At 51.2% G+C, this 70,893-nt stretch overlaps 1 protein-coding gene across 1 annotated transcript; it reads right to left on the bottom strand.

Moving 5' to 3' along the window:
- Positions 1–35,591: 35,591 nt before the first annotated feature.
- Positions 35,592–62,456, bottom strand: SDC1 (syndecan 1). The gene is made up of 5 exons (XM_076332719.1): positions 62,126–62,456; positions 40,970–41,051; positions 38,815–39,305; positions 38,465–38,594; positions 35,592–37,898 (listed from the first exon to the last, which is right to left on the bottom strand). Exons 1-5 carry the CDS (start codon positions 62,180–62,182, stop codon positions 37,732–37,734), a joined length of 927 nt encoding a protein of 308 aa, XP_076188834.1. The 5' UTR covers positions 62,183–62,456; the 3' UTR covers positions 35,592–37,731.
- Between the last annotated feature and the right edge of the window lie 8,437 nt (positions 62,457–70,893).

Below are 70,893 nucleotides of genomic sequence, written 5' to 3'. Positions count from 1 at the left end.
AACAGATGCATGTGGCTGTGCTGGGCAGGGAGGCTCTGCTGTCATTATGCTCTGCTGGACACTGGTTAATAAATATACTTTTGGATTCAGTAGTAACCACCAGTTCCTTGAGTGGCCAGGGGCTTAAAGTCTGACTCTTAGAAAAAGACACTCTGTTGAGTTACTGTATATTGTCCCTTAGCTAGTGATGTTTATGCACATCTCTAGACTTTAGGGTGTCAGACATGACTAGTTTCATTTGACCGGGTTCCATAAATAAACTACCTGCTCTACTGAAACCTATTTCAGCTTGAATTTGTTGTATTGCATATTTACAGACCTGTTAAGGAACAGAATACTCCAGTGTGACCATTTAAACTTTTACAAGGGAAGAGACAGGACTGTAAACAATCTTTGTTTTGTGAATTCCCCCTTCTAAGCCTGAAAACCAATTTATAACATGACTAAAGTTCCTCCGAGACAGAATTGGGCTTTTAGCCATTTAAAGCACAGTATCCAGTGTACAAAGGGTAATCTCACTACTTTATGATACTTCTCACAGAGTCATACAGCTCTTCTGCTTCCTTTTTTTATTTGGGAACTTGCCAGAGGCACTGATAAGGAATGCATCTTTGACAGCACTGTGGTGATTGAACATCAAGGATCAAAGTCTCATGGTCCTCACTAGAGCATGGCCAGGCTCCACCCTGAGATTTTTAAGACCAAAGCTTCAAATATCAGTGGGGTAGGGTGAACGGTTAATCACCGATCCAACTATCCTTTATGAATAAAGAGGCAGAGTAGTTGGTTAATATTACATCATCTTTTGGACTTACTGTTCAAAACAGCTGCTAGGAACAAAATGTAAAAGCAGCCTTGTTTTAGGAGAGTAAATGGCTCCAGGCAAAAGGACAGGGTGGAGATCTTCCTCCAAACTCAATTACTTTGTGCAGTAAGTTAAGAAGAGGATGATACATGTAAAGGGTGTCCTTGAGGTGTTAATATCATTTATGCAAGTTGTGGTGGCTTGTCTGTGGGCACAGTGCAAGCTCTCCAAGTTACAGAGAGGTCATTTACCTGGCTGTTCAAACAGGAGAGCTTTTGTGCGACAGCTGTCATTACGTCAGGCTGAGTTTGCAGATCTTCTCTTGTTTACAATAAAGTAGGAGCTAGGAGTCCCTTCTATACCACCTGGTATATCCTGCAAGATAATGGAGAATTGTTAAATATCTTTGGTCGTATTGCTTTGCCTAATTGAAGTCACTCTGGTGACAAGATGTCTAATTGTTTCCTATAGGAACCAGGTCATACTTATTATCTAACTCTTGCTATTGACTAGCATTTCTAACCAACACTACAGGATTATTTTGCTTAGCCAAATTCTGTGTATTGAATTAAACCCTTTCAACCAGTGAAGTCAGAAAGACTGAAATTAGCTCATTTGGTTCTTTTAATCTGGTCAGTTTATCAAGCCATTATTGTTAGAGTTATAAAAGGAGTTTTCTATTGTGAATGAGGAAAGCATTTAGATACATCTTAACTGCAAGGAACGTCATAGTCAGTCTGTATTTACTAATGAAATACAACTCTGGTGCTCTGTCACTGAACCTAGAAAGGAGCTAAAACAGTTGTCAGGCTTGCCCGAGCTAAAAGGAAAGATCTTTCAAAATTCAGCGAACAGATACCACTCAACTTCCTCTGAATCTCAATTTCTTTCCACAAATCTTCAAGGACATGTCCTCCAAACAATCCACTGTCAAGGACTTGACCAACTAGTTGGCTATTCAAAACAATACCTTGTTGCCAAGATTCCCAGATGTTTGCACAACATGCTCGATCTTTTAACAGTTCAAGTGTTTTCTGCTAAGGGCTGAATATTCATCCTCAAATAAAATGTAGTAAGAATTATCTGTGAAGAATAGGACAAGAGATGGAAGTACTAAGAGGACACTAGAAACAAAGGGATGTGCAAAATGAGAATAGTAGATTTGAGAACAGAAAACGGCATTTTTACATAACTTAAGTAGCTTTTAACCTATATTTTTATACGTGTATTATCTCTCTCACTATCAGATGAAGACTTACAAGTTTCTTCACAGAATTGTATCAAATATGGTACAACTCTGAAGAATGATTATACAAAAATGGCACTCTCTTGCTTAAGAGACATATGTCCACCGCATATACAGAGCTGGGGACATTTATTTTGGTTATTTAAAACCATTAAGTCTTATTGAACCAAAACAGCAAATGAAGAATACAGCCAATTCTGTTCCTTTTTTTGTATACTGTCAGGCCCATTTGGAGCCCATGCAAAACCTGAGTACAGCTGCACAAATGTATCAATAAGGGATCTATGGGTTCCTCAATAATTGCACTTCCTCTGAGCATCCAGCTAACCAAAGAGCCTGCACAGCTGGGGAAGACAGGCAATGCCAGAGCAGAATTCAGATCAGGTGACTGTGGGATCAATCCCTCATTCAGGGAGTCCAAGACCCTAAATTAGTGAGTAGCTTGGTGAGATTAAAAATAAGGAGAGTATTGGAAGAGGCAACTAACAAAGCAGTCAGTATTGAGGTGCCAGTAAAAGTCTTATAAATGATTCTAAACTCTATCTGGATGTTGTATCACAGAACCACAGAATGGTTGAGGTTGGTAGGGACCTTGGAGGTCACCTGGTCCAAGGCCCCTGCTCAACCAGGGCCACCTCGAGCCAGTTGTCCAGGACTCTGTCCAGACCGCTTTTGAGTATCTCCAAGGATGGAGACTCCACAACCTCCCTGGGCAAACTTTTCCGGCGCACAGTCACCCTCACAGTGAAAAAGTGTTTCCTGATGTTCAGACGGAACCTCCTGTGTTTCAGTGTGTGCCCATTGCCTTTGGTCCTGCCACTGGGCACCACTGAAAAGAGCCTGGCTCCGTCCTCTTTGCATCCTCCCTTCAGGTATTTATATACTTGTCCTGGTTTCGGCAGGGATAGAGTTAATTACCTTTCTAGTAGCTGAATACTTTGATAGCATCACCCCCTGAGCCGTCTCTTCTCCAGGCTCAACAGTCCCAGCTCTCTCAGCCTTTCCTCACATGTGAGATGCTCCAGTCCCTTCATCATCTTCGTGGCCCTTTGTTAGGCTCTCTCCAGTATGCCCACGTCTCTCCTGTACTGGGGAGCCCAGAACTGCACACAGCACTCCAGGTGAGGCCTCACCAGTGCTGAATAAAGGCGAAGGATCACCTCCCTCAACCTGCTGGCAATACTTTGTCTAATGCAGCCCAGGATACCATTAGCCGCCCTTGTTGCAAGGGCACGTTGCTGGCTCATGTTCAACTTGGTGTCCACCAGGACCCCCAGGTCCTTTTCTGCCAAGCTGCTTTCCGGTGGGGTGCCCCCCAGCACATACTGGTGCATGGGGCGATTCCTCCCCAGGTACAGGACTTTGCACTTCTCCTTACTGAACTTCATGAGGTTCCCGTCAGCCCAGATGTCTATCATCTTCGCTTCCCAATACCCATACCAGGAATTCTGTGTTTAAAATTAAGTTAAATTCCCCAAGCTGAGTGTCCTTTGCTCATGAGAGTAGTCGGAGAGCGATTGTTCTGCCTTTATTTCAACACATGCGAGTTTTCTCGCTGCTGTTCTTCCCATCCTCTCCCCTGTCCCCACAGGTGCACCTCATTTCTGTGTGCATGGGGTTTTCCTTGACAATGTTTTGTGGCGGGGACGCTGCAGGGATGTCCTGTGTGGGAGGGGGTGAGGGGCTGCCCTGTGCCGGTGAAAATGCAGCCTTTTCCATTACTGGCTTTGAATTAACACCTTTGAATTAACACCTCCCAGTTCTCTTGAAAATGGCTTTGCTCCTGTGCTGTGAGCCACGGAGCAGCTCCCAGAACACCCTTCTCTGCCTGCCATGCAAGGTGGAGCAGAGCCTCTCGGGACTGCCCCAGGGAGATGCCCTCGCAGCCGGGGTGCAGCCGATGGCTGGAGAGAGCCTTGCTGTGGGAACCTGGGGGCTTCTGCCACATCTCAATGCTGGCCCGTGGGAGGGAGCGAGGCTTTGGCATCGGCTGATAGAGGGGTGTGCGGAGCCGCGCACCGATCCTGCCGTTTCTGCCAAGAAGCTGCCCCTGGGAGGGACGCAGCGTGAAACCTGTGATATTGGACCACTCAAACGGCTGGAGGTGTTCTTGGACGTGTGTTTCGTAGCGAGAAGAGGTGGAGTTTGTAATGAACAGATGCTCCAGCTGCTGCAACCCTCTGCCTTTTGGTGCCTTGCAGGGGCAGGGGGTAAGGTTTGCTGGGAGCAGGGAGGCCTTGTCTCTGCGGCCACCCCTGTTCCCCACAAGAGACGGGTCGCGCTTACAGCGCGAGTCTGTGGAGGTGGTGATGGCGCTGAGGGCAGAGTCCGCCACGAACGACCGCTCCAGCGGCAGGTCTTCGACCTCTGTTCTGCAGGGGCGAGGGGGGCCTGTGCTGGGCATTAGCAACAAGGTGTTGGCGGGGGGGGCCTGCAGGGGAGGCCTCTGTGAGGGGAGGCCGGGGCTGCCCTGTGCCGGTCACAGCCGCTTCCAGCCGTTTCCAGAAGGCTCCGCAACGGACGCAAGGCCTGTCGGAGCTCAGGCAATCAGGGGAGTTCATGGCGGCTCTGAGCCAACGAGAGGGGTCCATGTCACCCTGAGAGAACAGGCCTGAGCACACCGAAAGGCTGAGGAGGCGAGGAAGAGGTGAGCAGGGTCCCCAGGCAGGCAGAAGACAGCAGTGAGGGGTGGCGGAGCCAGGGGGGACAGAAGGGCAGGGCTTGGCACCCAGGGCCTGTCCCACCACCCCAGCCAGGGAGCAGGGCAGGCGGGGGGCTGGCAGGAGCAGCCCCAGTCACAGACATTGGACACCACGCTGGGGATGGGGACAGGCTGAGGCCGGGTGGGACTCGAGAGGGCCAGCAGGCAGTTCAAGGGGTCTCGGAGGGGCAGCGCAGGCCAGGACCTGGGATTTGGTCCTTCCTAGGGAGAGGCCAGAGGCTTTGTATGGCCCTGCCCAGGGCCAGGTCTCGGGACGGGGTGGGCTGGCCATGGTCCAGCTGTGCTGAGCTTGGTCCAGCTGTGGTGGCCATGGTCCGGCGCTCGGGTGACTGTCGCCTCCCTCAGTGCAGCTCAGCTCAGGGAGGGTCTTTTCCCCCCATTGTCCCTGCATCACAAACGTTGCTGAGTGCTGGTGACACCACAGCTGGTGAAAGGGTGACAGCCCCATGTCATGCCTGCATCACAAAAACGGGCGGAATATAAGTGGGGCTGAGCGAGGCCAGGCAGCACTTTGCCTGCAACCTGACAGGCAAAGACAGAGGCTCTTGAGCTGGGAAGGAAGAGCAAGTGGACTGCAAGCTGGGTCCCGCTGCTCCTCCTCAAGCTCTCCTTGGCTCTCTGTGGCACGTTACAGGCATGGCTGTCATGCCCTGGGAAATGAGCTGGTTCCCCAGCCTAGTGGCCTTCATCCCCTTCTCTGCTTTCCTGGGGTTGCTGCTGGTGGTGTTTGTCCACTGCCTCGTGGTGACCGTGGTCAAGCCGCAGGTAGGAGTCAGTGGTGGTGCTGAGCCGAGCCCTGGCCGGCAGGGTGGGGGGTCAGCAGGGGCCCGGGAGCAGCCCCAGCGATGGGCTGGAAGGGCCCTGCCTGGCAGGGGAGGCCGTTTCCCAGCCGGGCCCTGGCCAGCCTGGGCCAGGAGGCTCGGGGCAGGCACAGGTCAGGCCCTGGAGGGCTTGCGTTTTTTGCTGGTGTCTTTGAGCGTGCTGGGGACGTTCCCTCTCACCCGCTGCTTTCCTTGGCTGTGTAGGAAGGGAGGCCGAAGAAGTGCCGGTGCAGGGCCCACAAGGGGAATGCCAGAGGTGAGCAGCCCCTGGGCAAGGGCAGGTGCCCTGCAAAGCCACCCCCTGGCCCCACGTGCCCACCGCCCCATCAGGGGATGCCCCAGCCGCTCACTCTGTCTCCTCTGCCTGCAGCCTTTCTCCCCCTGGAGTCTTCACAGTCCTCCAGGACACAGTAAGTGGATCCGTCCCCCCTGGAGCGCGACAGCCCCCTCCAGTATCCCCTCGCCAAGGCAGGTCCCACTAACGCTGCCCTCTGCCCCTCTGCAGCTGCCCCCTACACCGGGAGATGGATGCCATGTACGAAATAGCCCATCAGTTCAACATGATCGTCGAGAACCTAAACAGATACGCGGACATGTGAGGCCACTGAGGAGGGAATGGGGAGAGGGACGAAGGGTGTGGCTGGGGGCAACTGCTTGGGGAGGGCATGGGGAAATCCATGGGCGTAAAATGTGAGGGGCGATGCCCTTCTGGAGCCAATCACCTCCGTGGCGCAGAGCTGACAGTGTCCCCCCTTTTTCCTGGGGCAGAGGGAGATGCTGCACCCAACAGGCAGGGAGGGGGCCTCGGGCACACACTGGGTGGGACCCCACAGCAATAACGCAGCCTGCTGCCTCCTTCAGAGCAGGAGGGAGAGCTCCAGGGCGCTCGGGAGTGCTGGGCTCAGGATTTCCTTCCTCCTCCTCCTCCACCTCCTCCTCCTCCTCCTCACACAGGCTCAACTGGGAGACGCCTGAGGGCAGCGACAACTCCTGCACTTCCGTCACGGCCAGTGATGTCGGATCCTCTTCGAGTGTCTCTCTGTCTCCTTCAAGAGAAGACCCCCACTCTTCAATGATGGCAAGCAAAGCCAGCTCCTCTACAGAGGTGTCTCTGACCCCTTTGAGTGACGACTCCTGGACTACCATCACAACAAGCCACGTTGGCTCCTCTTCACAGGCGTCTCTCTCCACTCTTGTGGATGGAGCAGACGTAGCTCATGCCTCCAGCGTCCAGCCTGGCCTGGGGCATGCCAGGATGGACCTGGAGGAGCAGCCTGGCCCGGCAACTTGCCCGCCCTGCAGGGAGGAAGTGGCCAGCTGCCTCGAGGCCGGCAGCGTGCAGCAGCACCAGCAAGACCTTGAGATGCAGCTGCGTGCTCCCACTCCACCTCCAGAGGTGCCTGACGTCCACTCCAGGGAAACGGAGACACCTCTCCACCACAACAAAGGCCAGGACACCTTGGAGGGCCTCATCCCAGCAACGACACTGGAGCGGGAACTTGGCCTGCCAGCCGATGTGGATGAGACTCCGCAGGATGTCCCAGCCTCAGCTCCTCCGTCACCTCAGCGACCAGAAAAGCGTGACGTGATGGTGGTTCCCATGGTGCAGGACCTGCCCTTCCTGGATGAGGCTGTGAAAAGGCAGCTGGAGCGTCACATTGTAAAAATGAAGATACAGAGGCGCTATGGGCTGCCAACCAAGGTCCTGGAATACGAGAAGGACTTTGAAGACATCGCCCGGGGGCAAAAAGCCGCTCAGCCTCCCCCTCCGCAGAGGCACCCTGGGCTGCCCTACCGCTCCCCCTTCGAGCACTGGGACAGGCGCGCTTGGACCAGGAAGTCGGCAGGACAGCGCCCTGGCCCGCAGGAAGAGTCCGCAGACCCTGTGGACACATGCCCACGAGGGATGCAGGCTGCAGTCCGCTCTGGGCCAGCAGCGTTCCTGGGGACGGCACAAGAGATGCCTCGGGAGGATGGGGAGACACCCCCATGCAAAAGGGGAACAGCCGGCGGCAGCAGCACGGCCAGCAAGGAGACCCTGCCGGGCCCCCGTGGGAAGGAGAAGGGCCCTGGCACACAAGGGGATGTGCACAGGCCTTCCCCTTCTGAGCAGGCAGAGCGGGCACCGCCACAGAGCAAGGGAGCTCCCTGGGAGCAATCAGGCCAGGTGTCTGAGAGCCCCAGCACCTCCTGTGGGGACATGGGGCCACCAGAGCTGCTACTGGAGAAGAGCGTCCCCGTGGGAGAAGCAGACCACTCCCTGGAAGGCCAGAGCTGCTCCAGTGAGGACCTGGGGACACCTGAGCTGCCATCAGACATGGCAGCTCCTCCAAGCACAAGTTCCCCACAGACACAACACCCCTCCCGTGAGGAGACACCCTCAGCTCTGCCACCGCCTCCAGCCTCTGCGGGGACCAGCCTTCAGATCCCCCACCTGGAAGAGCTCCTCACAGCCCTCACGGATTACTACAGGGCCAGCCAAGCCACTGAAGACCTGCAGAACCAGCTGCTGGCTTTATGGCTGGAGCAGCCCCCAGACAATGCGGGGCGCCCAAAGACAGAGCTGGCACCGGAGCTCCCCGGTGCCTTGCACATCCGTGGCCATAGAGGAGCAGAGAAGGGCGAGGGAAGTGCCCAGGACAGAGCTGGCTCCAGCAGACTCGGCCCCAAGTGCAGCAAAGCCCCACGCCACAGCCTGCCTGGCAGTGAAGGCTCCCAGACTTGGGCTCCGTCTGATGCTGCAGCCCCACGCGCAGAAAGGGAAGGGGCAGTGGGAGAAAGGTGTCCACCCGAGGACAGGGCCAAGAGGCAGCAGGGCCAGCAGAGGGCTGCTGCCGGCCAGCAATCACAGCGGGTCCATGTGCATACGTCCACCATACGGATCCCTCTGTTTCGGCACGGGTAGCTTCTGCCACAGTGTGCTCCCGCCAGGCTCGTGCCCCCATGAGAGCAGCCAGACACAGGAGTCCTGGGCCAGAGACACCACCTCTGCCAGGCAGCAGCTGCTGTGTGCTCGCCTTCATCCTTGTTTGCTGTTGGAGTGCCAGCACCAAGCTCCTAGGCACAGGCAAGGCCCAATTTGGCAGCAGCAGAAAGGACAGGAGAAGAGAGGAGAGGTGAGGAGAGGAGCCCCAAGGGAAGAGGACAAAGAGGGTGGGAAGCAGAGCCTCCGTGCCCGCCAGGCGCCAGGCTGAGGGCACCATGCTCTTTGGGTGGGTGGGTCTGGTCGCAGGTTACGGTGGGGCTGGGGGATGGCCTGGGCTCCTGGGGGAAAGAGAAAGCCTGTGACCAGCTTGGGAGGTGATGGGGAAGCACTCGGTGGGCTCTCAGGGTGAGACTTGCTCAGTGGGAGAGACAGGTGCCAACAGGACGTGGTGCCAGTGAGGCCAGGGGACAGCAAGGGGTGGAGCCAGGGTGGGAGCAGACCAGGGGACAACGGTGCCTCTTGCCTGTGGGGAGCCTGTCCACATGCTGCTAGTTGGGAGTGCAAAGAGCAGCCCGACCCTTGCAACGTGACCGTGCTCTTCCCCTTGCAGGTGTCCAGGGGTAGCAGGGCCCCGCGGGATGTGGACCCAGTGAGCAGCAGATCCCCTCCAGGCCCTACCAGGGGCAGGAGCTCTCCCAATAAACGTGTCTCTTGAATTGAGCTCACGGGAGTCTCTTCTTTCCTGGGGAGGAGCAGCAGCTCCATCCCCTGCTCACTTCTCGCCCCTCGTTGCACAGCCAAGGCGGGCAGCAGCTCTGTTGGTAGCTTCTGCGGAGAGAACCACGATGGCCCTCAACCAGGTCCCGGAGGATGGGGACCTGGGGCTTGCCTTATGCCTCAGGCTTCCAGAGGCTTTATGGGCTGCCTGGCTTCCTGGAGGTCCCCTGCACACCACAGCTGCTTCAGTGCACTTCAGTGCTGGGAGCAGAGCAGGTCCTTCGAGGCAGCAAGTCGCAGAGAGCAATGACGTTTGGTGTCCACCATGGGACAGAGAAGATGGAGGCCCCAGCACCTGTTCTGGCTGCGCTACGACAGGCGGTGACCCTGGGAATAGCAGATAAATGCCTCTGTGGGCACCACTCTCCTCCTTGCTGTGGTACGGGGTGGGTTCATCCCCTCCAAAATCCCCGCCTCTCCCTTTCAAGGGAGATCAAGGCTGTGGCATGGAGGTGACCTGAAAGCCCTGGGAGAGTGGCAGGATCACAACCCTGAGCTCGGGGGGCTCACTAGGAGCTCTACAGGCCCAAGCACATACTGAAGCGAGAAAAAGCTTTGTTGAGGAGGAGGAGGACGTGAGCAGGATCCCCTAGCAGGCAGAAAAGAGCAGTGAGGGTTGGCAGAGGGGAGTGTGATGGAAGAGCTCTTGCAGGTTCCCCTGCATTTCCTTCAGTGTTTAAATCACAGAATGGTTGAGGTTGGTAGGGACCTTGGAGGTCACCTGGTCCAAGGCCCCTGCTCAACCAGGGCCACCTCGAGCCAGTTGTCCAGGACTCTGTCCAGACCGCTTTTGAGTATCTCCAAGGATGGAGACTCCACAACCTCCCTGGGCAAACTTTTCCAGTGCACAGTCACCCTCACAGTGAAAAAGTGTTTCCTGATGTTCAGACGGAACCTCCTGTGTTTCAGTGTGTGCCCATTGCCTTTGGTCCTGCCACTGGGCACCACTGAAAAGAGCCTGGCTCCGTCCTCTTTGCATCCTCCCTTCAGGTATTTATATACTTGTCCTGGTTTCGGCAGGGATAGAGTTAATTACCTTTCTAGTAGCTGAATACTTTGATAGCATCACCCCCTGAGCCGTCTCTTCTCCAGGCTGAACAGTCCCAGCTCTCTCAGCCTTTCCTCACATGTGAGATGCTCCAGTCCCTTCATCATCTTCGTGGCCCTTTGTTAGGCTCTCTCCAGTATGCCCACGTCTCTCCTGTACTGGGGAGCCCAGAACTGCACACAGCACTCCAGGTGTGGCCTCACCAGTGCTGAATAAAGGCGAAGGATCACCTCCCTCAACCTGCTGGCAATACTTTGTCTAATGCAGCCCAGGATACCATTAGCCGCCCTTGTTGCAAGGGCACGTTGCTGGCTCATGTTCAACTTGGTGTCCACCAGGACCCCCAGGTCCTTTTCTGCCAAGCTGCTTTCCGGTGGGGTGCCCCCCAGCACATACTGGTGCATGGGGCGATTCCTCCCCAGGTACAGGACTTTGCACTTCTCCTTACTGAACTTCATGAGGTTCCCGTCAGCCCAGATGTCTATCATCTTCGCTTCCCAATACCCATACCAGGAATTCTGTGTTTAAAATTAAGTTAAATTCCCCAAGCTGAGTGTCCTTTGCTCATGAGAGTAGTCGGAGAGCGATTGTTCTGCCTTTATTTCAACACATGCGAGTTTTCTCGCTGCTGTTCTTCCCATCCTCTCCCCTGTCCCCACAGGTGCACCTCATTTCTGTGTGCATGGGGTTTTCCTTGACAATGTTTTGTGGCGGGGACGCTGCAGGGATGTCCTGTGTGGGAGGGGGTGAGGGGCTGCCCTGTGCCGGTGAAAATGCAGCCTTTTCCATTACTGGCTTTGAATTAACACCTTTGAATTAACACCTCCCAGTTCTCTTGAAAATGGCTTTGCTCCTGTGCTGTGAGCCACGGAGCAGCTCCCAGAACACCCTTCTCTGCCTGCCATGCAAGGTGGAGCAGAGCCTCTCGGGACTGCCCCAGGGAGATGCCCTCGCAGCCGGGGTGCAGCCGATGGCTGGAGAGAGCCTTGCTGTGGGAACCTGGGGGCTTCTGCCACATCTCAATGCTGGCCCGTGGGAGGGAGCGAGGCTTTGGCATCGGCTGATAGAGGGGTGTGCGGAGCCGCGCACCGATCCTGCCGTTTCTGCCAAGAAGCTGCCCCTGGGAGGGACGCAGCGTGAAACCTGTGATATTGGACCACTCAAACGGCTGGAGGTGTTCTTGGACGTGTGTTTCGTAGCGAGAAGAGGTGGAGTTTGTAATGAACAGATGCTCCAGCTGCTGCAACCCTCTGCCTTTTGGTGCCTTGCAGGGGCAGGGGGTAAGGTTTGCTGGGAGCAGGGAGGCCTTGTCTCTGCGGCCACCCCTGTTCCCCACAAGAGACGGGTCGCGCTTACAGCGCGAGTCTGTGGAGGTGGTGATGGCGCTGAGGGCAGAGTCCGCCACGAACGACCGCTCCAGCGGCAGGTCTTCGACCTCTGTTCTGCAGGGGCGAGGGGGGCCTGTGCTGGGCATTAGCAACAAGGTGTTGGCGGGGGGGGCCTGCAGGGGAGGCCTCTGTGAGGGGAGGCCGGGGCTGCCCTGTGCCGGTCACAGCCGCTTCCAGCCGTTTCCAGAAGGCTCCGCAACGGACGCAAGGCCTGTCGGAGCTCAGGCAATCAGGGGAGTTCATGGCGGCTCTGAGCCAACGAGAGGGGTCCATGTCACCCTGAGAGAACAGGCCTGAGCACACCGAAAGGCTGAGGAGGCGAGGAAGAGGTGAGCAGGGTCCCCAGGCAGGCAGAAGACAGCAGTGAGGGGTGGCGGAGCCAGGGGGGACAGAAGGGCAGGGCTTGGCACCCAGGGCCTGTCCCACCACCCCAGCCAGGGAGCAGGGCAGGCGGGGGGCTGGCAGGAGCAGCCCCAGTCACAGACATTGGACACCACGCTGGGGATGGGGACAGGCTGAGGCCGGGTGGGACTCGAGAGGGCCAGCAGGCAGTTCAAGGGGTCTCAGAGGGGCAGCGCAGGCCAGGACCTGGGATTTGGTCCTTCCTAGGGAGAGGCCAGAGGCTTTGTATGGCCCTGCCCAGGGCCAGGTCTCGGGACGGGGTGGGCTGGCCATGGTCCAGCTGTGCTGAGCTTGGTCCAGCTGTGGTGGCCATGGTCCGGCGCTCGGGTGACTGTCGCCTCCCTCAGTGCAGCTCAGCTCAGGGAGGGTCTTTTCCCCCCATTGTCCCTGCATCACAAACGTTGCTGAGTGCTGGTGACACCACAGCTGGTGAAAGGGTGACAGCCCCATGTCATGCCTGCATCACAAAAACGGGCGGAATATAAGTGGGGCTGAGCGAGGCCAGGCAGCACTTTGCCTGCAACCTGACAGGCAAAGACAGAGGCTCTTGAGCTGGGAAGGAAGAGCAAGTGGACTGCAAGCTGGGTCCCGCTGCTCCTCCTCAAGCTCTCCTTGGCTCTCTGTGGCACGTTACAGGCATGGCTGTCATGCCCTGGGAAATGAGCTGGTTCCCCAGCCTAGTGGCCTTCATCCCCTTCTCTGCTTTCCTGGGGTTGCTGCTGGTGGTGTTTGTCCACTGCCTCGTGGTGACCGTGGTCAAGCCGCAGGTAGGAGTCAGTGGTGGTGCTGAGCCGAGCCCTGGCCGGCAGGGTGGGGGGTCAGCAGGGGCCCGGGAGCAGCCCCAGCGATGGGCTGGAAGGGCCCTGCCTGGCAGGGGAGGCCGTTTCCCAGCCGGGCCCTGGCCAGCCTGGGCCAGGAGGCTCGGGGCAGGCACAGGTCAGGCCCTGGAGGGCTTGCGTTTTTTGCTGGTGTCTTTGAGCGTGCTGGGGACGTTCCCTCTCACCCGCTGCTTTCCTTGGCTGTGTAGGAAGGGAGGCCGAAGAAGTGCCGGTGCAGGGCCCACAAGGGGAATGCCAGAGGTGAGCAGCCCCTGGGCAAGGGCAGGTGCCCTGCAAAGCCACCCCCTGGCCCCACGTGCCCACCGCCCCATCAGGGGATGCCCCAGCCGCTCACTCTGTCTCCTCTGCCTGCAGCCTTTCTCCCCCTGGAGTCTTCACAGTCCTCCAGGACACAGTAAGTGGATCCGTCCCCCCTGGAGCGCGACAGCCCCCTCCAGTATCCCCTCGCCAAGGCAGGTCCCACTAACGCTGCCCTCTGCCCCTCTGCAGCTGCCCCCTACACCGGGAGATGGATGCCATGTACGAAATAGCCCATCAGTTCAACATGATCGTCGAGAACCTAAACAGATACGCGGACATGTGAGGCCACTGAGGAGGGAATGGGGAGAGGGACGAAGGGTGTGGCTGGGGGCAACTGCTTGGGGAGGGCATGGGGAAATCCATGGGCGTAAAATGTGAGGGGCGATGCCCTTCTGGAGCCAATCACCTCCGTGGCGCAGAGCTGACAGTGTCCCCCCTTTTTCCTGGGGCAGAGGGAGATGCTGCACCCAACAGGCAGGGAGGGGGCCTCCGGCACACACTGGGTGGGACCCCACAGCAATAACGCAGCCTGCTGCCTCCTTCAGAGCAGGAGGGAGAGCTCCAGGGTGCTCGGGAGTGCTGGGCTCAGGATTTCCTTCCTCCTCCTCCTCCACCTCCTCCTCCTCCTCCTCACACAGGCTCAACTGGGAGACGCCTGAGGGCAGCGACAACTCCTGCACTTCCGTCACGGCCAGTGATGTCGGATCCTCTTCGAGTGTCTCTCTGTCTCCTTCAAGAGAAGACCCCCACTCTTCAATGATGGCAAGCAAAGCCAGCTCCTCTACAGAGGTGTCTCTGACCCCTTTGAGTGACGACTCCTGGACTACCATCACAACAAGCCACGTTGGCTCCTCTTCACAGGCGTCTCTCTCCACTCTTGTGGATGGAGCAGACGTAGCTCATGCCTCCAGCGTCCAGCCTGGCCTGGGGCATGCCAGGATGGACCTGGAGGAGCAGCCTGGCCCGGCAACTTGCCCGCCCTGCAGGGAGGAAGTGGCCAGCTGCCTCGAGGCCGGCAGCGTGCAGCAGCACCAGCAAGACCTTGAGATGCAGCTGCGTGCTCCCACTCCACCTCCAGAGGTGCCTGACGTCCACTCCAGGGAAACGGAGACACCTCTCCACCACAACAAAGGCCAGGACACCTTGGAGGGCCTCATCCCAGCAACGACACTGGAGCGGGAACTTGGCCTGCCAGCCGATGTGGATGAGACTCCGCAGGATGTCCCAGCCTCAGCTCCTCCGTCACCTCAGCGACCAGAAAAGCGTGACGTGATGGTGGTTCCCATGGTGCAGGACCTGCCCTTCCTGGATGAGGCTGTGAAAAGGCAGCTGGAGCGTCACATTGTAAAAATGAAGATACAGAGGCGCTATGGGCTGCCAACCAAGGTCCTGGAATACGAGAAGGACTTTGAAGACATCGCCCGGGGGCAAAAAGCCGCTCAGCCTCCCCCTCCGCAGAGGCACCCTGGGCTGCCCTACCGCTCCCCCTTCGAGCACTGGGACAGGCGCGCTTGGACCAGGAAGTCGGCAGGACAGCGCCCTGGCCCGCAGGAAGAGTCCGCAGACCCTGTGGACACATGCCCACGAGGGATGCAGGCTGCAGTCCGCTCTGGGCCAGCAGCGTTCCTGGGGACGGCACAAGAGATGCCTCGGGAGGATGGGGAGACACCCCCATGCAAAAGGGGAACAGCCGGCGGCAGCAGCACGGCCAGCAAGGAGACCCTGCCGGGCCCCCGTGGGAAGGAGAAGGGCCCTGGCACACAAGGGGATGTGCACAGGCCTTCCCCTTCTGAGCAGGCAGAGCGGGCACCGCCACAGAGCAAGGGAGCTCCCTGGGAGCAACCAGGCCAGGTGTCTGAGAGCCCCAGCACCTCCTGTGGGGACATGGGGCCACCAGAGCTGCTACTGGAGAAGAGCGTCCCCGTGGGAGAAGCAGACCACTCCCTGGAAGGCCAGAGCTGCTCCAGTGAGGACCTGGGGACACCTGAGCTGCCATCAGACATGGCAGCTCCTCCAAGCACAAGTTCCCCACAGACACAACACCCCTCCCGTGAGGAGACACCCTCAGCTCTGCCACCGCCTCCAGCCTCTGCGGGGACCAGCCTTCAGATCCCCCACCTGGAAGAGCTCCTCACAGCCCTCACGGATTACTACAGGGCCAGCCAAGCCACTGAAGACCTGCAGAACCAGCTGCTGGCTTTATGGCTGGAGCAGCCCCCAGACAATGCGGGGCGCCCAAAGACAGAGCTGGCACCGGAGCTCCCCGGTGCCTTGCACATCCGTGGCCATAGAGGAGCAGAGAAGGGCGAGGGAAGTGCCCAGGACAGAGCTGGCTCCAGCAAAGCCCCACGCCACAGCCTGCCTGGCAGTGAAGGCTCCCAGACTTGGGCTCCATCTGATGCTGCAGCCCCACGTGCAGAAAGGGAAGGGGCAGTGGGAGAAAGGTGTCCACCCGAGGGCAGGGCCAAGAGGCAGCAGGACCAGCAGAGGGCTGCTGCCGGCCAGCAATCACAGCGGGTCCATGTGCATACGTCCACCATACGGATCCCTCTGTTTCGGCACGGGTAGCTTCTGCCACAGTGTGCTCCCGCCAGGCTCGTGCCCCCATGAGAGCAGCCAGACACAGGAGTCCTGGGCCAGAGACACCACCTCTGCCAGGCAGCAGCTGCTGTGTGCTCGCCTTCATCCTTGTTTGCTGTTGGAGTGCCAGCACCAAGCTCCTAGGCACAGGCAAGGCCCAATTTGGCAGCAGCAGAAAGGACAGGAGAAGAGAGGAGAGGTGAGGAGAGGAGCCCCAAGGGAAGAGGACAAAGAGGGTGGGAAGCAGAGCCTCCGTGCCCGCCAGGCGCCAGGCTGAGGGCACCATGCTCTTTGGGTGGGTGGGTCTGGTCGCAGGTTACGGTGGGGCTGGGGGATGGCCTGGGCTCCTGGGGGAAAGAGAAAGCCTGTGACCAGCTTGGGAGGTGATGGGGAAGCACTCGGTGGGCTCTCAGGGTGAGACTTGCTCAGTGGGAGAGACAGGTGCCAACAGGACGTGGTGCCAGTGAGGCCAGGGGACAGCAAGGGGTGGAGCCAGGGTGGGAGCAGACCAGGGGACAACGGTGCCTCTTGCCTGTGGGGAGCCTGTCCACATGCTGCTAGTTGGGAGTGCAAAGAGCAGCCCGACCCTTGCAACGTGACCGTGCTCTTCCCCTTGCAGGTGTCCAGGGGTAGCAGGGCCCCGCGGGATATGGACCCAGTGAGCAGCAGATCCCCGCCAGGCCCTACCAGGGGCAGGAGCTCTCCCAATAAACGTGTCTCTTGAATTGAGCTCACGGGAGTCTCTTCTTTCCTGGGGAGGAGCAGCAGCTCCATCCCCTGCTCACTTCTCGCCCCTCGTTGCACAGCCAAGGCGGGCAGCAGCTCTGTTGGTAGCTTCTGCAGAGAGAAGCACAATGGCCCTCAACCAGGTCCCGGAGGATGGGGACCTGGGGCTTGCCTTATGCCTCAGGCTTCCAGAGGCTTTATGGGCTGCCTGGCTTCCTGGAGGTCCCCTGCACATCACAGCTGCTTCAGTGCACTTCAGTGCTGGGAGCAGAGCAGGTCCTTCGAGGCAGCAAGTCGCAGAGAGCAATGACGTTTGGTGTCCACCATGGGACAGAGAAGATGGAGGCCCCAGCACCTGTTCTGGCTGCGCTACGACAGGCGGTGACCCTGGGAATAGCAGATAAATGCCTCTGTGGGCACCACTCTCCTCCTTGCTGTGGTACGGGGTGGGTTCATCCCCTCCAAAATCCCCGCCTCTCCCTTTCAAGGGAGATCAAGGCTGTGGCATGGAGGTGACCTGAAAGCCCTGGGAGAGTGGCAGGATCACAACCCTGAGCTCGGGGGGCTCACTAGGAGCTCTACAGGCCCAAGCACATACTGAAGCGAGAAAAAGCTTTGTTGAGGAGGAGGAGGACGTGAACAGGATCCCCTAGCAGGCAGAAAAGAGCAGTGAGGGTTGGCAGAGGGGAGTGTGATGGAAGAGCTCTTGCAGGTTCCCCTGCATTTCCTTCAGTGTTTAAATCACAGAATGGTTGAGGTTGGTAGGGACCTTGGAGGTCACCTGGTCCAAGGCCCCTGCTCAACCAGGGCCACCTCGAGCCAGTTGTCCAGGACTCTGTCCAGACCGCTTTTGAGTATCTCCAAGGATGGAGACTCCACAACCTCCCTGGGCAAACTTTTCCGGCGCACAGTCACCCTCACAGTGAAAAAGTGTTTCCTGATGTTCAGACGGAACCTCCTGTGTTTCAGTGTGTGCCCATTGCCTTTGGTCCTGCCACTGGGCACCACTGAAAAGAGCCTGGCTCCGTCCTCTTTGCATCCTCCCTTCAGGTATTTATATACTTGTCCTGGTTTCGGCAGGGATAGAGTTAATTACCTTTCTAGTAGCTGAATACTTTGATAGCATCACCCCCTGAGCCGTCTCTTCTCCAGGCTCAACAGTCCCAGCTCTCTCAGCCTTTCCTCACATGTGAGATGCTCCAGTCCCTTCATCATCTTCGTGGCCCTTTGTTAGGCTCTCTCCAGTATGCCCACGTCTCTCCTGTACTGGGGAGCCCAGAACTGCACACAGCACTCCAGGTGTGGCCTCACCAGTGCTGAATAAAGGCGAAGGATCACCTCCCTCAACCTGCTGGCAATACTTTGTCTAATGCAGCCCAGGATACCATTAGCCGCCCTTGTTGCAAGGGCACATTGCTGGCTCGTGTTCAACTTGGTGTCCACCAGGACCCCCAGGTCCTTTTCTGCCAAGCTGCTTTCCGGTGGGGTGCCCCCCAGCATATACTGGTGCATGGGGCGATTCCTCCCCAGGTACAGGACTTTGCACTTCTCCTTACTGAACTTCATGAGGTTCCCGTCAGCCCAGATGTCTATCATCTTCGCTTCCCAATACCCATACCAGGAATTCTGTGTTTAAAATTAAGTTAAATTCCCCAAGCTGAGTGTCCTTTGCTCATGAGAGTAGTCGGAGAGCGATTGTTCTGCCTTTATTTCAACACATGCGAGTTTTCTCGCTGCTGTTCTTCCCATCCTCTCCCCTGTCCCCACAGGTGCACCTCATTTCTGTGTGCATGGGGTTTTCCTTGACAATGTTTTGTGGCGGGGACGCTGCAGGGATGTCCTGTGTGGGAGGGGGTGAGGGGCTGCCCTGTGCCGGTGAAAATGCAGCCTTTTCCATTACTGGCTTTGAATTAACACCTTTGAATTAACACCTCCCAGTTCTCTTGAAAATGGCTTTGCTCCTGTGCTGTGAGCCACGGAGCAGCTCCCAGAACGCCCTTCTCTGCCTGCCATGCAAGGTGGAGCAGAGCCTCTCGGGACTGCCCCAGGGAGATGCCCTCGCAGCCGGGGTGCAGCCGATGGCTGGAGAGAGCCTTGCTGTGGGAACCTGGGGGCTTCTGCCACATCTCAATGCTGGCCCGTGGGAGGGAGCGAGGCTTTGGCATCGGCTGATAGAGGGGTGTGCGGAGCCGCGCACCGATCCTGCCGTTTCTGCCAAGCTGCCGCCCCTGGGAGGGACGCAGCGTGAAACCTGTGATATTGGACCACTCAAACGGCTGGAGGTGTTCTTGGACGTGTGTTTCGTAGCGAGAAGAGGTGGAGTTTGTAATGAACAGATGCTCCAGCTGCTGCAACCCTCTGCCTTTTGGTGCCTTGCAGGGGCAGGGGGTAAGGTTTGCTGGGAGCAGGGAGGCCTTGTCTCTGCGGCCACCCCTGTTCCCCACAAGAGACGGGTCGCGCTTACAGCGCGAGTCTGTGGAGGTGGTGATGGCGCTGAGGGCAGAGTCCGCCACGAACGACCGCTCCAGCGGCAGGTCTTCGACCTCTGTTCTGCAGGGGCGAGGGGGGCCTGTGCTGGGCATTAGCAACAAGGTGTTGGCGGGGGGGGCCTGCAGGGGAGGCCTCTGTGAGGGGAGGCCGGGGCTGCCCTGTGCCGGTCACAGCCGCTTCCAGCCGTTTCCAGAAGGCTCCGCAACGGACGCAAGGCCTGTCGGAGCTCAGGCAATCAGGGGAGTTCATGGCGGCTCTGAGCCAACGAGAGGGGTCCATGTCACCCTGAGAGAACAGGCCTGAGCACACCGAAAGGCTGAGGAGGCGAGGAAGAGGTGAGCAGGGTCCCCAGGCAGGCAGAAGACAGCAGTGAGGGGTGGCGGAGCCAGGGGGGACAGAAGGGCAGGGCTTGGCACCCAGGGCCTGTCCCACCACCCCAGCCAGGGAGCAGGGCAGGCGGGGGGCTGGCAGGAGCAGCCCCAGTCACAGACATTGGACACCACGCTGGGGATGGGGACAGGCTGAGGCCGGGTGGGACTCGAGAGGGCCAGCAGGCAGTTCAAGGGGTCTCAGAGGGGCAGCGCAGGCCAGGACCTGGGATTTGGTCCTTCCTAGGGAGAGGCCAGAGGCTTTGTATGGCCCTGCCCAGGGCCAGGTCTCGGGACGGGGTGGGCTGGCCATGGTCCAGCTGTGCTGAGCTTGGTCCAGCTGTGGTGGCCATGGTCCGGCGCTCGGGTGACTGTCGCCTCCCTCAGTGCAGCTCAGCTCAGGGAGGGTCTTTTCCCCCCATTGTCCCTGCATCACAAACGTTGCTGAGTGCTGGTGACACCACAGCTGGTGAAAGGGTGACAGCCCCATGTCATGCCTGCATCACAAAAACGGGCGGAATATAAGTGGGGCTGAGCGAGGCCAGGCAGCACTTTGCCTGCAACCTGACAGGCAAAGACAGAGGCTCTTGAGCTGGGAAGGAAGAGCAAGTGGACTGCAAGCTGGGTCCCGCTGCTCCTCCTCAAGCTCTCCTTGGCTCTCTGTGGCACGTTACAGGCATGGCTGTCATGCCCTGGGAAATGAGCTGGTTCCCCAGCCTAGTGGCCTTCATCCCCTTCTCTGCTTTCCTGGGGTTGCTGCTGGTGGTGTTTGTCCACTGCCTCGTGGTGACCGTGGTCAAGCCGCAGGTAGGAGTCAGTGGTGGTGCTGAGCCGAGCCCTGGCCGGCAGGGTGGGGGGTCAGCAGGGGCCCGGGAGCAGCCCCAGCGATGGGCTGGAAGGGCCCTGCCTGGCAGGGGAGGCCGTTTCCCAGCCGGGCCCTGGCCAGCCTGGGCCAGGAGGCTCGGGGCAGGCACAGGTCAGGCCCTGGAGGGCTTGCGTTTTTTGCTGGTGTCTTTGAGCGTGCTGGGGACGTTCCCTCTCACCCGCTGCTTTCCTTGGCTGTGTAGGAAGGGAGGCCGAAGAAGTGCCGGTGCAGGGCCCACAAGGGGAATGCCAGAGGTGAGCAGCCCCTGGGCAAGGGCAGGTGCCCTGCAAAGCCACCCCCTGGCCCCACGTGCCCACCGCCCCATCAGGGGATGCCCCAGCCGCTCACTCTGTCTCCTCTGCCTGCAGCCTTTCTCCCCCTGGAGTCTTCACAGTCCTCCAGGACACAGTAAGTGGATCCGTCCCCCCTGGAGCGCGACAGCCCCCTCCAGTATCCCCTCGCCAAGGCAGGTCCCACTAACGCTGCCCTCTGCCCCTCTGCAGCTGCCCCCTACACCGGGAGATGGATGCCATGTACGAAATAGCCCATCAGTTCAACATGATCGTCGAGAACCTAAACAGATACGCGGACATGTGAGGCCACTGAGGAGGGAATGGGGAGAGGGACGAAGGGTGTGGCTGGGGGCAACTGCTTGGGGAGGGCATGGGGAAATCCATGGGCGTAAAATGTGAGGGGCGATGCCCTTCTGGAGCCAATCACCTCCGTGGCGCAGAGCTGACAGTGTCCCCCCTTTTTCCTGGGGCAGAGGGAGATGCTGCACCCAACAGGCAGGGAGGGGGCCTCGGGCACACACTGGGTGGGACCCCACAGCAATAACGCAGCCTGCTGCCTCCTTCAGAGCAGGAGGGAGAGCTCCAGGGCGCTCGGGAGTGCTGGGCTCAGGATTTCCTTCCTCCTCCTCCTCCACCTCCTCCTCCTCCTCCTCACACAGGCTCAACTGGGAGACGCCTGAGGGCAGCGACAACTCCTGCACTTCCGTCACGGCCAGTGATGTCGGATCCTCTTCGAGTGTCTCTCTGTCTCCTTCAAGAGAAGACCCCCACTCTTCAATGATGGCAAGCAAAGCCAGCTCCTCTACAGAGGTGTCTCTGACCCCTTTGAGTGACGACTCCTGGACTACCATCACAACAAGCCACGTTGGCTCCTCTTCACAGGCGTCTCTCTCCACTCTTGTGGATGGAGCAGACGTAGCTCATGCCTCCAGCGTCCAGCCTGGCCTGGGGCATGCCAGGATGGACCTGGAGGAGCAGCCTGGCCCGGCAACTTGCCCGCCCTGCAGGGAGGAAGTGGCCAGCTGCCTCGAGGCCGGCAGCGTGCAGCAGCACCAGCAAGACCTTGAGATGCAGCTGCGTGCTCCCACTCCACCTCCAGAGGTGCCTGACGTCCACTCCAGGGAAACGGAGACACCTCTCCACCACAACAAAGGCCAGGACACCTTGGAGGGCCTCATCCCAGCAACGACACTGGAGCGGGAACTTGGCCTGCCAGCCGATGTGGATGAGACTCCGCAGGATGTCCCAGCCTCAGCTCCTCCGTCACCTCAGCGACCAGAAAAGCGTGACGTGATGGTGGTTCCCATGGTGCAGGACCTGCCCTTCCTGGATGAGGCTGTGAAAAGGCAGCTGGAGCGTCACATTGTAAAAATGAAGATACAGAGGCGCTATGGGCTGCCAACCAAGGTCCTGGAATACGAGAAGGACTTTGAAGACATCGCCCGGGGGCAAAAAGCCGCTCAGCCTCCCCCTCCGCAGAGGCACCCTGGGCTGCCCTACCGCTCCCCCTTCGAGCACTGGGACAGGCGCGCTTGGACCAGGAAGTCGGCAGGACAGCGCCCTGGCCCGCAGGAAGAGTCCGCAGACCCTGTGGACACATGCCCACGAGGGATGCAGGCTGCAGTCCGCTCTGGGCCAGCAGCGTTCCTGGGGACGGCACAAGAGATGCCTCGGGAGGATGGGGAGACACCCCCATGCAAAAGGGGAACAGCCGGCGGCAGCAGCACGGCCAGCAAGGAGACCCTGCCGGGCCCCCGTGGGAAGGAGAAGGGCCCTGGCACACAAGGGGATGTGCACAGGCCTTCCCCTTCTGAGCAGGCAGAGCGGGCACCGCCACAGAGCAAGGGAGCTCCCTGGGAGCAATCAGGCCAGGTGTCTGAGAGCCCCAGCACCTCCTGTGGGGACATGGGGCCACCAGAGCTGCTACTGGAGAAGAGCGTCCCCGTGGGAGAAGCAGACCACTCCCTGGAAGGCCAGAGCTGCTCCAGTGAGGACCTGGGGACACCTGAGCTGCCATCAGACATGGCAGCTCCTCCAAGCACAAGTTCCCCACAGACACAACACCCCTCCCGTGAGGAGACACCCTCAGCTCTGCCACCGCCTCCAGCCTCTGCGGGGACCAGCCTTCAGATCCCCCACCTGGAAGAGCTCCTCACAGCCCTCACGGATTACTACAGGGCCAGCCAAGCCACTGAAGACCTGCAGAACCAGCTGCTGGCTTTATGGCTGGAGCAGCCCCCAGACAATGCGGGGCGCCCAAAGACAGAGCTGGCACCGGAGCTCCCCGGTGCCTTGCACATCCGTGGCCATAGAGGAGCAGAGAAGGGCGAGGGAAGTGCCCAGGACAGAGCTGGCTCCAGCAAAGCCCCACGCCACAGCCTGCCTGGCAGTGAAGGCTCCCAGACTTGGGCTCCATCTGATGCTGCAGCCCCACGTGCAGAAAGGGAAGGGGCAGTGGGAGAAAGGTGTCCACCCGAGGGCAGGGCCAAGAGGCAGCAGGACCAGCAGAGGGCTGCTGCCGGCCAGCAATCACAGCGGGTCCATGTGCATACGTCCACCATACGGATCCCTCTGTTTCGGCACGGGTAGCTTCTGCCACAGTGTGCTCCCGCCAGGCTCGTGCCCCCATGAGAGCAGCCAGACACAGGAGTCCTGGGCCAGAGACACCACCTCTGCCAGGCAGCAGCTGCTGTGTGCTCGCCTTCATCCTTGTTTGCTGTTGGAGTGCCAGCACCAAGCTCCTAGGCACAGGCAAGGCCCAATTTGGCAGCAGCAGAAAGGACAGGAGAAGAGAGGAGAGGTGAGGAGAGGAGCCCCAAGGGAAGAGGACAAAGAGGGTGGGAAGCAGAGCCTCCGTGCCCGCCAGGCGCCAGGCTGAGGGCACCATGCTCTTTGGGTGGGTGGGTCTGGTCGCAGGTTACGGTGGGGCTGGGGGATGGCCTGGGCTCCTGGGGGAAAGAGAAAGCCTGTGACCAGCTTGGGAGGTGATGGGGAAGCACTCGGTGGGCTCTCAGGGTGAGACTTGCTCAGTGGGAGAGACAGGTGCCAACAGGACGTGGTGCCAGTGAGGCCAGGGGACAGCAAGGGGTGGAGCCAGGGTGGGAGCAGACCAGGGGACAACGGTGCCTCTTGCCTGTGGGGAGCCTGTCCACATGCTGCTAGTTGGGAGTGCAAAGAGCAGCCCGACCCTTGCAACGTGACCGTGCTCTTCCCCTTGCAGGTGTCCAGGGGTAGCAGGGCCCCGCGGGATATGGACCCAGTGAGCAGCAGATCCCCGCCAGGCCCTACCAGGGGCAGGAGCTCTCCCAATAAACGTGTCTCTTGAATTGAGCTCACGGGAGTCTCTTCTTTCCTGGGGAGGAGCAGCAGCTCCATCCCCTGCTCACTTCTCGCCCCTCGTTGCACAGCCAAGGCGGGCAGCAGCTCTGTTGGTAGCTTCTGCAGAGAGAAGCACAATGGCCCTCAACCAGGTCCCGGAGGATGGGGACCTGGGGCTTGCCTTATGCCTCAGGCTTCCAGAGGCTTTATGGGCTGCCTGGCTTCCTGGAGGTCCCCTGCACATCACAGCTGCTTCAGTGCACTTCAGTGCTGGGAGCAGAGCAGGTCCTTCGAGGCAGCAAGTCGCAGAGAGCAATGACGTTTGGTGTCCACCATGGGACAGAGAAGATGGAGGCCCCAGCACCTGTTCTGGCTGCGCTACGACAGGCGGTGACCCTGGGAATAGCAGATAAATGCCTCTGTGGGCACCACTCTCCTCCTTGCTGTGGTACGGGGTGGGTTCATCCCCTCCAAAATCCCCGCCTCTCCCTTTCAAGGGAGATCAAGGCTGTGGCATGGAGGTGACCTGAAAGCCCTGGGAGAGTGGCAGGATCACAACCCTGAGCTCGGGGGGCTCACTAGGAGCTCTACAGGCCCAAGCACATACTGAAGCGAGAAAAAGCTTTGTTGAGGAGGAGGAGGACGTGAACAGGATCCCCTAGCAGGCAGAAAAGAGCAGTGAGGGTTGGCAGAGGGGAGTGTGATGGAAGAGCTCTTGCAGGTTCCCCTGCATTTCCTTCAGTGTTTAAATCACAGAATGGTTGAGGTTGGTAGGGACCTTGGAGGTCACCTGGTCCAAGGCCCCTGCTCAACCAGGGCCACCTCGAGCCAGTTGTCCAGGACTCTGTCCAGACCGCTTTTGAGTATCTCCAAGGATGGAGACTCCACAACCTCCCTGGGCAAACTTTTCCGGCGCACAGTCACCCTCACAGTGAAAAAGTGTTTCCTGATGTTCAGACGGAACCTCCTGTGTTTCAGTGTGTGCCCATTGCCTTTGGTCCTGCCACTGGGCACCACTGAAAAGAGCCTGGCTCCGTCCTCTTTGCATCCTCCCTTCAGGTATTTATATACTTGTCCTGGTTTCGGCAGGGATAGAGTTAATTACCTTTCTAGTAGCTGAATACTTTGATAGCATCACCCCCTGAGCCGTCTCTTCTCCAGGCTCAACAGTCCCAGCTCTCTCAGCCTTTCCTCACATGTGAGATGCTCCAGTCCCTTCATCATCTTCGTGGCCCTTTGTTAGGCTCTCTCCAGTATGCCCACGTCTCTCCTGTACTGGGGAGCCCAGAACTGCACACAGCACTCCAGGTGTGGCCTCACCAGTGCTGAATAAAGGCGAAGGATCACCTCCCTCAACCTGCTGGCAATACTTTGTCTAATGCAGCCCAGGATACCATTAGCCGCCCTTGTTGCAAGGGCACATTGCTGGCTCGTGTTCAACTTGGTGTCCACCAGGACCCCCAGGTCCTTTTCTGCCAAGCTGCTTTCCGGTGGGGTGCCCCCCAGCATATACTGGTGCATGGGGCGATTCCTCCCCAGGTACAGGACTTTGCACTTCTCCTTACTGAACTTCATGAGGTTCCCGTCAGCCCAGATGTCTATCATCTTCGCTTCCCAATACCCATACCAGGAATTCTGTGTTTAAAATTAAGTTAAATTCCCCAAGCTGAGTGTCCTTTGCTCATGAGAGTAGTCGGAGAGCGATTGTTCTGCCTTTATTTCAACACATGCGAGTTTTCTCACTGCTGTTCTTCCCATCCTCTCCCCTGTCCCCACAGGTGCACCTCATTTCTGTGTGCATGGGGTTTTCCTTGACAATGTTTTGTGGCGGGGACGCTGCAGGGATGTCCTGTGTGGGAGGGGGTGAGGGGCTGCCCTGTGCCGGTGAAAATGCAGCCTTTTCCATTACTGGCTTTGAATTAACACCTTTGAATTAACACCTCCCAGTTCTCTTGAAAATGGCTTTGCTCCTGTGCTGTGAGCCACGGAGCAGCTCCCAGAACGCCCTTCTCTGCCTGCCATGCAAGGTGGAGCAGAGCCTCTCGGGACTGCCCCAGGGAGATGCCCTCGCAGCCGGGGTGCAGCCGATGGCTGGAGAGAGCCTTGCTGTGGGAACCTGGGGGCTTCTGCCACATCTCAATGCTGGCCCGTGGGAGGGAGCGAGGCTTTGGCATCGGCTGATAGAGGGGTGTGCGGAGCCGCGCACCGATCCTGCCGTTTCTGCCAAGAAGCTGCCCCTGGGAGGGACGCAGCGTGAAACCTGTGATATTGGACCACTCAAACGGCTGGAGGTGTTCTTGGACGTGTGTTTCGTAGCGAGAAGAGGTGGAGTTTGTAATGAACAGATGCTCCAGCTGCTGCAACCCTCTGCCTTTTGGTGCCTTGCAGGGGCAGGGGGTAAGGTTTGCTGGGAGCAGGGAGGCCTTGTCTCTGCGGCCACCCCTGTTCCCCACAAGAGACGGGTCGCGCTTACAGCGCGAGTCTGTGGAGGTGGTGATGGCGCTGAGGGCAGAGTCCGCCACGAACGACCGCTCCAGCGGCAGGTCTTCGACCTCTGTTCTGCAGGGGCGAGGGGGGCCTGTGCTGGGCATTAGCAACAAGGTGTTGGCGGGGGGGGCCTGCAGGGGAGGCCTCTGTGAGGGGAGGCCGGGGCTGCCCTGTGCCGGTCACAGCCGCTTCCAGCCGTTTCCAGAAGGCTCCGCAACGGACGCAAGGCCTGTCGGAGCTCAGGCAATCAGGGGAGTTCATGGCGGCTCTGAGCCAATGAGAGGGGTCCGTCCATGCCATAGAGAACAGGGCTGGGGCCGGGCGGTCAGCAGCAGGAGGGAGGAGAAGCAGGCGGTGCCCCGTGTCAGGATGGCGTGCAGGACACCGCGCTGCCCGGGAGGAGGGAGGTGAGCAGGAGGTGGGGCTGAGATGTGTCTGCAGAGAAGTGGAGGCTGGGCCTGGGATGGGGGGCATTTTCCCTCAATGTTTATATGTTTGTTGTCTTTGTCTCCCAATACCTGAACCAGTTTTCTGCAAGAATAATTTTGCAGGCCCGCCTTCATCCCCTGCTCACTTCTCAGCCGTCCTTGCATGGGAAAGCTAGGCACCTGTGTTGGCAGTCTCAGTGGAGAAGACCATGATGGCCATCCATATTCCTAAGGGACTGTGGCTGTGGATGACACATGCTGGGTGGGAACACTGAGAGCAGCATAAAACCATTTCCACTGTGACCTGGGCCTTCCCCCATGCCTGGAATGGGGCTGGGTATCAATGCTGGTTCCAGAAGTGTGGCCTTGGGTGTCCTGAGCCTTTACCCATCGTGTCCTCCATGCTGGCAGTTGGGCACTGTCCACCCCAACCAGCACTTAGTTGGATACCTCCTCCTTCAACTTGGGCCCAAACTGGGACTGGCCCAGTGCCTGCCCCTGCCCCAGGCCAGAACTGTCCTGGAGCAGCGTCTCTGGGCAGGGCCCGGGTCAGGTTTGCCCTGGAGTGGGACTGTGGCACTCCCTGCTTGAGCTGGGCCAGTGACCCCATGTACATATAGTACAAGGACTTCTGAAAACATGTTTGCTTTCTGGAATAAACAAGGGAATATTTGGCTCCAAGAATGTCATTAATCTTAATAGGGGGGGAAAAAAGGTTTAGACACTCATTCCTGAAACTTCAGTATACTTTCTGGCTCCCTAGCTGTGATACAGTCCTTGTATGCCTGAAGAAGCAGCAAGGGCTGGGCATTAACCACAGCACAGAAGGCTGTGTAACTGGCCTTTGGAGGGGCAGAGGTTGCAGTGCCCTATGAAGCAATTGTACCATGGTGTTTCGCATTGGTCTTACTTCATTTCACATGGATGAATGTAATGGAAAGGTGCTGGAGGATTGATGGGAACACAAGCAATCTTCTCAAGAGGCAGCTGTAAAATAACATGCAAAGTGTCCTAACTGGCCAGAGGAATTGTATTGTGCAGGCTTTATTTTCCCATTTACGAAACCGGGGATCGGTGTAGGGACCCACTGCATGGGATAATTTCACATCTCCTTTTTCTCTAAGGGGTTTTCTAGATAAATAGTAATGGCTCTTTGCTCAAGGCAAAGTTGGAGTCTATGTTGCCCCATGCAAAGAAAACATGAGGTGCCTGAGGCAACCTTCTCTTACTCACTGCAGGTAGGGAAGGGGAAGGATGGTCTGAAACATCTGCCATTGGGGTAACAGGAAAACAAGCTGCAGCAGGCATTAGAGGCAGCAGTGCTTGGTAAGAAGGGAAATGAGCGCAATGCACAGAAAACATGCACTTTCTCAGAGTAATTCAGCTTCTCACATTACGGTAATATGCAAGTTCCTACCCCAGCCTAAATTGCCTTTTTCCAGGCAGGAGCCAGGGCGAGGACATGGCTTCAGAAAGCAGAATGGAACCACAGAAGCTGGTTCCCACCTTCAGTCCCCAAATACAGGGACATTACTTCCAGCAATACCAGAAAGCTGCACTGCCTTGTTCCCAATGCTCAGTTCTCCTTGATGTACTCAACAAGCAGCTTGAGTCTAAATGAGCCTCACTTATTTATATGAAAGAGAGTGTTGGTTGCTGACTTGCAATGGGCCATGTGACACAGGCCTGGAGCAAATCAGTAAATTCAGAAGCCAGACTAACGTATAAAGAGAGAATTTTCTCTTGAGAAGGCAAGGGTGGGGCAGAGGACATGGTAATTACATGTTCTTCATGAGTGCTGTTTTTCTTCCTTTGCCCAAAGCAGCTTTGGAGAAAGCATTCCTATTTGTGTATCTCTCATTTGCACTGCCTTTCCACCCCACAAGAAATATTCACATTAAGAAGGTTTGTCATTCTTTCAAGGGAATTCAACAGCAGTGGGGGGATAACAGAATCCATAATTGGTTGACGATGATCTGGGACCCTCTCCTGGAAGCCCTGAAGTGTGGACTGCAGCACCAACAGTTGTCAGAGGCCAAAGCTCAATGCAGAGTGGCCCTACTGAGTCACACGTTCCTATGGGGGATGCTGTCCTCTTTCTCTTTCCCCTCTAAGCTCTTCAGCTTTACTACCTCTGAGAAGATCTGGAGAGGAGGACTTGGAAATTGAGTGCAAGATCCATACTTTGCTGAAGGCCTATGCAGAATGAGGTGTAGGGACATGTAGAGAGAAGGACAACAGTAATGGATGGTGGTTTTCTATTGAGTAAAAAGCAAGAGAACTTGTTACAGCCTTTAGCTGTCATTTTGGCAATGAGCAAGGGTGTCCTTGCTCCTCACGGACCTAAAGTTGTTATAATCACAGAGCCCTAAGTCATCATTTGGCACCACCTGCTTTGCCTCAGGTAGCAATGAAATAGTGTGGCTAAACAACGGAACAGTGTGAGTGCCCACCCCCCTGCCAAGACCTGCTGGTTTAGAAACACTGGCTGACTCAGCTCTACCTGTAAGACCTCAGTACACCACGGTCCATGGAAGTGGGGGAGGTAGAAGACTGCCAGAGGAAAAGCTATGATGCGTCATGATAGCAAAGTAAACAGGCCGGATGTATGTTGCACAATGCTGAAGAAAAATGGAACAGAAACCCACCTCCTCAGTAATAAGCAGCAGACTCAAAGGCCCTCAGTGTTTGGATGTGATTTTCCCATAGACATGTTTTTACAGCTGTGGTTAATGTGTGACTAATCCTTACTGTGGAGTAACCACACAACCACTCCTTAGAGCTGTGCAAGCACACATAGCTGCACTTCAGCAGTAGGTAGGGGTTTTGTTTGAAAGTAGAAATGGTAACATCCGAAAAGAATACTTAAAACCAACAACACTTTTGAGCAGGGCTCTAATCATTTATGCCATACCCAAGAAACTTGCAGCTAGGCTCCAGTTTACATATATAACAAAAAAGACAAACCACCTCCTGAGAACAATAAACAGTTCAAAGGCTTCTGTTTTCAGGCAGCTGCTATCAAACATTAACAGCAGTATTTGAGCAGGCAGAGCAGACTCAACCAACATTTTCAAGAGCATATGCAGACTGTCTTTTCCTCCAGTAGTACATTAATAGCAATAATAATAAAGCCACATTTTCAGTCTGCATAAAAGGCAGGTAATATAGCTCCAAAACAACCATATTTTCCCCTGTGCCACCCTGAGAACAATAAAACTCCAAGAAGACCTTGACCCATTGCTCTGGGTCATGAAGATTGAACACTCAACTGCTATTTTAAGTTACTCATAAAGTCAACTTCAGGCCTGGATGTACTGAATGAGAAAGGACTGATTCCTCGGCATCAGCAGGGCTGTGTGCTGCATGTAGCTGCACCTACAGTCCTACTCACTTCATGTGACAGTCCCTGAAGGGCTGGCCAAACCCTGGTGTCCACTCAGAGCTGGGCTGCGAAGGCCTCTGACCATAGAGGATGGATGATTAAGATGATTTCTGATTGCCAGCAAAGGTAGCTTTTCAGATATCCTCCAGGTATGGATGGATAAGTAATTAGATGGGCCATCACCTCGCTCGATTGTGATACATGCAAACTTTCGCTTTTTATGCAATCTCTGCTTTATCTTAAGAGCTTCTAATCTGTGGGTTTTTTTTTGAAAAGACAATAATGTTCTTTTATAGCCTTTTGAAATTATTTCAGCCTTAATTCCTGTTGGTTTGATTTTGTTCTGCACAGAGAATATGCTAAGTTTTAACACTTTTAAGCTTTCCTCAGCTAAGGCTTTGCATGAGGAAGTCTGGGTGTATCTGTTAGAATAACAAAAAAACTATGTGATTCCTTTAGGTCACAAATCGACTGGTCTCGTGCAGTGGGGAATGGCATCCAGCACACTGCCTAAGCAGGGCAGCAGCAGGTTTATGAACAGCATGTGCTCATGCTTAGAGAGCCACAGCAGCCTGGAGCATCTCCCAGAGGAGCAGCCCCTTGCTCTCAGCACCTACTAATTCCAAATCTGATGGGAGTCAGGAGCCACTGCCTTGCAGAAAAGAAAGATACCTTGTTCAGAAGCTGCATTTCTCAGCTACTGCTGAGTTTCTGCTGGCACTCAAACCCTCTCCTTTCAGAAATAAATGCAACCTGTTTTACCACCCTAGGAAAACAGCTAGCCAGTCACCTAAGACATGAGTTCCCAGGCTTTGTTTAGAGGGAGGAATGCACTGGTGGCATCAGCAGAAGTTTCTACCATGCTGCCCCAGTCCTGTCCTCAATGTCACCCACACACCTTCATCATCTGCAGCACCTCCTAGCTCTGTGTACAGAAGGAGGGATCTAGCTGGCTCCTGCGTATCACTTCCAGAGATAAGACAGGTGTGACAGGTTTTGATGGTGGATTTTTTGAGGTTTGTTTTTTAGTTTTTTTCTGCATGCTATTTGGAAATATATTGCATACCACAGTGGTAGATGTACCACAGTTTGGGGACGCCTGGACTGGTGGCACATCTTACGCATACAGCTCTCCCCCACACAGGTTCTTGGGGGTCAGGAATGCTTTGATGATTGGCTCAGCCAAGTAGGGGTTCATGTTGAGGACCTTCCTATACAACAAAGTCACATGGCTTTAGTTAAACTGGAACAGCTGTGTTCTGAGATCCACTATCTATCCAAATGCTAATCTATCTTTATTTTTAAATCATGCCTATTCATTCTTTGCTTTATGCCATCTTGAAGTAGGATTTTCTACTTCTAAAAGCACTTCATATTTTCTGACTTTTTTAAATTTACTGCTTGTCCTTACCTAGTTCCTGTTTTGAGTTCTAGTTAGCACATACTTGTGTGTGCATGCACATGCATACACATAAGCACATGTACATATATACATGTGTGTTTGCACACACAAAGCAGAGTACATTGGTCCCAATTATGTTTTGTTACTGTCTCAAGGAATGGTCCAGAAGGCTGCCCGTCTGCTTTTCCCATGCTAAAGCACACTAGGGGAAGCAGAGTAGTAAACTAGAGTAAATAAAGTATGTGATAAATAAGAGCAGACCATTGGCACTAGGGTAAGATGAGACTGCCTATGTGTGGAACAACAGAGCAAACTAAAGGACAATTCATAAACCTGGCAGTGTTGATACCTGAAGAAGCATATTGCTCCAGATGGCTACATGTTGCATCATCCTCTCTCTGTCCCCACACTTTCCTCTTGTGTTTGCTGGTTTTATGCTAGTGGGGCTAAATCTTGTTAGAATCCCAGCCTGGCTTATCTGCGCTATGCCATAAGCAATGGTAAGTGTAGAAACGTGATGGTTTAAAGTTTGAATTAGGATTTTTTTTGGGGGGCAGTGTTTGCAGAGAGGTGTAATTTGGAAAGTTTAATGATAGGCAGTTTGAAGAAACAGGTTGAGGAAGACCTGTTTCACATTTTCTCCAAACAGAAGTGACACTGACTTGCCTAATTAGTCTAGTCTCTTAAAAGAGGTGGCTTTACAGAAACCTCCACCTGGAAACGTGGCTCAGCTGATCTTGTCTGTATTAGACAAAGAACTTTCTTCTCAGCTCATAGTGAAGTGGCCTGAAAAACTCCAATCTTGGTCTAGAGATTGTTAGGAGGAAAAACAGGATAAGAGAGGAAGAGTTTTTAACTGGTCTCTGTATTCTTTGCATAGACTATTGGCTGAAAGACGTCCTACTGGCTCAGGAACATTTCATACCATAATCCTCCTGAACGTCAAACTTTGTATTCAATCCATTTTGATCTTTTGCCCCCACCATTAACATAAAGATTCTCAAGCTTTTTAATTATTTCAATGTTTATACTTGCCAGTTTCTTCTTTTTTTTTCTTGCCCCCATATTATTCATTAGCCTAAATTGCTCATCTCCATCTTTTGTATTGTCCTGTACCAGGACAAGCATGCAGACAGCAACTGTAGGACCTGTCAGTCTGTGTTTTCCCGAGCTGAACAAACCAAACACCGTTAGTTACTGTGGGAATAGACTCTGTACTCCCACATCATTTTAATGTTTTTCCTCTGTTCCTTCCCAGCATGAATTAATCCTAGAGCATGTAGGTGATGGTAAGCGACGGGCTCACTACTAGTTCTTTGTATAATGATACCCACGGTGCTGAAAATTCCATTTGCTGGAAATGCCTTGACTACTACATCCTGTATTTATTTTTTCCTTTCTTACAGCTGCATCACACAGATAATTACTCTAGAATTGACTAATTCACCTAGCCCTTTCTTCCCCTCTCTTATTCCCAGGTCAGAGCAGAAATTCCTGTTGTCACCCCCTCCAATGCCTGACCTTGTCCTATTGAAGTTGATCCTAATTGTTACTTGTCAGAACATTAAAATATTCTACTCTTGATATTCCACACTGATGAGGCTGCCCAAATTCCCAACAGCAACTGTAATTCCATGTATTCCCTTCCATTTCAGCTTAATGACAGTATTTAGAAAGATACCCCCAAAATGAGGTCTGTTCTTACTATTAACTCCCTGTCGTGCAGAGCCTGCTGCAGGCTCCTCCTTAGCCCATTCCTCACCACTTCACAATTCTTCCACTAATCCCCAGCTTCCTCCTTTTGATTATTCATTTTCTGTGTGGCACTGATAAATTGCTTTACTGAAGTTCAATTACATTGCCTTTGACTGAAAAAACTGCTAACAAAAAGCAAGAGATCTGATTAGTCTGCCACAATCTACTTTTGGTGCATCTATTTTGTATTTTATCCCATGTATCTGCATCCTATCTTTTAATTTTTCTATCCATCTGATCCTTTTGTAAGATCCTGCATACTGCTGAGGCCAAACCTTTTTTCCCCCCTCTTTCCTCAGTGCAGACACTGCACTTCATTTTCTGCAGTAAAATTGCTGTCCTCTAATTTGACAAGCTTATTAAAAATGCTGTCTGTCAGGCTTCCAGTTTCATGAGCTGAACACCACCCCAGAACGCCAAGTAACTATTTGGTTTTGAGCCTCTAGCCCATCTCCTGCATATTTGAAGTTTTTTTTGAGTTTTGCTGCTACCTCAAATGGAGCAAATTTCACCTGTACCTTTATTCCACTACTCATTTTCATCCATATACATACTAGTCCTGATGAAGACTCAGATAAGGCATTTATGAAATATCTGAAACAGGTTTTCTTCTCAGTACCCCCATAGAGCGGCCCTCTTTTTTCCTGTTCTCTATTTCAGTTACAAGATTATACAGCCTTTTAGATTTGCTTTAGCTTCCTTTATAGAGTCTAATGCAACCTGACAAAGTGAGAATTGTGAAAAGTCCTCCTCCTCTCATAGTTTGCCTTCCTTGACATTCGGTGCATTTACACCCTCCAGCTCATTTTTCCAGAACAAAGAAGGGGTCAGATTTTCTGCCAGCCACATTCTTTGCATCTCACTTGTGAACAAGAGCAAATGTGATAATTGCTCCAGCATGGATGAAGAGGAAAGTCAGGAAGCATGGTGAACAGAAACGTGACTCAGGAAAACCCAGGCTACCCTGTGCCAGAATAGGGGCAGACTATCCCTTCTACAGATTATTCTCCCTTAGTACAACCAAGTTTCTCTCAAGTGCACACGGAGGATCAGACACTGTGTTTCACTTGTAAGGGTTTTCACATAGAAATTTCCCACTTTCCTCAGCAGTTCATTTTTTCCCTCCCTGCCACCTTAACTTCCCACATTGTCACTGACTAGAAGTGGAAACAAAAGTCTTGGGAACCCACAATGAAGAGAATTCATAGCAGGTAAGACACTGCTATGCAAAACAGTCTAATCTTACACAAGTCTTTTACCCAGTTTAAGGGACTGGCAAAGTTGGCATGCAGTTGGAAAGCACTTTCCAGCTTTTTTCAGCTATGGAAGCAATGTCTTCTAAACTCAATCCTTCGATCCTTTTGCCTGACCTCAAAACCTTCTGATCACCAAGATTCCTCCAAACATTTTCTGATAGAAATCACACAGCCCACATGGTTCCAGCGTAAGCAAGAGGAGATTATAAACTAAAAATACAGTGGCTAGTTTACAGAACAAAAAAACCTAAGTTTCTTACAGCTCAAAGCCTTGTAAAAGAAAATAATTGTATAAGCTGCAATAAGACCCACCCAGACAGGCAGCAGCTTTTGACTTCCCTATTTTGTGAAGGGCATTTTCCTCTACTTCTGTTTTGCTCCATCTGCTCCCACGCAAGCCGTAGCACCCCAGAGTAACTGATGCTGTACAGCAGAACACTTAGGACAGGCCTGCTCTGTTCTCCCTCCTTGGAGGTACAATCTCCAAATTTGTCTTGGGAAGCACATTTTAATTGAAAGACTTGGAGCTGCCCCTCCTGCAGCCCTCAAACTCCTGGAGGCAGAAGACAGGTAGCAAGAGGAAGCCCTGTGGAAGATTTACAACATTTTTCACCTTTTTGGGGATGGTGACATACTGCACAAGGAGAACTCCCAAAACCAGAACCAGCATGAAACGCTGCAGAGCTCTGACAAAGAGATTTCATTCAAGTCTCCACTACAGCCCGTTCATATTCCACGCCACTGCCTCAGGGTAGAGCAGCTCACCACAACCCAGACATCCAGGGCAGGGTAAGAGGAAAGCAGGCCACACTCATACCCTTCAAATTCTGAGCTGAACCTCCATATGTTTAGCACCAAAATTCACATTTCATACTTGGAATCCAACTTCCTTAAAGAACTCGGCAGTCTTAAAAACCACATCTACTTTGTGAAGTATTATATACAGCAATGTTCACAGATCAGACACATTCTTGCCAAAATGCCATTTATTGCATTATACCTTTACATGGCATACAGATAACCAAATGTTGCATCTTCTGTTAGAAGTCATATTTCATTTGTACCACTTAAATAACACAGAATGTCATGTTTGTTTCACAAACTGTCAATTTAGACTACCAAAATATACAGGTTTTTTCCTTTCCCCCTAGCAAGGTTGTGAGGTACAACTGAAGTTTACCACTTTATCTTCCTGTGGTTTATAAGAACCTTTTCATAGATAAACCTATCAAACAACATTTCTACATTCCTATACAAAGCAAAGAATTACAGCTGAAATTAACACCATCTGGTCATTGCATTAACCTATAAAAATTCATTCAGTAAAAACAAAAAACAAACCAAAAAATCAAAACAAAAAAACACCCAAAGACATAATGGACTTTGCAGCTTTACTTAAAAACAGCCAGCTACATATATGCACAAGTTTTCCTTGTGCATAAAGAAGAGTTTGGAATCAAGAAGTGTTGGTTTTTTTTTTCTCGGGTTTGCAGAGAAGGCACCAATTTTAGCTGCATAGCAGCTCAGGAGTGTTTTATACTTCATTTAAATTACACAGGTTTTTAAGTTTTACTGTTAATGTGCAACACGTACTAACTGTTGCAATATTCTCCAATCATTCCCTCTGGCTCAACAGTACAAATATTTACATCAGTTGTAAACACTCCTCCTCCACCCCATACCTTCTGCACTGAGTGATGAGAAACTGAACTTGCAAGAAGCTAACCAAAGGCAGAACAGAAGTAAGGCTTGTGCAGAACACCACACTTTTCTTCTCACTCAGTTTGAGATACTCTGGAGAACTCCAGACCCTCAATGAGGCCTCAGTGCCTCACACCTTACAGCACATTGACCACCAGCAGCTTCAGGCATCCGGACATTCCTCAGGAGGTGCTTTTTGGCCCTTACTAGTCTGACATCCCTGGAGTTGCTTCTCTCCAAAGTGCAGGAACAGCTTCTGAAGAGCTGTTCCAGAGTCGTGACAGTCAAGCACGCCAACTGTTTTATATATTTAAAGGCCATCTACACTTAGCCTTCATCAGGCTTGTTTCGATACTATGCTTCTCTACTCCTTAGCTGTGAAGTCACGATACGCTGCTTTCTACCTTCCACCCCTGTGTGCCAAGGTATTCTGTGGCTTAGACAGCAGACCGTGTTCCGAGACAACCACTGTAAACAATGCACAGAGAGGTAGGTGCTACAACACCTACTGACGCCATCGGTCACCTGGCGACTACATAGTAGCGCAGGGTAAGTATTTGCAGCATGACAGCCCAGCCTAGATTCGGCACCTACGAAGAGGGAATGTCTGAGATGAGACTGCTTAGAAAAATCTATTTCTTACCTAAGCCTCGAAGGAGCAAGAGGGTAGTGGGACAGTCCAGCGCTATTGGCAAAATGAACTCTCCACTTAGTTTTGGGATCTTTGGGGTTTGTTTTGTATTAGTGTATGCACCAACTGCTTAGGAGCTGGTTCTGAGTATGGGATAACGTTTCCAAAATATGTTATTTTAAACCATGTGACAGTCATTTGCTTACCCTGGCCCTCACACCTCATTTCACTAGAAATCACATTCAGCTTGATGTTTCATAGGCATTAAGTGCTCCAAATACGGCAGTTAGAAAGAGCTAGAGGATTGCAGTGTACCAAACGTCTGCCCAGCACAGCCATTTGTTACACTTAAAACACATCTATGAGTTAAATAGGAAGGATCCCTGCTATACAGAATTTGAGCACTGATAATTGTTTATTCTTGCTAGCCCTTTCCCTAAATATCAAGAGGTTTATACATACAGTGCTCCCTTATCTTCTCCCCACCGCCTGCCCCAGCAGTCTTTAGATAAACCAAAGTGAGTTTAGGAACTTGCAGTCCCACTTCTGTTTAAAAAAAATTTAAAAAAAAAAAGTTGTGCAAGAAAGCGGGGAATGTTCAATGAATCCAGATCTACTTTGTAGTTATAAAATTTCCAATGGCAAAGTGGTAAGGGCAAATAACCCAATGATCATATGGCTTAAGTTTAATGCAAAGCACACTAGGAGGTCCACGTGCAGGGAGAGAAGAGTCCAAGAAAGATGGAATAAGAAGTGTCCCGAAGATCAGCATTTATGCATAGAATTCTTCTTGTTTGTGTGGTTTTTGGTATCCTCCGTTAGACTGTTTTGGTTCGTCCAGTGAATAGCTGCCTTCGTCTTTTTTCTTCATTCTGTACAGCATAAATGCAACTAGAAACACTGCAAACACCAGGCCTACTAGTCCTCCAGCAATAACACCTAGAAGGGGGAAAAAAAGACACAAATTACTCTAGACGCCACACCAGATAATGCTAGTATGATTGCAAGTTCCAGACTGTTCCTTACTGCACGGTCCTTGACTTCGTGACTTCCAGAAATTAATTTGCCCTTTTGCCCCCTCCCACACCAGTCATCCTGCCATTACCAAGAGCCTGCTCATCTACATGAGGTAAACCTAGAGAAAACAGATCTCTCACCGCGGCACACTGCAAAGCACGCAAGGCTACGTTGTTCAACTCTAGTCATTTGATCCAGGCAGCATTAGAGCAGTTTTACTGTAATTTTTGAGAGGAGCGAAAGAATAGGTTTAAACATAAAATTCCAGATAACTAGCAGTGGCTGCTTTGCTATTAGCAGATTAACATTTGCCCCTGTTAGGGTTTTGACAACACAGAATCATGAATCACCACCCTCATTTTAGAGGTCTAATGTAAAAAGTTGGCTTTCATGCTCAGAGATGTACTTGCAGAACTGCAGCTTCTGCTGCCTGGAAGACCCCTACGAGAGTCTGCTTTTACCAACTAGAAATCCAGAATATCAGGTACCTCCAAGAACTTCTTTTCTCTCCATAATTCCTGAGGCTCCTGATGCTTTGGCATTCCTCCCAGAGTCAGCCAGTACTTCTGAGTTCTGGGTGGGGACCAAATCCTCATCTTTAGTCAAGATGAAGTCTCCCTGTTGGGACATACAAGGCAGGTTATTCATGTTTCTCATCATGTCTGTTACTGGAGACTTTCCACAGCTTTGTTTTTTCTCATCTAAAACCCTCCACCAATATAAGCTATTAAATCAATCATTGTTTTTAACAAATTACCACCCTTTCCTGCAAAACCAACTTACTACATAGTACTAAAGCCATCTTCCCGGAAAGGGTGTCAAAGCTATTAGTCCTCACCGGGTCTCCAGAGCCATCTTCAGAAACATCCTCATGTGTAGGAACAATGTCCTTTGGAGTTGTTGGTGTGGGGGTGGCAGCGATGTCTCCCTCATGATGGATGGTAGAGTAGGGCTCAGGCACGTCTTTAGTGTCTGACACATCAGAGCTAGGGATTTTAGGTTCGAGCTCATGGACTGTGCCTGAGGCTTCTGAAGGAGTTACATGAACCACTGAAGGAAAGTGAGTAGTGGGGCTTCTCACTGTTGTAACCGCATCATTTGCTGGTTTCTCATCAGGCGAGCCCAGGATGGGTACTTCGTCCTTCACAGCTACAACTGGCTCCTCTGTCACTACATTACTAGTTGCAGAAGGAGATACTACTTCCTTTTCAGTTTGGCTCTCAAGCCCGGGAAATGGCTGTTTGCTGAAATCCACTGGTGTTGCCAGTAATGAGAAATTAGTCGGTTCTCCTGGGATTATCCAGGTGCGAGGCTGGTCAGTCAGGGGACCTGCAAAATAAAATTAAAAAAAAAAAAAAAAAAAAAAAAATTATCCTTGGCCAGTTTAGAGACCTATTAACAGTATCTTCAGGACGCTGGTCTAAGGAGGATGCCTAACCTGCATAGCCAATTTTCGTAACAACAGCAGTTCAGTTTGTAATTTCTTATCCCTTGCAGTGGAATAAGGAAGGGACAGACCAATGCGCTATTCAGCAATACTTTGTTAGTCATCTGCTTCTCCCCAAGGCACAAGTGCTAGTCTGTTTGCAGTGTTGTGGTTTAACCTCAGTTGGCAACTGAGCACCACACAGCCGCTCGCTCACTGCCCCCCGCCCCGGTGGGATGGGGGAGAGAATCGGAAGAGTAAAAGTGAGAAAATTCATGGGTTGAGATAAAAATAGTTTAGTAATTGAAATAAAATAAAATACTACTAATAATAATAATAATAGTAATAATAAGAAGAACATACAAAGCAAGTGATGCACGATGCAATTGCTCACCACCCGCTGACCGATGCCCAGCCAGTCCCTGAGCAGCGGCCCCCCCGGCCAGCTTTCCCCAGTTTATGTACTGAGCATGACGTCCCATGGTATGGAATGTCCCTTTGGCCAGTTGGGGTCAGCTGTCCTGGCTGTGCCCCCTCCCAGCTTCTTGTGCACCCCCAGCCCTCTCAGTCAGTAGAGCATGGGAAGCTGAAAAGTCCTTGGCTAGTGTAAGCACTGCTTAGCAACAGCTAAAACATTGGTGTGTTATCAACATTATTCTCATCCTAAATCCAAAACACAGCGCTGTACCAGCTACTAGGAAGAAAATGAACTCTATCCCAGCCGAAACCAGAATAGCGGACAGGTCAACAAGGGGGACGTCTGCTTTCAGTACACTGGTTGCTCAGGATGGTTATCTGACTCTTTTCCCATAAATATATTTCATGTGATTCAGAGCAGTCACCCATATACTCAACACCTTTAGTCACTGGCACATTTGGCACTGATTTCAGGGTCTTATTCCTGCAGAATTTAATTTAATTTAAAATACAAGCATATGGCTGGAAGGAAGCAGAAGGATACCATGCTTTAGCTTTCAATAGCTTACTCTTTCCTCAGTAGCATCCCCTCAACTTCAGCACTGAACACCAAAGGTCTCTCTCATGCAGTTTAGTAATCATTCTGATAAGACTTTCTCCCCACCCTAAAACCCCTTTATTCCACTTTTAAAAAATTATGGCCCATGGGAACTTACACATCTGATGACAGATAAAATTTGCAGTAGATGTATGTTGGCAGGTTGGTGTTTACACACCCTCAAATGGTATCTCCTACCAGCTTGTAAGAGAAGACAAAGGCCCTTCTTACAGTCCCTCTTCCCCACGAGTAGAGAATCACTCCAGTTTCGTAACATTCTTCATGCAATATTTCATATTAGCAGTGACATGGAGTATACCTGCTTCTGCTCCCTTTCAAGTCTCCTACAACTCATTTTCTGCTAATTGTTAGGATCTGAAGCAATGCAAGATGAATAGATTAGGCTCTTTCTCTGTTCCCAACTCTCATATTCTGGGGCGGGGGTGTGTGTGATTCCTCCCTCCCACCCTTTTAGCTTGGATGCTCATCAAGATCTCAATTGCCACATTCTGGAAGGATCAAGCACTAACAGTGCAAGTGCTAATAACTCACCTGCACCTGAACCTGAGAACGCATCGTCATCATCACCAGATGAATCAAGATCTTCAGGAGGAAGGTTCAGATTTGTAGTTTGCTTTAAAGAGAAGGGGAAAAGGTGTGTTAGTGATGAGATTACTTAAAGCTATCACGTTGCTTGCGCAGGGTCCTCTAAGGGCTCCTGAAGGTTACACCAGCTTTCTTTGTTCAGATTGCATCTTCTCATCTTTCTTCATTCCATCCTCCCTCCCCAAAAGAGCAGTTCTGGTTAGTCTATTCGGTGTTGGAAAGGTCAGTCTTGCTGTCTCCCTTCTCTGCGCTGCTTCCAGGCTGCACTTGCTTTGGGAAAGAAGAAAGCAAGGAAACCGTTCAGAGATGCATTTTAGAAGTGTGGGCACTCAGATTAAGTCCTGAGATAGAAGCCAGCCTTCCACGTAGGTGTTGTGGTTTAACCTCAGTCGGCAACTGAGCATCACACAGCCGCTCGCTCACTCCCTGCCCCCACCCCTGGTGGGATGGGGGAGAGAATCGGAAGAGTAAAAGTGAGAAAACTCATGGGTTGAGATAAGAACAGTTTAATAATTGCAATAATAATAAACAACAACAACAGTAATAATAATAATGAAAGAACATACAAAGCAAGTGATGCACAGTGCAATTGCTCACCACCCGCCGACCGATGCCCAGCCAGTCCCCAAGCAGCAGCCCCCCCGGCCAGCTTTCCCCCAGTTTATGTACTGAGTATGACGGCACATGGCATGGAACATCCCTTTGGCCAGTTGGGGTCAGCTGCCCTGGCTGTGCCCCCTCCCAGCTTCTTGTGCACCTCCAGCCTTCTCAGTCGGTAGAGCATGGGAAGCTGAAAAGTCCTTGACTAGTGTAAGCACTGCTTAGCAACAACTAAAACATCGATGTGTTATCAACATTATTCTCATCCTAAATAAAAAACACAGCACTGTATCAGCTACTAGGAAGAAAATTAACTCTATTCCAGCTGAAACCAGGACAGTAGGAGAATACAGCCCTGAGCTTTCTCCATTTATGCTTCAAGGAGTACACTAACCAGCACAGAAGTTCAGTTGCTGAAACAAGAAGCCAAACCCTTGTTCTACTGCACCTGTTTGTCATAACACACAATGTTCAAAGCTGTTCTTCCAAAGAAGACACCACTAAATAAAGCAGAGTGACTACTTCATGCATCTTGTTAGCCTCTGCTGTATACGCTTACTGTTCCTATCGGTACAACATGCTTGACTCTCAGCTCATGACTAGCCCCAGGTTTATTTCTGCAGGGCTACCATTACCTAACCAGTCATTCTCCCCTCTCAGATTTCAAACCAAAGCCCTATAAGTCACTTCTGAATTTTGTCTTTCCCCTATCCAACTACATTCCCCATTTTCCAGAATTTTGACTTCTATCCCATCCTCAAGATGTCCTTGTCGTCCCTTTCCAGCACTGCCCCATCTGCAAGTTTAGGAGATACTGCATTGCATCATCCAAGCGGATCATGGTTTTATGGGGAGTGTGAAATCTCATTTTATTATGTAAAAAGAACATACATTCTTGCCAGCTTTGCACCCAGGCCCACTGTATTTCTCTACCTTGCATTAACACAGTGTCACTCAAAAATGACTGTAACACTCATTTTCATCCTAGGCAGAAGTTAGCCAGCAGGAGTATGATCTCTCAAACAAAGCAGTTGAGCTCTCTCATTGTCACTTTATTACCTATGCATGGCTGTATTTATTGGCCCTATCTCCTTTTCATTCTCTTAAGATATCAGGTTTATCCAGTTTTCATTTCCGTCCTTAATACCTTATCCCTTCCCTACATTTCCATAGAACAACTAGTTTCCAAGGTGGTTAACTAGCCCATTAGATTTGACCTCTCTGAAGACAAAGAAGTATGCAAGCTGCCACCAACCTAATCAGGCCCAAGATCTTACCCCTTCTAGGTGATCATTGCAGTTAGATTTTTATTTTTTTTTAAATAACAAAAAAGTAAGAACAAAGAAAAAACTCATATAGATATTAAACTTTTTAGCACTTCTCTACTGGAAGAAAAACCAAACCAAACCAAGCCACTTTTCCTCAAGCTTCTGCAACCGTATTTCTAGAGTAATTTCCAAGAAGAAATTGCCCTTCAATCTTTTGTTTAGCTGCATGTCATGAGGTAATTTGGATTTTTAGATTCGTCCCTGCTTGTTTGCACCGCGCTTTTGCTCTCATCCATGGAAAGTAGGTCAGATAAGTACTTCCTGTATGTTTTCCTTCTTGTGTTGAAGGTCAGTGACTCACACAAGCTGATCTCACTACACTTCAAATATTAAAGAGTACAAACTGTTGGTGCAGAAAGAATATGGGAAGAACTGCCAGGCTTCCCAAACTCTGCTCTCTTGAGCGTCCTTTCCAGTACGTTCAGAAGTGAAGTCAGACTTCAGAAATTGCACCATTTTGGTTGACCGGGGGGGGGGGGGGGGGGACACACACCATTTTTTGCCCTCCTTTCTTGCACTAGCAATGGCAAGCACAATCCTTTGTTCTCTCACTCAGCTTGGGTTTGAGTGCGAAAGGGGGATGCATTGCAAAAGGAGGGGTGCATTCTCCTCCCAGTGGGAAGACTCTACCTTGAAGCAGTTAGAAAGCAATCTCTCCAGCTTTTTATTGAAGAAACAGATTGCCAATACAGTTTAAGACATGTCACCATACACCTTTATCTAGGATCAAGTCTAACTCCCCCCAAATCTGAATCTTCAGGCGTAGCTCATACAGGATTTCCAAGAACACCTGGACAGATTTGATGGTCTGCAGACCTTAGCAACACTCCTGAAAGGATCACAGACTGTCAGGAAATGAAATAACAACTCTTGATCTTGACTACCGAGCCAGCACCCCTTCCCCTTGTGGTGTTAACGGATGAGGCTTGTTCAGTCATGCCACACTTCCTTTCTTGTTATCCAGCACGTTCAGCCAGCCTACCCCTATGCTTCCCCTCACACCTGAGCTTTTAGCCTCTTCCCAGGCTGCTGCATGTTCTGCGTCTCCGTAGCCTTTGTCATGTACTTGTTTGAATCCTAGTTTGATTTCTGTATCTTAGCAGGGATAGCTAAGTCCTCCTCAGAGGAGGAAAGTCCAGTGCAGTCCACTCTAAACCAATGGAGACCCATGCTGTTCCAGTGTGGAGTTGCCCAGCTGCTGCTCAGCAGCCACCCTGCAAACATGAAGGCAAACCGAGACCAGTTCCTGTCCCCTGAGGTTGGCTACTGTACTTCAAGAGAGTAATAGAAAACATGATTCAGGATTAAAGTCTGCTTTCCACAGCTTTCCACAAGAACTTAGTGAAGTCACACTGAATGTGTCCTTCTACTTAGGTGTCCCAAAGGGTCTTGTCCCAAGCTGCTCCTCTGGGAGTTGCAGCATCTCCCTTTGACCAGGTAGTTTGAGGCCTGGGATCTGAAAGGGACTTTCTTTGCCCCAAATACTCAAGGGACAGTGTAGGATTATGCACATGCGCATACCAGTCAGAATATCCACAAAGTGATGTAACTTCATGACATCATCCAATTTCATGACACATGAGCAGTAAGGAACATTTGCCTAATTATATAACCGTAGAGTTATATAAAAGACTACACTTCTTGGTCCATAGACTACAACTTTAGTAGGCATGAAAGGCAGTAACCTTTCCTTATGGCACCACAAAATACAAGTACTGCAGAAAGGTCATGCTTCATAACGATCTGCTGCTGAAGGATTTCAGACACAGCAAGGTTAACGTAAAACACTGACTCAGGACAGCATCGGATGGGATTGAACTCATTTGGGTTTGCATCAGGTAGATGGACTGTGCTGTTCATACAACAAACACCTCATGGTCAAGGCTTTTCCATGACCTTTTATTGCAGCTGAGTTGCACCAACGAGAAAGGTTTTGATTAGTCAAGAGGATTAGGGATGCAGAACACAGATTGAATCACCAGGTTGTGCTATCATACAAAAGAGCTAAAAATAAATTCCAGCTTAAAGCAAGATTGCTCTACCAACAACTTTGCGTTACTTTAGCTCAAAATTTTATCATCAGACTGTTAGATATAATCAGCTAACATGGACGTGCTTTTAGAAATTACTTCCATTAGCATCCAGTTTATTTTTCAGACCACTGAAACTATCTGTGGACCATTCACATTATAATTGATGCCAGAGAGGCTGGATGAAAGCATTTTAAGTTCAGGTGGTGGATCCTTTGAAGGATTTCTGATGATATCTCATGTATTCTAGTCAAAAAACTTTCAATTCTTATACTGCACCTACAACATGTTGCTTTTTTACCATTTAACAAGCTCATGTTTTTTTAGTTGGTTTTTTTAGCAGCTCAGACAACTGATTAGAAATACTTGCCTAGCCCTTTTGATTTGGTGTCACTGAATTTGACTGCATGTGAGGGGTAAAATTTTTAACAGCATTTTTGATATGCATTAACCAGTTCCCATTAACCAGTGGAAGACACCCTTCCCCCAAGTATCAAAGCAGTCTGTTTAGGGGAAACCCTGGGGAGACTGGTAGCCTCTGTTCTTGCTGAGTGCTGTATTGTTGCAGAACAATAGTTATTCAGTTCTGCTGGGACACCCAGAAAGCTGCTTAGTGGCATCTTCAACTTAATCAAGAATGGGCCAGGTTTCGCAACTCATTAGCAATATTATTGGCTCCAGAAGTCTGACATACTCCAGACTTTTTTTTTTTTTTTAAAAAGCATCATTTCTAACTATTCTTCAGTCTTCATCTTGGTTGCAGTCTCAATACATGAATCTTTCTATGCTTATCCCATCAGCTGCCACAGAGTTCCCTCCTGCTAGAGCACAGATCTGAAGTACTCTCTCATGATGAAGGAGAGATTTGTAGTTTATTAGTTGATCTCACCCTGCCCAAACTGGGAACCACATTTCTTTAATTTGGAGCCATGGTATATGTAAAAGGAAGAAGATTTTTTCAAATTGCTCTTTGAGGTAAGCAAAAACACTGGCTTTGCCACAAGCTGCTACAAGCCCTAAACTAGATCAAGGATGATTTGTATCCCACTCTTATTAATCCTAGTTAGCGATCAGCCTATTACAGCAGTGTCAAAAACACTTGAAATCCTCCATTATCTGAATAATGCCCTTAAATTTGCACATTTGTTTCTCCTAATAAATCCTTCTTATTCAGCTGAAAAGGAATGAGCTGTAATGAGCTCTCCCACCTCAAACACCTCCCTAAGCATCCTGCAAGATTATTCCAACTTTATGGGAAGCAAAACAAATGGTTTGCTCTTATTTGAGAGACATATAAAAATAAGACAAGCATTTGGTCTCTAGTTTGGCTACCAAATATAAAACTGGAGCATCTAGAAAAAGACTTTCACAAGGATTTGAACAGCTCTAAAATAAACTCGGACAGAAAGGTTTGCCTTTCACCTTTTTCTGTATATTGAAAAGCAGAGCTAGTCCTGCTAACAGAAATGCTACCTGAGACAGAGCAGCCTGAAGAGCTTCTAACCTCAAAATACTGATACTAGTGTGTGGGAAGACAAAGCCACCTGCTGAAATTTTAGCTTTGTTAAACCTTGATATTCTGCAGTTAATAGCCCACGCATGATTAACTCCAATCCCAGATATCCATGGTCTGCAAACAGCTTAAATGGTTAAGGGGGGGGGGGGGGGGGGGGGGGGGGGGGGAACAACCAACCAACCACCAGCATCCTCACCTGTCCCCCTTCTTCTGCAGGCATACTGACTGCTAGCATTAAGTTGACCATGCACACCTTCAGTTTTAACAGTCAGCCATAAACTCTGGAGTAGCTGAAACAGAACTGATGCTTTTATCATGGCAAGTCAGAAGTGAAGCTTGTGTGCGAGCCTGCTACATCAGAAGTCAGTAGCAGTGTGGCACCATCTCAGCTAAATGTTCCTTCAGTTGTTTCTCCTGTTACTCCACTGCTCCAGGTAAGCACCAGTGCTGCTTGTTGACCCTGCAGGTTAATGAAGTAGTTATCTTCCTAGAAGAGCCAAAGATGCAGACTAACAGCACAGACCAAAGAGCAGAAAGACAGCTACAAACTGTCCCACGAACAGCCCATGGACTGGATAGCCTAGATTTAAGCAGTACTTTTATCCCTAGCTAGTGTTTCAATCAAGGCTGTTCAAAGCATTACAACTATCTGCCCTCCCTATTTCAGATGTTCTCATTTCCCCCCTCCCTCAATGAGCTTTTGCTGCGTTCCAACAGGCTTCAACATCCCCACCCTTCCATCCATCAGTTTATGTCAACTGGAGTAAGGCTCGTTAGTGGCTCACAGGGTGCTCCTTCCAAAGGGAAGCAGTCAGGCAGCTCTCAAGTGGAAAGTAAAGGATGCTCAGCAAGGCAAGGCAAGCACCATTTTAGCAGCAAGAGGTAAGTATGCCAGTTAATCTGGCTACTTCTCCATCTGATCTTTATTAGTATAAAGAAATCTGGAAAATCTTGGTTAACTGAGTTCTTACTGGCCTCCTCTTCTATTTTTGGCTGGTGACTTGAGAAGGGGACTATCTTTGAGGGAGATGCCCTAGCTGCAACAGCAGTTGCTTTTGTTTGAAGCATGAACCACCTGATCATCACACAGCGGCTACCTCTTGGCACTTGGGCTCTTCAGGCAGTGAAACACCTTCCAATGCCTACTCAAAATAGGATGAGAGCTTTTAGAATCTATTCCACTATGGGCAGAACAGACCAAACTGTAAACTCTGCCCACTGTCCACTAGGCTTTGATCCTCCTTTTCTGTCAAGTTTTGTGGCCACAGCTGTAAAAGCATACTCTGATCCTTTGAACAAGATGCAGTGGCCAAGGAAGAAGAGCATCCAGCTACTCCATACGCACAGCAGCTACAGTCCCAATACTTCTAGAGGCTCACCTGATAAGTACCACACTGTTGCCCAATCAGCATTACATTTTCTTCTTATTGTGACAGGGCAACTTTTTTAATTAAGTAGGGCTGAAACACAGCAATCAACATGCCAAGAGCAAAAATGAACTGGCCTGTCACCATCAGGTTGGGTTTCACATTCTGCAGCAGGGCCCTTTAAACTACCACCTCCCATGAAAGCGTGTCACTTCATGTTTCCTGAACCATCCCCTGTGTAGCTGTTTGTGCAGTCTCATGGTGAGCCAGATCAGTGAACTGGTCTGGTTAAAAAAAAAAAAAAAAAAGAAAAAAAAAAGAAAAAAAGCCCAAAACATAATGCAAAGAATTTTCCAGCAGGACCAGTTCCCCAATCCTGCTTGGTGCATGAATGCACAAGTGTTTGTATTGGCACAGGGCAGAGGGTGGCAGCCAGGGCTGCTTAAGCAATTCATAGAGAATCACAGCCCGAGTTCCTGGGATGCTGACACACATTCACTTACCCTGCGGCAGAGGGGCAGTAAAATACCCTGCCACCGCCATGCATTATGGAAATGCACATCACCACCCTCAGACTACAGGCAACATGCAAATCAGAGGCTGACTCAAAGGGCTGCACAGGTTTGTACAAAAAGGAGCAAGGAGAGGGGCTGTAGGGAGAGTTCTCTTCTGCAGAGTTTGTTCACGATGGATAAGGTTTGTTCCTAAGTCTGACAACAGTGGTTTTAAGTCCTCCCTGATCTCCTAAAGACAGTAGCTAGATAGATGCCTTATTCAGAAAAGCAATAGTACTGCTTTTGTCTTGAGCCACCTGAACTTTACAGGAGGTCCGGTGCGATTGCAGTTTAGTACTGGACAAAGAGTATATTGCACGTCCTTCAGCAGAGAGGGCTGAGCAAAGCCCCCTAGCAGCAGTCCAACAGGTTTATGGACACCACAGCCAGGGAAGCTTGTGGCCATGCAACATACACAGCATCAGTGACCACACATCGCTTGTGTGTGCTGCTCGAGTGTACAGAGCACCACGTCAGTTCTGATGCAGAAGAGCTGAGCTGCCTCTCAGTTCTCTCTCAGCCAGCTCCACTGGAAGTCTGGTCAGTCCTTCAGCAATACAAAGAAGCGACTTAGAGTCCGTGCTCCTGCTTTTTCACCTGGAGGATATATCAAACAAGTTACTACACACTGCTTTCACTCATGCCAACCTGCTCCTTCCAGCCAAGCCGTACAGCCGAGGCCAATGACTGAATCTCACTGACAGGTCAACAGATCCACAGACATGGCACACAACAAGCACTCAACTTAACTCTGTATCAGTGGCAGGTGCAGTTTGTCACAATATGGCCAAAAGTGGGGTACCTTTTGTCTCCCACATTCAAGGCAGCCTGTGTTTTGAAGGTGCAGTCTAATGAGAAAGCTCTTTTCCCTGCAGCTAATCTCATGAGAAGCAGCCAGTTCAGTTTTATGCTATAACTGCTTTTCTTTAAAGAGCCTTCCCTGCAGCTCCTTAACATACTTGATAGTTCAGGCATTAATTTCTTCAGATAGCACAAGAAAGCCACAGTCAATGCGTAACCTCAAAGAGTTGTGCAAGGTAGGTGCAGCTCAGTGAGGCCATAGAGCTAGCAGCTCCAGTTCATCCTGGGGAATTAATTTCAATCTATTTCAGCTGGCTTGAGAGATGAGCAGTGAGCTGCGTAAGCTAAGACCAGACAAACCTAACTTGTCTTCAAACCCTCTGACTTAAAAGTCATCAGCACTTCTTACTTTCTAGTGTAGCAAAACCATCAGAGAAGATTCAGTCTTACAGCAACAGCCAGTTCATCTGTTTGTTTAGAAAAGCACAGACGGGGAATTGCTTAGTTTCAGCCAAAGCCAGTGGTGGGCTGCCCATCCCAGGAACCCTGACTGAGTAAGGTTAAAAGAGGGGAGTATGCTGCAGGTCAGAAAATCTTTATGAAATGGAAACCCATCCAGCAAAGGACTCTAGTAGCCCAAAACCCACTACTAGTAACTGCAACACAGATAAACATGACCCTCCTGATGGAAGAAGAAATTAAAAGTAACAGTATCTAAGATCCCTGATGCCTCTTCCTCCCCCTGCAGTAGCACAGCCACATGCCCCCTGGCTGTCACGTATACCAACATGGCTAGTTCACAACATGTAGGATGACCGCAGCATACACGCAGGCCCTGCTGTGGAGTTCAGGCAGGTGAGGTTGAGCAACCCACCTCAGACAAGTCATCAGCAGTTACAGCCACTTAAATGGAGACTGGACTTTGTAGTGTTGCCCTCCAACACATATAAACACATTGACCTTATGTCTTCAACAACAGTCCCAGCAAAACTAGTCCCTCTCCTTAGCCAGTTATTCCCATCCATGCGTTGACCTCTGTTGCCGTGAACAATCTCGCTTGCATCTGGGTGCAAATTCCTTTCTTTGCCCCATCTCTTGCCACCCACTCACCCTGTCTTAGGGATCAGCACTGAGGACTGTCACTGGAGTGAAACTCACTACAGAATCACCGAGACTTCCTGGCAAGTGCAATAGTGGGCTTCAGCCCACCTGATTCCTCCTTGACAGCATGCATGGGTTGGAGAAGCCAGTCTCCTCTCCCCATAAAGCTAAGAAACAACCCAGCTCCCAGTAAAGCAGACCAGTTAGCATTACAGCCCTGAGACTGATGAATGTAGTCCAAGACTGGGTTTTGAGGGAAGAGCTGCAAAGCTGCTAGTGTCTCCATTCGTCCCATTTGAGACTATCTTCTTCCAGAAGGCCTGTTAGCTCAAACTGGTCAGCGTGCAGCTGTAGGCCACGTGCAAGGATGCTGAGAGGCTCAACCCCGCACACTCCTCCTGCTGAGGCCATCACTGCAGAACAGAGTGCAAGCCTGCAGCACACCAATATCAGGACACAAGAGAGGCAGTTCAAGGACTTTGGTCCCACAGGAGCACAACTTGCTCTTTTCATCTTCAGCCATTCAGCTCAGGAGGTCCCAGCTCAGAAATCAGAGACGTGTCTACAGGAAAGCATGACGTGGTCTGTGACATCTCAAGTCTTCAAATTAGGCTGATGACACACTATGAATCACTGATGCCTCTCAGCAGCACCAGGAAAACATGTGCATGCCTCTGGTCCTAGGGAAGCCTGTTTCCTGGAGACAAATGACATACAACTTGGCTGGTGGAACTACTACCCATTTCAAATGCGCTCCATGCCAGCTTTTGTGTGATCAGCAAACTACCACAAGCAACACTACAGCTGCATGAGTGCTCTGACCTGAGCAGATGTGTTCCCAGAAGTCAGAAGTGACCTCATCACCATGCTACACAGTATTCGGGGGAAGCTGTTCTGCTTCACCTGAGGAAGGGAAGCCAACATACAGCCAGGAATACTTCCTGCCTCCAGGAATTATTATCAGGCAAGAGTAAGTGCAACAGCCTTCGGTATCCAGGCACATGGCTAGGAGAAGACCCAGGTTCTTATCTCAATCCTGGGAGTCTCCCTCTTCTCCTGCTTGAACTCTAGCAATTACCTAGTGCAGGATATGCCAAGGAGCCAGGAGACAAGGCTGTAAGATCTTGAAGGATCACAGAAGCATTTTCACTCTATTAGTGATACACATATATGTTTCTAATTTAAGCAAACTGCTTGCAGTGCTACACTAGGTCAGTGAAATCAAGTTTCAGATAAAAATCTCTAGTGTATCATCAAACTAAGGGTTTACTGGCAGTACGTCTGGTTCCTAGCAGCTAGGAAGTGATTTAAACTTCAGCAGAAAGATGAACTCGCAACCCTGGAGGACTAAAGGTCTCAGCTAAAGCAGGTTACTTGGTAAACTTAATGAGACTACTTAAACCTACAAATAGTTAGCCTTACAACAACAAAAAAGCTGACAAGGTATTCTGATTACAGTAACATACAGTTACTGTAACATACAGTTACAGCAGAACCACCCAGACTTAAGGTTTTATAGGAGGATATATCCTATAGCAACTGCCTATGCAGAAGACAACAAAAATTACTTTCTATTTGCTGACACTTCAGTGGCAGAAACACCTGCCAGCTGTAAGGTCTGCTGCTGTCAAACTGCTTTAGCTTCGCAGCTGATCTGCTCGTAATTTACCCTACAGGACATACATCAAGTCCTTCATGTCATGACAACCAGCCTGAGACTTAACAATCCAAGACAAGGCCTTCTTGATCGCTTTTGTAAACTCCACATATTCTCCAGAAGGAGGCACGATAAAATCTCCAACGCTTGTTAATTTTTTTTTTTGCTAACAATCTGTATTTTCCATACACACATCCCAGACATCTGTTACCTTTGAATGCTGTATTTCATTATAAATCTCATACCCAGATTCTTAGTTACAGCACCACCGCCAACCCTTTTCAGGCACACCCCCCATTGAAGAGCTCATTGATCAAGGAACTGGAAGCATCCAGAAAATGCTGCCTGGCTTGAACAGACACTGTCCCAGTCTCCGTCTCACATGTGCACACCAGATGGCAGGATCGGTCACGTCCCACAACCTGATCCCTCGGTGCTGTTATTTGTCAGTCTGCCACAGAAGACACTGACTATTTGCAAGGGAGCTGCAGAAGCAAGTTAGACTTGGGCAGCAAAATGAGCCAACAGTTGGCATTCAGCAGCTCTCTTCTGATTCGGTCACAGTCCCTACAGCTAAGCTCTAACCAGTTCTGAGAAACTGTTCTTGCACAGCAGGACTCATACCAGTCAGCCACCGGTCTGTTAAGCAGGAACTTGCGAGTCTCAATCAGCAGCCAGTTGCTGGACTCACGTAGACCATGCAAGCAGCTTTAGATTTTGTTTTTGATCCAACGCAGGGCAGTTCCCGCACCTTGGCAGGTCTTACACTAACACACACGGTTACGTGTACTTTTTGCATTTGCTTCTATGCCTCACCATTTCCAGTTTCAAGTAAGCCAGCATGGATGTGAAGAAATCAAGTTTCTTCCTACATTATGAGGCATGCTATCAGGTCTGTTTTATCCACAGGATCTTGCAGTGTTGACTAAGCCTAGACTGTTCATAATGCAGAAGTCATCCCTGCCAAACAGATGCAGTTACACCAGCATGACTAAGCCACGCACAAAAAGACTGAAACATCTCCACCAGATGCAGGTGCCACATCTCAGATCAGGAATACCCTGTTCCCCCATCCCAAGAGTCTTCTCAAAGAGGCACTTTCAGCATCACCTGTTCCTTCCACATAGTCTTAGCAGCTCCTGAGTGCAGGTGCCAAAGAAAAGCAGCATGTAAGTGTTTCAGATACTACTGGTCTCCTTGGAATAAACAGCAGTAGGCCAGATGGTTTTTGGGCACAGGCTGGACCACATTTCACTGAATTACTCTAACATAGAACACAGTTCAGACTGCATGAACTCCCTTTGAGAAATATGCACACTCGTAACCGCTGGACCATACAGCAAATGATCTACCCATATAAAATGGTGCAGAGATCAAGCTCCCTGTACCTCTTCCTAGGACACTAATGGTCTCTGTGTTCAGATTTACAAAAGTGTTGGTAATCCTGCATGTAAGACAAAGTTCTGACAGCGGTTGCTTACTACTGTCCCGTTCACAGTTAAATTATGCAACACCTCAATGAGATTATGGAAGCTGGCTGGTGTACTTCCAAGCTGAGTCATGAGGGTGTTGAAGTATCATTTCAAAGCTGAAGCATCAAATGAAATCCTCCCATCAGAAACAGTCTTTAAAAAACTGCTGCTGCAATTGCGCTCTAGTCACCTATAGTTCTACTCATATCAGCAATGAACATTAGGCATTTCTTAACCAAACACCTAGTGGATTAAACTAATCGACTCTGACCTAGAGTCACTCAGTTGCACTGTTTAGTACCACACCTGTACAGTGGAGCCCTGAACAAGGGACTGTTACAAAGGCAGGATAAATCAGAGACCCTTTGATCCAAGCTTTTTATCCAATTCTCACTGTAACAGATACTAGCTACAGCTACCTCATGCCTTCATTTTTGGGTATACCGCTTGTTCACCTGTCTTCCCCATGGCCTTGTTTCACAGCAGCCACCAAATCAACTGAGGAGGTTAGAATTTAGGGGGACATGCTACCACATTTGTGGAGTCTAGATGCTCTCCTGCCTCATATGGGCAACTGCAAGACTTAAGCTGTGATTTGGACATCCCTGCGTTTTACACATCTATACTGCGAAGAGATAAGAGACATCACTAATGCCACCTCTGAGGGACTGTCAGGCATTAAGACAAATCAATGAAACAGTACTAAAAATTGCAAGGCAAGGTGAAGTGCTTTAGTACCAAGTTACTCCTAGCACAACATGTCCCTTAGTTCAGACAAGTTTCTGGCAAGGAGTACCATCGGGATAGCTAGACGCTACATAACAATAGATCAAATTTGTAAGACACTGTTCAAACATCACTAAGTGAAAGATATTTCATATACTAATAAACTTCTGGGTCTACTCACTGACTACCAACTCTAGTCAGCACAATACATCTCTAAAGAAAGTAAAGCATAAAATGCTAAAGGACCACCTTATGGGCCAATTCTAAAAGCACAGGCTGAATCACTGGCATGTACCAGCACCATCACTGCTACACCGAATGCTCTGCTGTTCCAGGTTTGGAGAATTCATCTCGCAAAACTCAGCTGATTGATTACATAGGATTACTCACGCAACTGTAGTTGCTCATCCTTCTGAAGCATCCAAAAAGGTTCAGTTTTCAATGAGAGTGTCGTGATCTCCTATTACAAACTTTCACTTTCTTTTACGGGATACTGCAGTTTTCACAATTTCATAATATTCTGGGCCTGCTGCCAGAGACCCACTGGCTACATCCATACTAGTAAATTAAACAACATCAGGGTACGTCCCCAGGCACTGGAACACAATCAAATTATTAGAGTGATCTCTGGCACAGTTTCGAGCCTTGCCAACTGGTATGCCCCCAAATAATGCACGGGAGGGTTCCCCAGCAGACAATCTGGTGGTGGGGGAATGTTAAAGGATAGGTCAGAAAATAAGATCTGCTATACAACTGGGACTCTAGCATTTAAGTTGGCCACAGAACAACTAATGTCCAGCCTGTTTTACTTACTAGAATCAGTGTAAGGAGGTTTGGTGGATCTTTTTAATCCCTTTTGGCTGCATGCTGGGGAGGTGGGGGCATAGTGAGCATTTAGCACTTTTCAGCTACTACAGTAGTAACTTCTAATTATTCATAATCGCATCTTCCAGCTTCTGTAGCAAGAAGCTCACCACCATTTCACAGCTCAGTGCGACTACAGATGCAGACTGAGGAACTTTTTGCAAGTTAAACACGCTTCAGAGCGGAGCTGATGCTGCTGGAGGATTAAGCTAGCAGCTTTCCTCTTCGAGGCCATGAGTCAGTTGATGTAAGCGCACGATAGCAGAGCACTCCTTTGCCACTGCCCAGACATGCCAGAGTCAGCCTCTTTTGTTAGGTGCTTTGTTCACTGATGGGAAAGTAGTCATGATCTAGATGATTCCTCCGTTAGGACAGAAAGAGATTTAGAAGTCAAAGCTGTCTAGCTGCAGGCTGTTAGGCAAGTTTCGATGCAAGCCTCACTACCACTTTTTCATTGCACGTAGGTGCCACTTACACCCTGTTAGAGCCAGTGAGGTGGACAAATCTCATTTGGCCATCAAACCTGCCAGTGCGAGTGTCTCTATTACAGTTTCATAAGCACAGAGCACAGCAGGGGAGTGAAAAATATCACATATATTAATGTTTGTGTTAGATATGAATTCAAGCAAGCTTTGTGGTTTGTCTAGTTTGGGCTTTTACTCCTCTTACCCCTCAACTTCTTGACCAAAGAAAGCCTAGGCTCTGTCCCTAAAGAAGATACCTACTACCTGGTCAATGGAATAACAGGTTCTCTCTTCTGCAGAGATGCTCTTACCTGAGACTGATGTTTTGGTAGATAGACAGGCTGCTCTGAGCTCCTGCGGTTGTGCAGAGCACAGGCATCAAATCTCCCATATCACCATCCTGGGGTCAGGGCATACAGCCTCCAAATCCTGCTGTGAGCTGGTCAACAAATAGCACATGGCAGTGATAGATATCTCTATATATAAATATATACATACCTATATTTATATTTCTCCACTCCACTGGTCTCAAAGCATAAAATAAGGCAGCAATAGGGTCCTGTTTTGGGACAGGAAAGAGCTAGGTAGTCTCCTCCTACAGCACTGTGCCCGCCAGCTCTGATCCCCAGGAAATATAACAAAGGCTCCCTACCAACACAACCACAGCAGTACCACTGCTACAACATGGAGCTTCACAACAGCTCTCATCTGGAAATCATTACATTAATCACTGCTTGCTCTCCAGATGGTAGACTGGCTCCACTCTCCCCTGCCCACCTCTGGCTTCAATATATAGTCTGCTCGTCTAGTAATCCCTAGATGCAAGGGGCTGGACTGGAGCTGCTGACCGGCTCTGACCAGGATGTGTACTGCCACCAGCATTAGAAACTAATTAGAAGAGCTTTCCTGTGTACAGCGCAGGACAGTCATGGTCTGCGGTGCTGCCCAGAAAGCATTCGGCACACTCCCCTTACAACTGGAACGGAGTTCAAGTTTCCTTCCATTTAAAAGCCAATAAGCTCCTCATCACGTGGCACAGGCAGACAAAGAACAATCCCCGTTCTCTAACTATGGCTTGTGTACGCTCAGGTGATGGAGCCAGGGCACTCAGATAAGTTGTTGCATGAACCAGCTGTACTTTGCAGAAGGCTGGTTGACAGGAGTGTGTGCCTGGGACTGCCAAAAGCCAAAAATCAAGACTGTCAGCCTTTGTTTCAGTGACTGGCATATAAGACACTGTCATTACTACACAGGCAGTGCAGAAAAGTTACAGGGTGGAGCATGACAAGAACACAGAGCCTTCATGAAAGGCAAGATACCCATGAGTATTTTAAGCTGGTTGGCTGGCATTTCCCTATCTTTTATCAGTGCCTTTGATTTAGTCAGGAGTCATTCTGCAATAGCCATTCTGAAGACCTTTCAGTTATTAGAAAAGCCATGAACACTAAGAAGCAAAATGAGTGGATATTAAGGAGAACTATACTGCAAAAACAAGGGCTATGGAGAAGACAGTTCTGCCAGAGAGCACAGCAGCAAGACACATGAATAAAGTAGCAAGAGCTCTTCGACTGATCAATACCTGAAGGAGTTTCAAACTAGAAGCCTAGCAGGCTAGGCTAGTAAGCCATGACTTACACCACCTCCATGACTCAGTTGTAACTGCAGCTCCAGTGACTCAACAGGAAGTTCTGTTACCAACACCATCCAAATCCCACTAACATACTGGTTCCCATCCAGCAAAGCAAGCCTCACTGGTGAGACTGGTCTCAACAGTGAGATACAAACATTACAGTCAAGCATGGCAAGGAGCCCAAGCTAACAGACTCCATTGGACCCATGCCGGTTCCACAAGATCCAGAACATCGACTGTAGCCAAGCACTGCTTGAGAAACTGAGAGGTTGGGAAACCACCACATTAGCAGATGTTGTTCCGCAAGAGTTGCTTGTAGGAGGTCCAAATGTTATCTCACCTTGAGGTAAGGCTTCACAGTGCAGTAACTTTTCCACTAGAAAGTACACTATCCTGGGTTTCTAGCCAGGCCAGATAAAGCTCATTTCTGCGGTATACCAGTAGCCTAGCAGAGCAGTAGTTCAAATGAAGTACGCTAGTCAACTCTAACTTAGAGACCTGTTACTAAAATTGACACTCAGCACTCCTAAGGAGACACCACATGCTCTCTGCATTTTAGAATATCTTCTCAGCTCAGAAGTGAACCTATAAGAAACACCAGAAGTCCTTGCACTATTGGTCAAAACAACTTCCACTTTGCAAGTTCACTGCCTGTATCAAAGTCTAGGGAGTAACAAAGGTTCCTCACTTCTAATCCACAAATAAACAGCGCCTTTAAATACTAAAATGCTCTGATGCCTCCCCAACAGCTCACAATCCCCCTCCCCCAAATACATCCATTTATGTTTCTGCTCATATTCCTCACTTCAGAACGCTGATACAGGATGCAACTACACTCCCTAATTTCTTCCACAGCCTTTAGCAGAGTAAGACTACGGTATTGTTTGGAGGCACTGATCCAGTTGCACTAGAACAGGAGAGCTGTCGTTCTAGCTGAAAGCTGATGTTTCCACTGCTTTGCTAGTTCTCTTGGCACAGAAACAGCACCTATCCAGTCTGTTTTTTCATGGAGAGAGTTACCATAAAAGTAAGGCGGCTATCACTTTGAGCTAAATTGCTCTCAGATAAAGACACTAAAGTAAAGGTGTCTGTGCTCCCCTTATAGGCAAAATGAGATCTAGTCAACAAAGCCCCGACAAAGCAACTCACCTTGAAGTAGACGTGCAGAGGCTGGTCAGATAATCACTCTCTTTGGCTCTACTGATTACATCGCCATGACTATAATGAGGGCTTAGGCACCTAGCACACACATAGACACCTACATTTAGGTGCCTTAACATCAACTGAACAGTGTCCTGAGGGACTAGTGCCATTTTGAAGTACCCTATGTCTCAGCAAGTGCATCAATCTCCAGCTGTCCTGGAGTGCTGTATTAATAGCTCTGAGTTAATAAAGAGTAGGAGACATCTAAGATGAAAATACTAATGCTGCAATGCTGAAGCACTACAATTTTATCATTGACAGCACCTCCTCAGGAAAGGGGTCCTACCTTCTCTCTCCCAAGAAGCTCCCTCCTCCCTGTAGCAGGCCCAACTAAAATCCCAGCTCCCTAGATGCCAGATGACACAAACAAGTGTGGAATGTCCCTCTCAGAGGCATTAGTATGGTTCTTGGACACAAGAGCCACTTCAAACAAGGTTAGGACGAAGTGCTACTATATAGGCCACCTGGAGACATCTAAGCACTAGCAATGCAAAACACGTACTTAAAATGGACCAATTTTGCTGCTAAAACAGCAGCCTACATTTCAGGTTAGTGCACTAGCTTAATTTTAGAAGGCTTACAGGTTTCTTGCACTTGCTGTAACTTGTCTTGGGTTGTTAAGAGAGGATTGTTTGGTTTCCAGAAGTTTCAGAGTGCTGCCACTAAAAATGTTAGCTCTTCTAGCCACTTGAAACCAAGAGAAACCTGGAACAAAAGACTACAAACTTGCACCGGAGCCCCCGTACACAAGACAAACCACAGCTTATTTGTCTCTGCTCTAATCGGAGCTGACCAGATACAATAGAGGCATCATTTTACTGGGAGGTGGCCACCAGCAAGTGAGTGTTCAGATGGAGAAGCGCTGTTTATAGTGCTTGATAAATGAAGTGACGCTGCTCTGCATGTGCTACAGAAGAAAGTGTTTCCTCCTTATCCACTGCCTACATGTTTAATAAGCAAGCTGGACTACCTAGTTTCTTCTAATTAGTTTACGTTCAGATAGGAATGACATCACCTTTGGAAAAAGGTTTTGCCTGCTCTGCTAAGCTTGCGTTAACCGCCAGCACGCACCTACACCAGATGAGACAATCAAAACCCTGTTTTCCCTCACGATACAGGCTGGATTGTCCACTGCCCTCCCGCAGCAGGCTATGCTTCTTGGCTCAGTTGGCTTCATGGCAGGGTTATACCATGTAAAAGTTTCCATTTGAGGAAAAAGTAGGTTAATCTGTTAAGATGCATCAGCCGCCTTATTTCAAGGAAATCAATGCCCCCATCATAACAAAGAGGGCAATTGCTCTCATACAAGGTGTTTTGAGCAATAAATTGTCACCTTGAAGAACAGGAACCTCCCCAACCATTCCTGCGGGTAAGAGTACTTAGAAAGAAAACAGCTATTGTTTGGCCACTTTCTTGTTCCTGCTTATTACTTCTACGACAATATGCATGGATGAGTCAAGTCATGCAGCAATAGCCAAGGGTCAAGTGATGTGCCAGCAGCAGCGGCACCCTTTGCAATAATTGGACCACCCAGAACCCAACACAACCATGCCAATGCCTGTAGCACTGTGATCTGGCATATGCAAAGGACTGTGTAACGTCACTCTGCTTTCTGTGACCAACACAAGAGGTTTTCTGCCACTTGATGCAAAAGCATACTTATTCCAGATAGGTGGGAAAGGCAGCTTGGTCCATGTCACTGACATTTCGACATGGGAAAAAGGCCACGTGATCACCAGAAGGGAAACAGCCCCAGCGCTGAGTCACCACAGACAGCCCCAAGGACTTCTGCTCCTCCATGTGTTCACCCAGGAAACCCCTCGATCTGAAGTGTCATCCAGGCCTGCGTGTCTCTTACGCACAGGAAAACTCCAGACAAGCATTTACTTCATGTCCTTACCACTTCTAGTAGGGAATATTTATCACAGGGGAATTTTATCCAAATGCACTACAGAGGCTGCAGATTAACTGCAGTTTTACCACTTTATTCAGTAGAAAGCTTATTCAGAAGCTATGAGCAGAGCCCTCTCCCCATGAAACAGCATTGATTACACTCACATGCTCGTCATTTTTAGTTGTAACTACTCACTACCATGTGGTCTAGAAGGGTACGTGTCCAGATCTACAGGTGGAGTTCACAGACAGAATGGTACAGCAAAACTGGAGGTATTTTGAGCAGCTTAGATCTGGCCGTGCACTTTGTTCTGCCACTCCTTATCCAACTGCTGCTGTAGTTCATCTCCAGACAAGTTTCAAATCAATCACTCCCTTTCAGAAAGAAAAAAAACCCACCAGTTTTGACTTTGATGATCCTGCCTGATCACACAAAGCCTCATGTTCCACTTTTTCCTTCTAACTCATCCAAAGGAGAAGACTCCACGGGCGGCGCGCACACAGGTCTGGCACACACACACGGGAAGCAGGGAGCGAGTGTCCCTCACCACAGGAGAAAGGGATGGCGACTCCAGCTTTGTGCCCCTTGAGAGGTGGCCACAAGGACTCCTATCCCACACTCATTAACCCCACACAGAGGTCAGGGGACGACGCAGAGCCCAGGCACCCAGCACAGACCTGGAGCACCAAGCAAAGCGCTTTTACAAGACTGTGGTGCCGGACTTCTGTGGAAAGGCCCTCCACAGGCAGAGCAGAGGCAGGGAGCAGCGGGAGAGCCATCCTCTATTCATGGATGACATCTGGCGGCGGCTGCTGCTGTGCGGAAGCAGAGCTTTCCAAGGCTGAAAGGCTGCCCGCAGCCCTACGGGCTCTGCACGTCCCCAGGAGAGCTTCTCCCGAAACACCGGAGTTTTGAGAAAGTGCAAGCCTCACTATCACAGTGTTTGTTCAGGAGGAGTGCGTGAGGTCAGCGAGCGCAGAGCTGAAGAAGGCGGTGAGGAGGGGGAAAGCGGATGGCTCCGAAGCCCTGCCCAGGCGGCTCCGGTGGGCTGGAGGCGGCGGCGGGGCGCCGGGATGGCCGCACGCCGCCGCCCGGGAGGGGAAACGGGGCTGGTTTCCCAGGGCTGCTGCCGAGCGCGGGCGTCGGGGGAGCCGGAGGATTCGTGCGCCGAGTCGACCACCGGGATTTTTGGTTTAGTGGGCAGAAATAAAAGGCATCCGGGCGTACCCTCTGCTGGCCAAAGGCTCTCCGGGCACAAAGACGGCCGGGGAGCGGCCGACCCCGAGCTCCCTTCGGAGCCGGGTTGTGCCAGGGGCACGGCAGGAGCACCCCCGTTTCAGAAGTCACCCGTGACCGCGGAGCGCGGGGGAGGGCTCCCCGGCCACAGCTGAGCCACAAAGGGCCACATGCGAGCACTCGCCCAAACTCACCGCTCGCCCGCCTCCGGGGCGCACCACGCCGGAGGGAGGACGCAAGCATCTCCCCCCCCCCCCCCCCCCCCGCCTTTCGCGGGCGCACCGAGGGGCTCCCGCGCCCCGGCGGGAGGTTACCGGGCAGCGCCGCCCGCCCCGCAGCGCACCGGGGCGGAGCCGCCGGCAGGTCGGGAGCAGCCGCAGCGGGTCTGGTTTGAATTAAGGCTGCCGGGGCAGCCCGGGCTGGAGCCCGCCGCCAGCACAAAAGGCCACCGACGCCCTCCTGGCAGGGCAGGGCACCGCTCCCCTGCAATAACCTGTCGAAGGGGGGAGCCGGGCGGCTCACGGGGCGCGGCGGCCCCCCAGCCCAGCCCACCCTCCCCTACCCCGCCGCCGCCCCGCTCCCGGCCCCGGCCCCGCGCGGCCGCCCGGGCCCCGCCGCCCCACGTGCGCCGCACCGCCCCCTGCTCGCAGCGGGCTCACCGGGACAGCAGCCTGGAAGCAAAGGGCCACCAGCCACACGGCCACCACGTTTATCATCCTTCCTCCTCGCCGGGCCTCGGGAGCGCACAGCCTGCCCCTTCTTCCCGCAGTCCCCTCCGCCGCTCTTGCCCCGCTCCTCTTAGTATTCTTTTAAGTAGCTAAGGGGTTTCTCCCTTTTCTATTTTCCTTTTTTTTTCTTTTACCCCTTCGCAAGCCGCCGAACCAGCCTCCCAGCAGCGCTCTGCGGCGGCGAGGAGTTGAACTCTGTCTTTTAATGAACCCACTGCAACAACCTTCACCTTACGGCCACCCCCCGGCCGGCTCCGCCTCCGCTCCGCTCCGCTCCCCTCCCCTCCGCTCGGCTCGGCTCGGCTCCCCGCGCCGGCCCCGGCCCCGGCTCGGCCCGGCCCGGCTGGCACGCCCTGCCGCCCGCCCCCGCTTCCTTCCGCCGCGCTACCTGCGCCGCCAGCGCCGGGCGGCCGGACCGGTTCCCCCCTCCCCGGCCGGCGGCAGCCGCCGCTTCCATCCCATTGCATTCCCAGATTTCCTCTGCGGCAGCGGCATTCCTCCCGCCGAGCTTCCTTCCTTCTCGCTAAAAATAATTAATAATAATAATAATAACAACAATGATGATGATGATGTTAAAAGCCCTCCCTTCCCTTTCCAGTGTGGGAAAGTCAGAGGGGTGCGCTGCCTTCTCCCCTTCCCCCGGCGCCGCTCCGGGGAGAGGGGCGGGAGCGCTCCCGCCGCTCCGGGCCGGCCCGGCCCGGCCCGGCCCCGCTCGCCGGGCGGCCCCGCTCCCGGGACGGCTCCCGCTCACCGCCAGCGGGGCTTTCTCCCCGAAAAAATACGGTGTGTGCGTGTGGGGTGTCCTCCCTCCTGCCCGCGGATCCCTGGGGCTGGCCCCGCACCCTCTGCCCGTGCCTTCATGGCATCCGATTTTCTGCTGCTCGGAACAGGTTTTCTGGCGGTGTAAAATGCTGCGAGAGCTTTGCGGCAGTAAGTGCTGCTTTAAAAGAAGCGCCCTCCTGCAAATTACCCCTTCTTCTTGAGTTAAAAGCAATTTTAGCACTTTTCAGCGCTGCTGCGGGTTGGTCTTTGCACATCTCACTGTAGATAGCAAAAATGAGGCAGGCAACCGTCCTGCAAAAAATATACCACGGGCTGAATTTTATCACCCTGCTTACAGGGCCAGGGCTGGAGTTCCTGTTCACTTCCAGTCAATTCAGTTGTCTTTTTTTCTTTTTTTTCTCTTGTGTGTGTGCCAGCGCATGTTGAAGTGTTGGCTATAAACAATACAACTGAATGTGTGCGCAAACATTATTAAACAAAAAAAAGAAAGGCAGTTTTTAAGAATACTGCTGCTGTTAGCTGCAGGAGCGCACATTGGCTGCATGGCCGATGGGCACCGCATGCCTGCAGAGCAGCTGGATGGATGAGGGATGTGGCCAAGCCTGCGGGCACAGGGCCGTGCTGCCCCGGGAACTGCTCGTGGGGGGGGTTACCCAAAAAAGACCCGTAACTGGTGCTTCCTGGTTGCTCAGGAAACTTTCAGTGGGCGTTGGCCCATCTCTGCCAGACCCAGGATCCCTTCCCACAGCTGTGGCCCAATTGGATAGACGTACTTGGATATTCACTGTGGCTAAAACTCTTGTGATTTTATCACGTGTCTTTAATTAGCTTGCTTTCTTTCCCTCCCTCCCTCTTAAATTACTCATGCAGCCTTCGTAGGAACGACTCCTTCTATGCTGCCTTTCCCTCAGATGAGCCATGGCCACCATGTTCTTGAGCCATCAAGATGGGGTCATTGAGCCATCCCCACGATGGGGCCGATGGGGCGAAGATGGCGCCCACAGGGCCCCACGGCCAGGATGGCCACTGGCGTATGAGGCAGCCAGGTGGGATGGCAAGGTGGGGTGGGGAAAGGATGCAAAATAAAAGTCATGGGGGTACGTGGGTGCCTGGCAGGTGGCTGTGCCAGAGCAGCAGTTCCCGGGTGGGAGAGCAGGCTGCTGCTGAGGGATGGGGGGAGAGTGGCCTTTCCAAGCCACATCTTGAACCTGACGCAACCAGGACATTGGAGATGAGGCTTTTGGGATGAGGCTTGGGACAGAGATGCTTGGTGCTGGGGCCTGCAGAGTGTGAGGCTGAAAATGTCACCTGGGCTTGGTGGGCAGCTTCTAACATCTAGCTGTGATAGCATCACCAGGAATCAGGAAATGCATGCCGGGCACGGTCACTCTTCTCGGCTGATTTCAGTGTAGCAGGGGCCGGTTTGGCCAGGGCTGTGCCTGATGCTGGACCCTTGCAACCACGGAGGAGGGAGGAAACACTTCCACAAGGGCTGCTCCTGGGAGCAGTGGAGAGACACCGGTGGGGTTGTGCGACGTAAGGGTTTCATGCAAGTGTGGGGCTGTGTGTGTGTGTGTTTGGGGAGATGGTAGATCAAATCGTGCTGCGGTACTTCTCACTGGATTTGCTAGAAAACATTTAGAGCTTGACTGGGATGTTCTGGTCAGGATCTGTGAATGGGGTAAGGGAAGAACAATGCTGTGTTTGGAAGCCAAGTGTTTTCAGTGACATTCCCGTGCCCTCTGCTTGATCACTGAAGCATGCTAAGTATTGTGGTTTCAGGCAAAAGAGCTCCATGCTGAAAAGCCAGATGAGACTTGTATGGAAGGGAGTTTCTTGGCAGCCCTGAGCTCAGGGGGTGATAGGAGTTGGTTGCCTCTGCCCAGTACAGTGGAGCTGTGGGGATTTCCCAGAACTGGATCAAGGGCTTCCAGCAGTGTAGCCCAATTGAACTCAGCCTCCCCGGGGATAAGGCGCTGGTTTGAACTGTGTCCTGCCATGGGAAGAGGGGGAACACAGCTGGGGAAGGAATCTAGCCCGCTGCTTCCGCCACCACCAGAGGCAAGGGGGGAGCAGGGATGGCAACTGTTGCTTTTGGGCAACCGCCACCATTCTTCACTGTGTTCTGCAGCAGAAGCTGTCCTTCCTTATCCCCTAACGAATGTGAGCACCACGCAGCAGCAGGAGCTGCCTGCCTGGTTTTCCAGGAGTCGGACCTACCCACAGTAGTGTGTGAGGATGTGGCCAGTGTCACCGTGTGTCCTCACCTCGCATTTGCCCACCAGCAGTGGTGGAGCCTGCAGAGCAGATGACTGCCTCTTCTCCTGAAGCCTGGTGCCATGTGTCCTTAGATGGTTTATTAATGGACTGTGACCAGATGGGGTGCGGTTAGAAAAAGCTGATTCTGTTCCAAGTTCCTTAAAAAGGGCTGGATCGTACCTGTGGCATCAAGCTGGATAGGTTCACACATCACATCCCAGTGACTTCACCTGTTGACAAACTTGTTTGAGGATATTACAGCCTTACACCTTGGGATGGGGAAGGGGAGTATATTCCCTAATACACAGTGGGAGGTTAGAGTATATGCAAATACTGAGATTGCTTTAAGTGTACAGGCAGCTGCCTGCCTACTGGGATCGTGGAGTTGACAGCTCACTGCTAATGGGTGCTCTCTCTGGTTGGCTTCAGATAGTTGGCTTCCCTGCTGATGATTGCCTATTTCTCAGTTGTTGCTTTTGTGCCAGAGAGAAAACTCTTTTTTTTCTCCTATTTGGTAGCTCAGTTAACCAAAGGGGGATTATAAGAATGGGAAACCCACAGCTCCTCACAAGTTCCACTTCTTTCAGCTGTAACGTGTAGATGAGGCTTTGAGCGAAAGCCCTGAATCTGTGTGGTGATCGCTGAACAGGACAGAGTGGAAAGAAGGTGCCTTCAGACACGTGGGACAGTTACAGGATGTTAAACACATTCAGTTAAATGCTTTCAGATTGAGTCTGCCCCAGAAACTGGTTGGAGTGATGTAGGAGATGCACCCAAAGCAAGTGATGGTGTCTGGTAAGGGCTTGAAGTACTGCCACTGACGTTCCCTTCGGCGTCTGGGTTTTTCTAGCGGATGGTGCCTCAGAACGGCGAGCTGGCAATGAGAGGTCTTGATCAGAGACCTAAAACCTGGGGATGGAAGAGGAAGGATTGTTTGTCCTGAGGGGGCCAGGAGGAGGCTCGGGCAGTGTGGCTGGTGGTCTATTTGGAGACCTCGGAGACCAGGAAGGTTTGCAAAGTTTCATTCCTTGCTAGCCTGGAGCTTCTCTACTCCTTCCCCTTTAAAGTCCCTCTGGCCAGTGTTTCTATTACCCATGGCTTACACCACATCCTCCTCTTTCTAACTCCATGCAGTAACAGAAGAGCAATCCGCCCATTCCTTAAATCAATACCGACTGCAAGAACAAGTCTGCAGAGGAAGCAGCCTGGGCCTTCAACCTGGTGTTACCAAAACTTGTCTGCCAGTGTGCAACATTTGGCATCCAGTCTCTGTGCTGGCTCATCTGGGAGCCCAGACACTGCAGTTCCCGATTCCCACGACGGTCACTCTTTGTTCAGGGTGGTGGCACCGAATACACTTAACTCTCTTCCCGCCTCCTCCCATGCCTTGGCGAATCCTGTGCAGTTTGTTTTGGATGTCCTTTTGCACTGATGTAGAAATAATTGATTCTGACCCTTTCAAATGCCGACTGTGATTTATAGCAGGATCACCTGAACCCACCCAGTATGCTTGCACAGTGATATCTGATTTTGCTTGTTCTGTCCAGCCGCCTTTCCAGTGAGTCAGACATCTCTGAGCAACTCCATCTGCCTCCTGGCTTTCACTCCCAGGAAGTGAGAGACCAAAGGAGGCTCCCCCCGGCCCACCCCAAGGCGTGGAGTGTGAAGTTAGCCTGAGGGGATGTCTGCTCTGATGTCCTTTCTTCTCCCCCCCTGTAATGCTCTGATGGAAGGGATGACCTTGCTTATTTGGTCAAGAATAAGCCTTCTTGCAAAAACTCCGAGGTTTTTTTTCAGCTTAAACAATGCAATGTTTAATGGTCCAAGTGTCAGTGTAGCTGCAGTGTTGGCTTTATAGATACCAACTGAATCAACTTGGCTGCCTCTCCCAAGAATTCGGTGGCTTTTTTTCTTCTCCTCCATCCCCTTTCCCTCTGTCCTGCTAATGAGAACTTCTGGGTGGACACTGAAAACTATGTATAAATGTGTCTGTGCCACTAACCAAATATTTCTCGACCTGGTTTAGCAGAGCTTCCTTTGGCAAAAGCCCGGCTGGCAGCGGCATGCCACTTTTGTGATAGTTTTCATAAACAGCTGTAATAAACCCAGCTGCATTTCTTTGATGCTGCATGTGAGGGCCTTGTAGGATCCTGCACGCTCATTACAGAGAGCCTCAGAACTGGATTTCGGGGGCTGGTGCATCAAAAGCTATGGAGGGGTTTCCCATTAGCCTCCGTGGAGTTTGGCTGAAGTTACATGGATGTTGCCCACAAGAAAAGACTGACTCGCTCTCTCTTGATGAGGTCTTTTGCTGTAATACTGGCTGGTGCTTTCACTGTTCAACAATTTTGGCCCACCAGTCTCAGGGCTTGTGGACTAGGCAGGTATTTCTCAAAGCACTCACTTGAATAACCACTGTTTTTTTGGGTTTTTTTCCTTGCCCAGGGAGAGACTGTCCTGCATTTCTGTGCTTCGCTTACTTACCCATGTGGTTAACTCAGGACGACTCACTTGCAGTGACTAGCACTGGTTTGCAGTGCATGATCCCTCAACCTCTGTGACCCTAAATAATTTGAGCACAGAATGGGGTTTGCCCTGATGTGAAAATGAGCACGGAGAGAAGGGTATCACAATTCCCAGGAGCATACAGACAAGTGACTGCTGCTGCTGGGAGCTTTGGAGAAGAGGGAAGAGGCACAGGGAGGACAGAGCCCATCTATTTCCACAGCATCCCTTGCTTGGTACCTGCTGACTTTCTTGCTGGCAGCCAGCCTGGCTCTTCCAGGGGGGGTTCCATTGATCCTGTGGTCCCATGAGGGACAGGAGCTTTGTTCAGACCAAGACTCGCAGGTTGGATGCTTGAGCTGCAAACCCTCTGACCATGGACGAGAAGTTGGACCCTTCATAGCTGCCTGCCATCCTGCGAAATAGGGCCTGTGATACTTAGCGCCTTCTTAGTGCCTCAATGACTGTCGTGAGAATAAAAATATGTGTAGTTTTAATCCTACAGCTGGCTCTGGCAGTGCCACAGAGACCCATTATTTGCCTGGGAGAGGTGGGGACTCCAGGTCAAATGAGGTATAATCTCTTATCAAAGGACTCCTGTATTTTCTCTGTGTATTCCTTTACTGTCCTCATCTGTGACAGAGGCTCCTGGATGCTCGAATAACTCGCGTGAAACTTTAATAAAAGTTCTCCTTGTGGGATGTGGTGCCTGTTTCTCTCTGACCATACCAACTATACAATGTACTCTTGAAGTCAGCTATCAGTTTTTGCATAAACCAGTGCTGTACTGCTGGTTAAAAAGTTCCAAATGAAGGAGAAAACTGAAGAGTTTTAACCAAAATATGGAAGTATTCAGTCCACATGAAACATGTTAACTGTATGCTTCAACACTTTTAAACAGCCAAATGACTTGGGTTAGGTGTTTCTGCTGCATGGAGAATTTGAGTAAGCACGTATAGCTCCAGGAATTCTGCCAAAGCAGGTTTAATACTCCTACGTATGCAAAAAAGCTGTGGTCTTGGAAGAAGCAGATGCTGTAGCAGAGCAGTCATGAGAGCAGGGTTAGGCTGTACCAGAGGTTTTAGTTCAATTTTAGTAACTGTTAGAACAGACAACATTTGCGGCATTGGGAAAAATACTGTTGGGTTTTGGGTTTTTTTTATCAAGCTGATATGATCTGGACCCCAGGCTTGCTGAGAGTCTCTGAGGAATGCTGCTCTTGGGCTAACTTCAGGTTTTATCGTTTACTCTTGCTATCAATCGTGACTATGCCATGAATTTGATATGATATAACATACAGGTTTTCTTCCTGATTAACCAAAAGGATGCATCTTGCTGTAATTATCATCCTTCATTTAGCATTTCGAGGCCACTTACCCATTTCTGCAGATATTGGCTGTCTCAGGGCTGTATGCAGTCACTCCACTGCCGTATCCCTCCAGGCGGTACAAGTGTCTCAGCTCTTGCTGCCATAGCATTGATTCACCCATTGATTCCCCACCCATCCTGTCTCATCCTTCATCCTGGACCTTCTCACGCATTCATTAGGAGTACACCTTTGCCCAGCTCCTGTTATCACCCCACCTGGGAGTGGGGTTAGTGTAACCCATACCCCAGGTATGTGTTTGTGCCACAGGGATGGAGCTGGTGCAAGGCTGGAGCAGAGACCAAGGTGTGCTTGAGCTGTCTGCCCTTCAGCACGTGTTACTGGTGATTAACCACCACCATGGGAACGCCTGCCCAGGTGGGAGGCAGGGTGCATGGCCAGAGGGAGGAGAGCAGGGTGGCACAGGAGGGGACATACATGGGTGAGGAACTGGAAGAAAGGAGTAGAGCAAGGGCTGTAACCCCATTGGGTTGTGGGGTGGGTTTCTGCAGTGCTGACCTACATGTCTATGGGGGAGAGAGAGCTGGGGTTTTACTTTGGGTTTAAGCTTTGTTTGGCATGTGTGCATGCTGCCTGCCCCATTCTGAGCAGCACTAATTCTGGCATGGTGAGCACAGATATTTTAGTTGCTTTTTTTTTTCCTTTTTTTGTTTCATTTTGATTTCTTTTTAGGTGATTGTGAAGTTAGCTATACTTCACAGGGAGGCCTGGAATGAAGGTTTTGCTGTGCATAATGGTGTCTTTTTATTATTACTATTTTTTAAAGATACCACTGGGTTCCCAAGGTGCTCCTTCTCCCTTCCCCCTCCCTTTCTCCCAGTATTTATAATCAAAAAAGTCATTATGGTTGTTTATTACCTGGTGGTTACAGTAGCTTTGAGCGTGTGTGTGTGGATGTGTATGCTTTGTTTCTCTCTCTCTCATCCCATCCTATTCTGCAATATAAAGCTGTTCTCACTTCCACCCCCAACAAACCCTTTGGGCCTATTCCTGCCTTCCATTCCCTCCCTCCCCTTTTAACCACTGCTTTATAAAAAGTTGCTTATCAGTTTCTGGTACCTTCTAGGTGAAGAGACCCATTGTCTATATGAAGGTGTCCAGTGCCATCTTAGATGTCCTGGAGTGGGAGCTAGAGGCTAGGCTGAGGCAAGCTCCTAGGGGATGTTCACCTGCTCTGTCCAGGTGTCTTGGATCTCGCCAGGGTCTCTCAAATGGCACCAGATAGCTAGGTAGGCAATAGGATCCATTCCCAGTGTATGTGTCTGCATGGAAGTGTCTACACCTAAACAGAAATAGTTTTAAACTTGGATGGTGTCTCCCCCGTAGCCTTGCTGATGGAGTGTAGCTGCATGGCCCTTGTAGGAGTATCCCTTCTCGAAGTGGATAGCAGGAGCCGTGCAGGACTTCACAGAAGTGTAGAGTGGGTGACCTTTAATGCCCCGATCAGATCTCTGGGCTTTTGTTTCCCCACGTGTGGAGGGGGTGGCACACGGGGTAGGGCTGGGTGAGAGCCCCTTTCCCAGCAGGATGCTAGCTCGCATGACTCCCAAACTGGGATGAATAATCAAGCCCTTGGTTCTCATGAGACACATGACATTTCAAGGAAATAGGAGACATCATGTGAATTTTGGAGTACTTAAGATAGTCACTTTTCAAACAAAAAGGCTTTTAAAGAGCCAAATGACACAGTTGAATGAGATCAGTGTATAGCCTGGAGCTCTGACAGGGTGAACTCTGCTCCATTCAAACCATCCCTCCATGCAGG

This window comes from Aptenodytes patagonicus, chromosome 3 (assembly GCF_965638725.1).
Source record: "Aptenodytes patagonicus chromosome 3, bAptPat1.pri.cur, whole genome shotgun sequence".
NCBI classification, from domain to species: Eukaryota; Metazoa; Chordata; class Aves; order Sphenisciformes; family Spheniscidae; genus Aptenodytes; species Aptenodytes patagonicus.
This window is presented reverse-complemented; position numbering and strand designations above follow the sequence as displayed.

Excerpts from the sequence above, each read along its gene's own strand:
- SDC1 (XM_076332719.1), bottom strand. The coding sequence starts at position 62,182 with ATGATAAACGTGGTGGCCGTGTGGCTGGTGGCCCTTTGCTTCCAGGCT. Across the intron at positions 41,052-62,125 it reads GCTTCCAGGCTGCTGTCCCG|CAAACTACAAATCTGAACCT; the intron begins GTGAGCCCGCTG and ends TTCTCTTTAAAG. Across the intron at positions 38,595-38,814 it reads AAGATGGCTCTGGAGACCCG|GGAGACTTCATCTTGACTAA; the intron begins GTGAGGACTAAT and ends ATGTCCCAACAG.